This window comes from Ambystoma mexicanum, chromosome 4p (assembly GCF_040938575.1).
Source record: "Ambystoma mexicanum isolate Mex_15411 chromosome 4p, UKY_AmexF1_1, whole genome shotgun sequence".
NCBI classification, from domain to species: Eukaryota; Metazoa; Chordata; class Amphibia; order Caudata; family Ambystomatidae; genus Ambystoma; species Ambystoma mexicanum.
Window position 1 is genome coordinate 1,190,961,136 of NC_090927.1, and position 72,089 is coordinate 1,191,033,224.

A 72,089-nucleotide genomic window follows, 5' to 3' on the forward strand; every position below is an offset into this window, starting at 1 on the left:
GGCCGGATCAGCCGGCTCTGCCGACTTGACCTTCATTCCGTAATTATTGTATAAATACCATGTATAATTACACTGTAATATGTACTGGATATGACCTGACCTTCACTTGTGTAATTACTGTGTGTATACCCTGTAAGTAGACTTTTATTATGTTATGTTATAATGTGATCTGTATTCTTTCAACCTGTAACCTGAACAAATGCGCCCAGATGCCCCCGGGCCAGGCGCGCTATATAAATAAATAAATACAAATACAACTTTGGCAGGGAGGTGGAGGATTTTCCACCTCCCTGCCAAGTCTCTAGACATTATTATGCAGACCTTTGCCTTTTCCTTTCATGAGGTGCATGTAGGAAATCTCTGCCTTCTTCCAGGTAACTCCATCTCTCAGCCCAGGGCAATCATTGGCGCCGGAAGAGTGGTCAGAGATGGTGGCCAGGAGAGTCACTTCACCAGAATCATGATGATGATGAGAACACTCTTTTGGGGAGCAGTGTCTGTGGCTCGGTGGACTCATGCATCCAGTACAGGGATCTATGATTGACCTACAGGTCACAGGTGCAAACCCCTCCAGCCTCACTAAGCCCCTCATCCTTCTGAGGATCATAGCCTGGAAACAACAGACGTCTGTAAGGAGTGAAACCGATGAGTGATGGTGCATTTTTCAAATACTGCTATATCACGCACGGTCATCTTCCCCAAGTGCAATATAAGACTTCCTGCTTATCAATACTAAATGAATTACTGCTTTCAATTAAATTGTACAGCAGTACTTGTGTAGGACTTGAATTTACTCCACACTGATAACTTTAAAACATTCAATCACATAAACTAAAGATACAATTTACAAAGACACGTTGAGAGCAAACAACATAATGGGATATACGATTAATTCATAGAGAAATCTTTTTCAAAGAGCATTTAGAAGAGCCACACATATTAAAACAATTATAATTCTACCACTAGGTCTAGGGACACCAATATATAATTTCTAGCAAGACTACCTATCGACAATGTTGTCAGTCTGAATCCCACAACGTTATGTGGCGATTTAGACTCAATTAGGCACTGGTATTCCACAGGGTTGGAGAACAGTTCACATGAGTAGTAACTCTCAAGCTGTGACTCTAAATATCAGTGTGCACTAGTTTCGCCTTCTGTGACACCTAATAGCCCAAACTAAAAAGGTGATGGTAAAGAAGGGAGTTCATCCGCACTGACCATTCAGTCCTTTAACTTGACGCTGTAACCACTGAAACGAGCCAAAATGGTGGCCTTGCATGTATAGCAGTTTTTCTGAAAAGTGCAGGTACTGTTACAACAATAGATGTCATTCATGCTGAGAAATACTGGCACTGTGACATGAAAGATTGAGCAACCCATAGGACTGTGGAAAAGGGGGGGGGCACCATTATGCACCCTAAAGGTAGATGTGCATAAACAGCTGAACAACTCGACTGCAGTTATGTTAAAAAAAGGAAATAACTACTAGCGAATTTTGGATTGGAAGGCAAACTCACAGTATATCCTGTCTCATTTTGCAGACCATAGCACCGAAATACGAGTTAATAAACTCATGATTTTTAAAAATCACCAGAGGAACACGTTCAGGCTGTCCCCTCTCCCTGCTAGTTTTGACAATATCTATGGAACCATTTGTGTATAAAGTATTGTAATACTCAGATTCAGGACCATGGCGATATCGACAAGCCACATAAACCAGCATTCTATCTGGATGATGTCCTCCTAATCAGGGGTGGACTGGCCTATAGGGAACTCTAGATTCTTAAGGACAGGCATCATTGCCAACCAGAAGTGACGATGAGACTCAGGTTTTCAAGGCAGCGTCAGGCTACGCAATCAGTACTCACTCCATCCCTTCTTTCCTGGGAAAACTCCTAGAAAAGCTGTCCATCGCCCAGCTTAATCTGCATACTTAATCTGTTGTTTGTCTCCACGACCACCAGTCTGGCTTCAGAGCTGCCAGAAGCAGGAAAACTGCGTTCCTGAACACCCATGAAGACCTCTCCTATATTGACTCTAATCTCCGATCTATCCTCTGCTTTTGACACGGTCAACCATGCTATCCTGCTCAAACACCTCCCAACCTGGGTATCACTGATCCTGGCCTGGTTGACCTCCTTTCTCACTGCCCGACCTCAGGTCCAACTGGGGTCTTTCCTCTCTTCTATCTCTCTCTCTACTTGTGGTGTTCCCAAGGGTTCATACCTCTCTCATTGGCTTTTCAACCACTTCCTGGCACCTCTTGCCCACTGCATCGCTACTTTCTGCTCCAATTTTCAGTGTTATGCGGATGACACCAAGCTCTCTTACAGGCTCCCATCAGCCATCTCTGGTCCTTCTCTCATACTAGAATGTCTGATCGCAATTCAGGAATGGTGTGCCACCAATGATCTCTGCCTTAATGTCAGTAAGACTGAGATCCTTCTCATTGCGACACCTGCTCCCCCTTTCCTCTCTCTCTCTGGCCGCCCAATCTGGGCCCTCTTCCTGCTCCTTCTTGTGAGGTTAAGAACCTTCTTGTCATCTTGGACTGCACCCTCTCCTTCTCTCCTCACATCTCTAACGTCTCTAAGAAGTCAAACTATCAGCTGCGCCTCCTCAGTGGTATTCTTCCTTTTCTAACTTTCCCCCAGAAGCTTACTGTCTCCAGAGCTCTGGTTCTCCCAGGCTGGACTACTGCAACAGCCTCTTTCTAAATCTTCTTGCCTCTACTCTTCGACATTTACAACTTATCCAGAACAGGACTGCGAGACTTGTCCTTGGCCTAAAGCCCAGGGATCGTATCTCTCCAGCTCTGAAATCTGTTCACTGGTTCCCCGTGGCTGCAAGAATCAAGTTCAAGACCCTCTGCTTTGTCCATAAGGCTTTCTGGAGCCTGCAACGGCTCTCCTTCCAACTTTCTCTTCCAAAACATCTTTCTTCTCGAGCTCTCCGCTCATCCACCTCCAACTCCTTGAGGGTCAGACGCTTCTCCAAGCAGAGAGTTGGGGGCAGATCTCTCTCCTCGGCTGGGGGGTCCCTCTGGAACAGACTCCCTGCCTCTTACAAACTTGAGCAGAACCACCTCTGGTTCCGGAAGCAACTAAAGACCTTCTTTTTCACTTCCGCTTTCTCTCTTCCTCTTCCCCTGCTGATGTACCCTTGCACTGCCTCAAGGCTTCCACAGCACTTAAGGGTCTGTACCTGCAACCCTGCAGTCCTGTCTCTCTGCGTTTATGAGCCACCTGCTGGCTGCGCTTATTGAGTTACCTACCCTTCTCCCTCCCCCCACCCCCAATTCCCAATTCCCTGCACTTGCATGATCTGAATGATACAAGGCCTAGTAAGATCGTCGTTTTGTCCTCCCTTTGTCTCCCCCTCTTTGACTTGTCACCCCTAGAAACACTTGTGTACAGGCGCGTTATATATATATGCCATATCATATCAAAGGCATTCATCACCTCCGAAACACGACATATGACGAACACATTACAGCTCCAATTCGATTTCTAGTGTGACCGGGTTCAGGTCAAATTTACAGGCTTCAATTTATCCAGCTTGCCCAGCAGGCTCTGGAAACTCAATTTTCCTAAGGTCTCTACGGAGCTTGTAGGATGATGTAGGCAGATGGCACAAAGTGGAAGCTTTCTGAATTAGCAAAGTCATAGCAGTTAACATGAATTTAATACTTGGAGTTTTCTGTTTTCCAGGCCCTGCACATTCCAACAGCATGGAAAAACATGCATGGTCATTTTCAGTTGGGTGGTACCGTTAAAAACACTATAATTTGCCAAATACTGATGTTTTGTCCTCTCACCCGATTCAGAGGTATTCGCAGTAATGCTGGCAGTGGAATTCCTATGGACACTGAAGGAGGATTTATGGGGCGGAGTTTCCTTTTGGAAATGTGCCGATATTTACCTCTACCTCTGCCGTGGGATTTGCATACTAACAGGCTACTAAAAATAGCTCAATTATGAGGTTTCTGAAGGGTTCACGCTTACCTGAGACACCTGGCTGTACTGTATTATTTAGTTTTATTTGAATCTAGCACAATGTTGTGTAGTATATTTATATATAGTATATTTAGCTCCGGTTGCTATTGTATGTAATGGATTGTATCTTTTTATTTTGTCCATGTGCTTAGCTATAAACTGAACATTGAAAATGAGTCTAAAACAGAAATGGACACCGTTTTTATTGAAACCAATTGTATGCTGCTACTCATACCCTCCAAACGAGGGTCACTTGAGGGCTAAGCTGTATTTTCATGTTTCTGTCCACATGGTTACCGAGGTCTGCGGTGCACATGCACAATACGCAAAAACATATACAGAGGGCTCGAATTATCTCTAGTCTGGGATTTGCGGTCTGCGCCGTGTTGACACAGCTGCTTAGGGTTAAAGATTCGTAATAACTCTGCAGGCCACGGGCCATAATCTCGTGCAAATTGTTGCATCAACGTCATATCGATTCCCGAATGATTTGACATCACGGCCTGACACTAAACAAAAGCCCAAGCGTGTTGTTTATTGTTGTTAGCCCATGTCCTGGCAGGCTCCACGGTGTTGCCAGAGGCACGGTTGACTGTGTCGGGAGGGTTTGCTCCGTCAGCTGCGTGCCGTGGAGCCTGAAGAGAAGGGTGCACGTGTGGTGAGATTCCCCCGGACTACAGCCGTGCGAGCGAGTGGTTTCCCACAGATAAGAAAGGCGGGCGTGGGGCTGCCAGCTTTTCTTTTGGGCCTGAAGTGCGAATGCTTCCTGGAGAAGAAGGCTCGAGCCATCTGGGCACTGTACAGGCCGATAATTATAGCGGTGTTTACAAAGACAAAAGGACTGCTGATCAGCCGTTCTCGGGCGGCTGCAGGTGGCTGGCAGCTCTTTTACAGGAATGCTGCAGAGCGCTCAGCAAAGCAATGAGTCACTGCTGCTTCAGGTCACTTGTGGTTTTCTTGCAGGGCTTCGCTCTGAGTGCTGGCTTGCCTCTGCTTAACAAGAAAAACAGGTGTTTTCTGGAGGATTTGTGTGTGTTTGAAGGAGAGACATTAAATAAAAACGATTATGTTATTTGGAATGTCTATAACCCACATCTGTCAATGGTATCGCAACGCACCCCAACATATACTTTTGGTGAAAGCAAGGTTTGTTTGAAGACAAAAGCCCGATTTCTCAGTTCTCAACCAATACTTAGCAGTGGTATATACAGTATTTGTTTGGCTTCAAACAAATACTGTATATACATTTCTGGCAAACCCTTCCCCAGGGCTTTAAGTGGGATAAGAAACCTAGACAGGGCCCTCATTTGGGGCGTGGCTTGTGGGATGGGCGTGGCCTCAAACACGTACACAAAGCATTGACATTTTATATATTTGTATGTGTTCCTTACTATGGTTTGTGTAGTATGCAAGCCATCTTTTATAAACATAGAAATATATAACATATTTCTATGTTTATAAAAGATGGCTTGCATACTACACAAACCATAGTAAGGTACGCACATAAATATATAAATGTTTACATTTTGCGTGCCTTACTATGGTTTGTGTACTTCAAGATGGCTTGAAAAGTACATAAACCATAGTAAGGTACACACACAAATATATAGCATTTATATATTTGTGTGCATACTGTTGTATTGTAATACATGTTTTTTCTTGTGTAGAATTCCACACTTTACTTCATTTGTTGTTTACTTACATGTTGGGTTCGAGTTCTGCATTCCACGGTTGGCAGTTGGAGAATGGAGATGTGAAGGCAGAGTCCCGCTGGGCTCAGGTTGATTTCAATAAAAAAAACACCTCAGTCACCAGACCGTGTCTTCATTATTACACTCGCGTTGGCAGTAAGGGGCTCACGCCACTGAGGTTCCACTTCAGCAACGTTGGTGTTCCCTCAACCAGACAGAAAGATCCATGTAACACCAGGCGAGCAGGCAGGACCGCTGGGCCTTTTGGATCTGCAAGGTGCGCGGGTTGCACAGGCTGAATGCAACCCGCGCGCCTTGCCGATCCAAAAGGCCCAGCGTTCCTGCCTGCTCGCCTGGTGTTACATGGATCTTTCTGTCTGGGTGAGGGAACACCAACGTTGCTGAAGTGGAACCTCAGTGGTGTGAGCCCCTTCGTGCCAACGCGCCCGGAGCCCCTGTGAGCAAGCGGCTCCCTGCCTGCGCAGCTTGCATTGTGCGGATCTCTCCCTCCCTCTGGCGTTGGAGAGTGAAGTGTCCGCAGCCATCCAGCCCTTCACGTGCGCACGACTGCAGTTCCTCGTGTGTGGACAGGTCCGGAGGCCAGTGAGCCTGCAGGCCTGCGCTCCCCGGTCCGGGTCGAGCGCGGTGCCGGTGTCTACAGCGACGCGCTTGAGGCGCATCAGGTGAGGGAGGGAACCGTTCCCCTCAGCTGTTTCGTTCTCCCCTTCGCTGCCGTCTCAGCCTTTTGCTCCAAGTCGGACGGAACAAGAAGGGGCAGAGCCACTTAGAGAGCAGCCAATAGCATTTCCCCTTTGCGACCAACGACCCAGCAGCCTGGGGGGGAAGGGAGCCAATAAGGAAAGGGCGGCCTTTCGTTATTTTGACTGCGCAAGCTGTTTTGGTACGCTTCTGTGAAGGATTAACCCTTGCAGGGCCGGGAGAACTGATTCGTGACATTTAAAGGGGCACAGTGAAGCAGATGGCCCCTTACTGACTCAAAGTGCCCTGTTGACACCTTTCATGCATCGTGGAAACAAACGGCGCTCTGGAGGAAGGCTATAATAGGGAGTGGCCCATTCCAGATCTAAGTCAAGCTCGGATATTGGGTACCTGTCACAATGCAGCACAGCAGCTGCCCTACTAAATTGCTTGGGCACTGAGGGGCTCAGGATTTTCAGGCATCTTCCAGGGCCTAATGTGTATGCTCCGTGCCCCGAGGGTGGCGATGCTGCTCAGGAGGTACTTGCCTATGAAACTGCCCTTGGCAAGTTGGAGGTGCTTTTCGGAAAAAGGGCCAATGTGGTACTAGAAAGATACCATTTCTTCTCCAGAGCACAAGGATCTGGCGAGGGCATTGACTCAGATGTAACAGCTCTTCGTACCCTGATAGCCACACGCAAGTTCACAGGTTTGATAGATGAATATATCCGCGATCAAGTCATGATGCGGACAAGCGACTCCAGAGTTAGAGAAAGACTGTGGATAGAGAAGGATCCACCCTTGGAGAAGGTTATCGAGATATCCCGGGCTATGGAAGAGTCCAGGAAGAGCGTAAGGAAATGGCAGACAAGGGAGAAGTGATACATGCTGTGATGCCCTGGAGGGGCAATGACTCTAGAGGCAAATACCGGGATACCAAAGAGACATCTGGGTTGAGGGATGTGTGTAAAAAGTGAGTTTGGCGAGGACACTTGGCAGGGTTGAAAGAGTGTCCCGCCTCCACCGTGGATTGTAGGAGGTGCAAAGGGAAGGCGCAGTATGCTTGTATGTGCAGGAGTGCTGCACCTAGTAGAGAAGCTGTGAGGATGGTGGATGCTAACAATGATGGGCCACTCTGATAGTTAATGACATGCCCGTAGATATGATGGTGGACACCGGATCCCCCTATACGATGATCTCTCCCGAACTATATGTTTCCAAATTCCAGAAGAGGGTGCTTGAGTTGCTCCCTTCAGACATCAGTCCATGTGCCCATGGTCGTGTTCCCATTAAAGTTCTAGGTTTCGAGAGGGTCACCATCGAATTCGATCGATGCAAGACCCAGTGGAAACTTTATGTGGCCCACAAGGGAGATCCTGTTGTTGGATGGGACTAACAGGCTGCCTTGGAGATCGAGATACGCCCTGGCAAGGCCATGCCTGTGTTGAGTGTGAGTGAGGTGTTGAGTGTGAGTGAGGATAATGGGGGTACTAAGCTGGCCTTACCACTGGCGGCGGGGGAACTCAAAAGTAAGTTTCCCACTGTTTTTACCTCCAAGTTGGGTAAACTAAAGGTGTTCGCCCACAAGATAGTTCTGAAGAGAGGTGCCATACCCAGCGTTCATAGGGTCAGAAGGGTTCCTGTAGTGGCTCGGGATGCGCTAATAGGAGAACTGGCCAAGCTCATGGAGGCCGGGGTCATTGAGGAGGTGGAGTGTTCGAATGGTTGGCCCCGGTGGTGTTGGCATGTAAAGCAGATGGTAACATGAGGATGTGCATAGATCTTAGGGATCTGAATTCTTGTATCTGGGTTGACAGACATCCACTTCTGAATATCAACGAGATTCACTCTTTGGTGGGAGGGGCCTTGTGTTTCTCCACCTTCGACCTCTCATGCGCTTACCACCAGATAGACCTGCATGTGGATTCTCGCCCACTCACCTCTTTTATCACCCCTTTTGGTGCATTTCGTTTTTGTAGGATGCCCTTCGGGTTGGCATCCGCTTCCGTGGTGTTTCAGAGAGTTATGCAGAAGCTATTTGCAGGCATCCAAGGAGTGGAATGTTTCCAGGATGACATTTTGGTCTGCGGCAAGTCTCGTGCTGAACATGACAGACGGGTATTGCAGGCGATGGAGGTGCTTAAAGGGATTGGCCTTACCGTTAAGATTAGCAAGTGTAAGGTAGGTGTACCCAGTGTAACTTACCTCGGACATATGCTAGATGCCGAAGGTATCCATCCTAAGGAGGATTTGGTAATGGTGTTGAGGGATGCCCCCTCTCCTGTGAACAAAGAACAATTGAGGTCTTTCATGGGCCTTGTTGAGTATTACAGCAGATTTGTCTTCCTATGCAGACAAACCTGTCAGCATGAGAGCCTTACTGAGGAAGGGTGTTCACTTTGAGTGGTCCGATCAATGCCAAAACGAATTTGTTAATTTAAAAGGGGAAGTTGATCGGGCTCCCTCATTGGGTTCCTTCTCCCCATGCAGAAAAACTGTCCTGACGGTTGACGCTAGTGAATATGGAATTGGGGCTGTGTTAGAACAGAGAGAGGGTGGCGTGTTCTGCCCCATTGCTTTTGCGTCCAGAGTCCTCAGAGATGCGGAACAAAGGTACGCTGTGATAGAAAGGGAGGCGTTAGCAGCAGTATGGGCCTCAAAACATTTTAGGACCTTTCTCTGGGGTGTCGAATGCACCCTTCGCACAGACCATAAACCCTTGGTTCATGTTTTGACTACGAAAGGGTTGTCACATGCCTCATCCAGAATTATGAGATGGATGGCTGACATGAGTGAATTCAACTTCAGGATTGAGTATGTTCCCGGTGTAAAGAATGCCGAGGCGGATTGTTTGTCGCGATTTCCCTGTTCTGGAGGGGTTGATGAGGTTCAGGAAGTGGTGGGGGACAAGTGCACTTTGATTGCAAGTGTTGCTCCTGCTGTTTGTGAGCAAGTGTGGAGTGAGGAATGTTTGCGGATCCTGCGTTGATTGAGATCAGTGCTGCTCTTAGAAGTGGGATCTTGAGTGGAAATTTGTCCAAGCTCTATGACCATGTGTGGCAGGAGTTGTGTGAGGGTCCATGGGATGTCGCATTGGGGGGAGTCGCTTAAAGGGAGGCTTGTAGCTTTAGCCCACGAGGGAAACCTGAGGAGATCCATGACCAAGAGGAGGCTGAGGGAGGTGTACTGGTGGCCGAGAATGGATGGTGACGTTGAGGACGTTGTTAAGGATTGTGCAGCGTGTTCGGCCAGCGATAAGAGTATGATCCCAGCTCCCCAGCCTGTTTATCCAGTCGAGATCCCCGAGGATGTGTGGTCGAAGGTGGCAGTCAATATAATGGGCCCCATGGACACCCTGGGGGGTGGTCTCAGGTTCATAGTGGTCATGGTGGAACAGATGGGTGGAAGCTACTGCTTTGTCCACAGTGACAGCTGAGAAGGTTGTGGAGTTCCTTGCCACGGTATTTGACAGAGAGGGTGTGCCTGCCGGTATTGTTATGGACAACGGGGCACAATTTGTGTCCGAATATATGCAGGCGTTTCTAAAGAATTTGGGAATTCGTCACCATAGAGTCTCACTGTATAATTCAGAGGCCAATGGACTGGTGGAGTGCATGAATCGCTTCGTGAAAGGGGCCATACAGCTAGCTCTTGCTAATGGTCTTCCGTGGAGGAATGTAGTCTCTGAAGCTCTTAAGGCTTACAGGTTTACTCCTTCTGCTCTTACTGGTTGTTCCCCGTTTGAGTTGATGCGGTGGAGGAAGCCTTGTTCAAAATTGAGAGTCTCTGCCCTGGGAGGTGGCACTCGGTCTCAAGTTGACATGCAGGAGGTGTTGAGTCCAGTACGTCACAAACAGGCGTCTTTCTTGCAGGAGCAACTGAGGCGCAGAATACCTCTGTCTTTATGGGTAGGGGATTGTGTTCAAATCAAGAACCCAAGGTTTGTTTCTAAGGGGCATAGTAAGTACATGAAACCCCAGGTTGTGGTAAAAACTGGTCGTGGTTATGTTAAGCTCAATGACGGATCCAGGTGGAGCCTTAGGCGGGTGGTTGTTGTGGAAAAGGTCCAAGGGTCCCATGGAGGAGGTAAGCCCCTAGATGCTGGTTTTGGCGGGAGTTGGTCTGGAATGATGCCTACGGTTCCGTCTGGTCATTCTGATTTCATGGAAGTTGGTGGTTCTGATTCCAATTCGTGTGGTGCGGATGTTGAGGCGGCATCATGTCCTCACGTGCCTGATGCTGGTTCAGTTCCTGTTCAGGAACCGGTCGTCAGTGGAGACGATCAGGGATGTGCAGAGTTTGCCTCCACCGCCAGTGTTTCTGCTTCCATTGAGTTCACTGGTCATCCTGTCAGGGAAAGGAAGCTTCCTTCCAAATTCAATGATTATGTTTTGGGAGCCATTGTACAGTAGCTGTTGCCTTTCTGTTTTCTGTTCTCTTCTCCTTTCTCTTTTCCTTCTTTGGTTTGGTTGTATGAGTGCGTGTGTTGAGTGTTGTGTTTGTGTATCTTTAGTGTGTAAAGGGGGAGAAGTGTTGTATTGTAATACATGTTTGTTGTTCTTGTGTGGAAATCTACTGCTGTAGAATTGCACACTTTACTTCATTTGTTGTTTACTTACATGTTGGGCTCGGGTTCTGCATTCCACGGTTGGCGGTTGGAGAATGGAGATGTGAAGGCAGAGTCCCGCTGGGCTCAGGTTGATTTCAATAAAGAAGACACTTCAGTCACCAGACCGTGTCTTCATTATTATACGTACCTTATGGTTTGTGTACTTTCCAAGGAAATCCGGAAAAATTGTCCAGAGAGCAGAACTGTGTTGCTTACACATTGTATCAATTTTATTTAGTCATGATACAGGAATTTGAAAAATAGTCAATTAATGACACAGTGCTTTAAAGAACATATTATTACATATCACAACAATAGAGGTACATGTAAAACATGGCTAAAATTAGTCCATCATCCAAACCATTCATAGTGCAGCATTCAACCCATACAACATTCATCGTGACAATCAACCAGACAACAATAGCTAAAAATGACAAAATTAATTCATAATGGGGAGCAAGCACAATCCTCACATCCCATCTAATGATTTTAATATATTTTTTTTGTTTTTTGTTTTGTTTTATAGAAGCAGAGAAACATACAATAGCAAAAATGTATTAAAACAATCTATCGCAAGGGCGGATCTAGAGGTGAACATGTGGTGTAGATCACACCCCTTGGGGACAAAACTCAACCGGTTTCGACGTGGTATGTCTATTGCACAACGTCTTCATCAGGAGGTATGGAACAGAAGACTGCAAGAGAAGAGCATTACTGCATAAGTATGCGGCAGTGCCCCACCTCAAAAAACCAAGTGGAAAGAGAAGGAATTAATTAGGTGCTGGGTAAGTTAGATAGAATCAAGAGAACATCCCAGAAGCAGAGGTATAAATAGCTGCCGAAACACAAGGGTGCCTGCTCCATACAGTGTGCAGGAGCACTAGTTAGAAACCCCACGGGAGAGCCAGAGAAGAAGGAGGCAGGTGTGCCAAGTCAGTGGGTGGAACTGAGCACCCAAAGAGGTCAAGGTTCCATGTGATGGTGAACTGGTAGGTAATGGACAAAACTGACCTTGCACGATCAGCCAGGCACTGACACGATGAATGAACAGAGTGTCTATGCTGAAGAAAAAGCCCTGCAAGGGGCTAAGGCTGTCCATGGGCTGAAAAGCAGGTTTGGTACAATGAGGCCAAAAGAAAACAAAACAAAAACCAGTAAATGCTAACTGGAACAGAATGAATGGTTACCTGTCAAAGCAAAAGGACTATGCTTAATGATGCCCATCGTAGTGGAATCCGATGAGAGGACCTACTGGGCGCAGGATACGGACAAAGGGCTCCTGTCGACTTAAGAGGCCTGGGTTAGCTGTGAACCAAATGATAATGTAAGGCTCACGCTATCTCCACAGAGATGAAGCAAGCAGTATACTGCCAGAGAAATTAGAGAGAGAGAGCAGAAAATATCTCTTAAACGCGACCACATAACAATATAGTGAACTAAGAGGTGAATGTCCAAGCATGCCGATAGCAACACAACAAACGAAATAGTGTCCCTGAAGCTAAGACCATTGGAAAAAGACACGACCAGGGTGCGGGGACCTGTCCGTGACCTGGGCCAAAAGGTGGCATTGTAAAGGACTAAGTGTCTAAACGGTACAGCAGGCAATGCTAAGACCATAATTAGGTTGGTGTGGACCAGAAAAACCTGCATAGTTAATTTGCAAAAAGCAACACGGCTGACCTAATAGTTAGTGAACAGCAGAGGCTGGCATATATATGGTCAGCACCATGTGAAACACAGCCTAACAGCGTGAATTAGCATGGGGCTGTAGGGCGAACCAACTAAACTTACTTGAAACAGGGTGCGCTGGTGTAGGGAATCGAGTAGCTGTATGAATTGCAACCAGCCCGCTCGCGAAGGACGACACCGTCACGTCCTGCAGAGTCCACCGCGCGCGAACTACACTGAATGGAAACTCAGCGCGATGTGGATCACATGACCAAGACAAAACACGTAGTGAGGCTAAGTAGCGTAATCCCACGTAGCCTTCATGTACACGCGAACGGTCCGCCCGGCATAGAGACAGAAAGAGGACTGGTACAAAGTCCCAGTGAAAGAGACGGCTGCAACGGGGGAGATGAATACGAAGATGTGGGGAAGAGAAGCCAATAAATGAAATGAAATAATGAGAGAGCCCATCATGCAAGAGAGGGATACCCATGCCCACAGGGGCACCAAAAGAGCCGCCACACTGTGGCCAGTGTTCAGAGAAATGGATCATGGGGAGGAGGTGGACAAAAATACAATGTGTGCTATGTTGCACAGTCCAAGCTTAGAAAACACCCCATGTACTGCATGTAAGGCTACTATGTGCAATTAAAATAGGCAGTTGGAAATGGCAGCCCATGTCCTAGATGGAAAATAACGGCTGAAACTGAAATGTACAGGCATATACACTGAAGCTAAATAAGTGGGAGTCAAAGGCAGCCATATATTATAGGGCTACACCAGTGTATAACCATGTCGCAAAAGGTGCTAGCCATAGAGAAGTGTAGACTATCCCAAATTAAACTCCCATGTTTCCATGAAATTGAGCCCTTTTTGCAAGGTCCTAAGATTAAAAATCCACATTTGCTCTTTGTATGCCAGTTTGTTTGTAGTTTGTACAGGGCCATTGGCTGAAATTTTCTCAAGGCAGAACCATCTTAGTGAGTCTGCGTCATGGCCCCTCTCTAAAAAATGGGGCACCATGGGGGCAGTAAGGCAACGCATCCTGATCTTAGAACGGTGTTCATTGATCCGCACATGTATCTCCCTGGAGGTCTTGCCTATGTAAAACAAGTTACACGGGCATTGTATGGCGTACACCACGTTCTTGCTTTTACAAGTAGGGAAGGTACGGAGATCCCATTGTCTTCCTTCGTTCACAAAGTATGTGTTTTTTTTTAGAAAATCTACAGGCCATGCACGTAGTGCAGGGATAATGCCCTACCGCAGGTTGTAAGTTGACATCCCTAACCGCATGGTGTTGCAGTGGCAATCTATTGGCTCGAGTGAGCTTCTGAGCCAAACTCTTCCCTTTTCAAAATGCAAACAGGGGCTTTTTTAGGTTAATGTCCGCAGAATTCAAAATCCTCCAATTCTTGAGGATAATACCCTTGATGGGTTCACTGAACTTGCAAAAAGTAGAAACGCAAACAATCTGTTCACTTTCTGTGTTTTTGTGTTGTGCAATGAGCAAAGCATCACGGTTGTGCACTTTCCAAGCCTTATTTGTTAAACATTTCTATGTTTATAAAAATTGGCTTGAAAAGTGCACAATTCAATCCATCTTTTATAAAGCTTTCCCGACGGACAAAGCCCGAGGCGCCTATAACGCTGACTAGATGCCGAGGTGACGCCCTGCGCCGTATGAGAACGAGCGCTAACAAGGGAAGGTAGGAGGGAGAGGGTAGCCGGACGAAAGGGTGAAAACTCCAGCCTGCCCACAGAGCACGAAGGGCAGAGTAGAGGGGCCTGCCTTTCCACATTTAAGAGCAGCGTGGGGAGGCCAGGAAGGCCTCAGCCATATAAACGCTGATGAAGCGCAGTAACACATACGCGACCGCTGAAGTGAAAAAGAAACAAACTCAGTGGTCGCTTAACACAATGAATGTAGTAACAATAAATATCTTCATAGAAACTAAAAGGTAACATGTCATACAGCAAGTACAAGCACGACAAGAAGTGTACTTAGCTCATGCGTCAGCAGCCAAGAAAGAGGAGTTGCTGTTAGAGAAAGGGACTTTTATGGGGGTGGGTCCCTGCTGATTGGTTCCTGGGGGGGCTTGACCTGTGCCCCATCTTGGATTGGGATTGCTCCCCTGTGACTCTAATGGAATACTGTGGTTTCCTTGTTTTTTCTTGTAAAGATTTTTACAAAGTGTTTTTTCTTTGCTGCTATGTGTCAGTAGCAAAGATTGTTTTGCATAATACTCGCCTCCTTGTCTTTAATAGAATCTAAACCCCCTCTCGCGATAGTGAGGGGGATTAGTCATTGAGCACTTTTCAAGCCATCTTTTATAAACCTCGAAATATGTCGAGGAGTCCCCAGGTTCGCCGACGGTTAAATACGCCTCAGCGACCTGACATTAGTACAGGTCAGAAGAAAACAGAATTTAATGTCAAGACAGGAGCTTCATATTATGCATATCAATCTTTAATACTGAAACCATAGCAGCAAAGAACATTTTTTGAAAAACAAAAACAAGTTTTTGAAATGTTAAACTGGAAAACACACAGTGCTTCATAAGAACTCAGGGAAGGAACGCCAGTCCAAAATGGAGGACGGGTCAAAGCCTGCCAGTTAACCAATGAGCAGACACCCACCCCCATATAAATCCATTCCTCTAACAGCCACTCCTCTTTCTTTGCTGCTGACGCCATGAACTAAGTACATTGTTGCAGGCTTGTACTTATTGCCTGTCAGTGTGTGTATTGAGAATTAGAACATCTATTTTTCTTGTGCTACTTTTCTTCATTGAATTACTCTCATTGTGCGTATCCACCGCTGGGTTTGTTTTTCCTTTCCTTCAGTAGTCACGTATGCCTGACCGCTACTTCAGCATTCCATTTCAAGGCCTGGCAACGCAGCCTTCTGGTTTCCCGCTCGCTAGTGCGGAGCATGTGAGGAGGCAGCTCCGCCTTCGGCCCGCCCAACTCTCCAATCATAGGTTCTCCTTCATGCCCCCCCTCCCTCATTATCAGTGCTCGCCTGCTCGGCGAGGCCTACACTCGTTGAGCATTTACATTTAAAGAGGGAACGTTTGCCTGCTCGGCGGAGTTAAAGGGTTATTACAAAATTGTTTCCCTGCTTCCTCACTGCTCCTGCTTATGAGAGTTTGTGTGCAGTAATAATTTGTTTCCCTCTCGGATTTTACAGACGCACGTCATCTGAAAGTGGCCTGCTAGGCTCCCAGACTTAGCCTGGGCTTAACAAGAGTTTTCCTTTCATAAGTGCTTTGCCTTCCTGCTTGTTTTTCAGGCTACGCCTGATTCAAATTCACATTCCATTAAATTGTGGTAATAATTTGCAAGCACGTCTCTGCCTCAAACAGCGTTTTGTCACTATTTATTTATTTGTTTATTTCAGTTTTTTACCCTCAGCCTGCTCGGAATTCCAGGTGCTCCCTGGTTTTCTCTGGGTAACACATTCATTGTCTCCACATTCACAACTATTGTGTTATGTGAGACTGTCATTTGTTTTGTGTAGGGTCCTCTTTTGGGTGCTGCATCCAAAGGATCGTAGGGCCCCCCTTCTGCAGACGCTAGTACCCAAGTTAGGCCTTCAAAGAAAACAGAGAGATGTGGGGAAGAATCTGGATATTAGGGGTTCGGGGGAGTGCTCCCTAGCAGCGCCACCTTCGGTTACTATTCTGGATTCCATGGACTCTGCCCTGTCTAATTTGAACTCAACCCTAGCCTCAGCCTTTGATATACTGATTAATAACATTTTTGATTTTCATCCCATTTCCGATGCAGGTCCCTCTTTAGCACATGCTCCTAGGAAGTATACAGCAAAATCCAAACATTTGAAAGGACAAATCAGTCCTGTGTCCAGCTCCCCTACTCCAACTAATTCCCCAAGTAGGGCCCTAAAATGTAAGGTGGGAGAGGGGAACCCTGAGCCAATTCCTCCGGCTCATGCCACTTCAACCCTCCTTTCCTCTCCAGATAGTTCAGAGGATTCCGATTCCTCGCCAAAGAGGAATAAAAGAAGGGGACCTCTGTGGATTTAGCTCAAGGAACTAAGGATCTGTTGTTGAACGATAGTGGGGTTCCATTTTTGGACCCCTCTCTCATACAACATCCAACATCTGCGGAATGGCACCCTTACGGTGCTTTCTCTTCTTTTCTGCATCATTGCGTCAGAAGACAGCTTTCCAGGGAGGACAGGAACAAGTTACGTTCCGAATACCCTAGGCCGATACTTCCGGATAAGGTAGCCCTTACCCTGGATATTGATCAATCAATCAATGGCATTGTGGGATTTTTTGACCCACTCAGCTGTGCTATGCTGCACCACTTTACTGCATTGGTGCAAGACACAGCACAAAATGGCCACGCTGACTCCTGTGCACGCCAAGATCTCTAAACTGCGTTTTGTAACAACCAGAAAATGGCTACACCGCCCTGCCAACACACATTTCAGGTGGGGTGGAACAGAGTACTCACTGCAGGAATGTGCCAGTGTGCTCTGCAACATTTAACATGGAGTGAAGTGAAAGAGGCAGTATCATTGTGCTGAAAACCCAAAATGCCTCTTTAAAATGACACTTTCCCAACCTTAAAAGTGCTGTTTGGTGCTAAATTCATCAAATTTCTCATGAACCACTGTGATTAAAGGGCCCTGCAATGCCCAGGATCATCCATTGTGGCTCAGAGGAACCAGGCCTCATTTGAATGACAGCTCCTGTCAAAAGTATCTTTGGAAAAGCAACCAGGGACTGTGTTTTCATTTACACGGGAAACGCGGCTAAAACTTTGCAAGTGTATCTAAAAAATCAGCTGTAAGAGAAAGACTCTAAACAGATGCCTGACACATGTATCCATGCTGCAAACAACTCCAGCACTCAAGGAAGGAACTAGAGCTGTACAAAGTGTATATTTGCTGCAGATGAAAACCGAATTTAAAGAAATAAGTTAAAGGTGCATTTTCCTGAATGAAGAGCAAAATCGCCTATTTAAAAGTACATTGTTGTGTAAAGGCATGCTCATTTAGAAATGTAAAAATATGTCTTGCTGGTAAAAGTACTCCTATGAACTGTTTTAATTCTATAGGTTTAAAGTCAAGATTTAAAAGAAGGAAATCAAAGATAAACCCAGGATAAATTGGTAAACTATATAACATTTTAAAAAAACTTGCTCTGCCAGTGCTAGCCCTGAGAAAGGGTGACACCTCATGAACTGCTGGCACAGGAAAGGCTAATTGCTAGCTTGGAGGCTTTGAATACCCAGGACAATGAGACTTCCCAAGTCGTCATCAGACATTCGTCTTTGCCCCAGGCTGAGACAAAAGCAGGCTAAGACTCTCCCCTGCCAAGTGGGAGGGGCAGTAAACTTCAGTCAAGAGAGAGGCCCCTCATCCTGCTTCAAAGGAATTGACATTTGCTTACAGTTGGGGAAAAGAAAAAAAAACGTATAAGTAACAATAGACTTCCTTTTGGTTTTAAAAGCCTATTTTGTAACTAAACATTCAAGACATTTAACTTTGCAGCAAGAATGAGGAACAATATGAAAGTTGGTAGTTTTAAATCTAATTGTATGCTTTTTCTGTGAAGACTTGGTAGGACTCACTACTGCATAAGGAACAGAAGTTGTAAAGAATGACAGATTGTGGGGAAAAAATTGATATTGCGCACATAGCATTTTGTACACACATCCCAGTGGTAATAGCACATCTATGTACAAAACTGGGAAATTTTAGGCCAAATCTTTCATGGTTAAAATTGCCAAAATGTAGCAGAAAGTCTAAACCAGATTCCACAGACTTGGGGTTTGGATTGAAATGTGACCCACAAAATATGTAACCTGTGAACATGGGTGTCATTTTAGGGAGGTACGGGATGTTTGTCCCCCGCCCAACTTTCATGGCAGACCATTTTGTCCCCATTCATTTGGCTGGGGTATCTTTTCTTCAGATGTTATGTCCCCCCCCCAACATTTTCAGCAAAGTTACTCCACTGTCTGTGCATCTGATTTTCTCAGAGGTTATCACTGTATAAATATGCATTTGTGGCCAAATTAGATTTTGGATCTAGGAGCTAGGGGAAGTTTCTAGATATTGTAAAAGTAACACCATAAACATGACATCCTTTGTGATCCAATCAGCGAAGAGCAAGGTGGAAACTATGTTCTTGCCCAATCCTAGCATTATGGGTGTGGACAGTAAGCCTGCCCCTGCCATATACTTTAGTGATGTCATTTGGCATGATAAATAAGGGAACCTGACAACACACAGACACTGTGTCCTGACTGTCTTCTTGATTTCCAGCGTGGCGCCCATTCCTGATTTCTTCATCCTGATTCCAGATTTCATTATAAAGCCAAGGCCTATGCATCTTTTTCAGCTAGCCCTCAAATCCTAAAAATCCCAAAAACCCCAAGGAGGCATTCTGATCCAGCTGGCTTGCTGCTACTAAATGCATGCTTGCGGAAAAAAACTCGCCATCCCTCTGATCTCCAGTAACCAGAAGGGCCAGTCCTGTGACCAGAACAGTCCAGATGATCCTGTTTCGCCCGATTTGCCCAACTGTCCTCGGTTAGACCCGATCATTGTGATGACCAAAACCCTTGACGGTCCAAAATCCTAAATTAAAGTGAACTGTAAGCATCAATAAGAAGCATAGAAAACTATTGCATACCTTGCATTGTCTTGTCTCATCCCAATCTCTAAACCATCCTATCCTTACCTTAATAACTTGTAACATTGTCAGAATCCTTATTTCCCTCCTGTCTTTGATTTATCTTGCTAAGCGCCATTTCTTTAGTCATTTTTATCTTGTGTAAATCTTAAGTTATCCATCCTACTTCGAGTGATCCGACTGGTTCTGCCGGGGCGAGCACTGGGGATTTGGTGTTGAGTCATGAATCAACTCCAGAGCTTACTTTGTCCCGCCTTGGTATTCTAGCTGAAATGCTCTAGTCATAGAGTAAAACTATAGTAAATATTTTCTTGTCCAAACTGAGTTTCTTTTCTGTTTTCACTACCCGATATTTCTAAAAACGCCTCTCATTCAACCTTGCATATCTTCATCAGTTTAATAGCTAGAGACTTCATTTCAACTCCAGAGTGTACCTAAGGCCTATAGCTACATCCCAACCCAATCTTTCATCAGTTATTCTTAAAATTAACTGTTTGGTTAATTTTAGGCGGGAATCCGCGTGTTTTGCATAAGTTTCACACGTGCGATTTTTGTTCTGAACTATTTCCAACCTTCCATTAAGATTCAAAGTGTCTACTTTTGCTCAAACTATAGCTCATGATTGTTAGTATCTTTCCAATGTTGCTCGCATAGAAATTTGTACTGATTTAAGGATTTTTGCACACATTCATTGTTTTACACAGCCATTTCCGAAATGTCATTTTAAAGTGTAAGATTTCAAATCCGTTTTTCTCTCTTGTTTGGGGAGGGAAGGTTAGATTTAAATTCTGTTTGCCATTCCTTATTCCTGATTATCTGCTGCCTCCTTATCTCTATTTAGAATTGATTACTTGTGGGTTGCGGAATTTTGCAGGGGGAAATCCTAACTTAAGTGCTATCTTTCCAAACAAGCCAAAAGTGGTCTTTTCTCTGATGTTTTCCTTGATAAAGAGTGTATTTAAGTGCATTACATACCTTTTTATCTGTTATTGCCACCACATTGGTGATTGCTGCTCCCTATTGAAAGTATATGTTTGATTTGAATTTTAAATAAATAAGTATTACCTTTACCAACCAGCCTGATTCCTGATCCATTGTGACCCGGAGTATTTGCATAAGGGGTATGATATGAGTGGTATATCACTCAGAATATTGAACCTATAGACATAATACAATAAGCATTTCAGCTGTGCGATGCATACTAGGCTGAGACCAGGGTGTATCGCCTGATTGAAATACTTAACAGATTCCTTTTTGTCTCAAAGGGGAAAGGACCCCAAAAAAGGGATTGACAAGGCGCGTTGCGGTTGTCAGGACAAGTTACTTGACATCCTGGGTCCCTTGACCCACATTTTTGAATTCGCCAAGGAAGCTGCGCTCAACAATACCCCTGTTGATGTCCAAGCGCTCAATGGTTGGATGCAAAGGAGGTATGCCTGCTCGGCAATGCCAATGCAAGCATTTCCAGGGAAAGGCGCAAATCCCTCCTTATGCGCATTGATTCCAAGCTTCAAGATATGGCAGAAGGGGAAGCGGGCCCAAAGGCCCAAGGCAAACTGTTTGGGGACAGGTTCATTAAGGACCTTTCCTCCTATGTGCTCACCTTCACTGCCTTAGATAAGGCCCAGACTAACACCAGGAAGGTTTTTTCCCCCCAAGATTTTTGATAAGGCCGGACGAGGTAGAGCCTGCTCTTCCGGCTGTTCCTTCCGAGGTTCTACTCGACCACAAAAATATGCTTCCCGAGGCGCACATCGTTCCTCCTCTGCTATAGCATCCCAAGCGCCAAGGTCAAACGGAAACTGGTGGATGCAGAGGTTCAGGATCTCATCCTCAAGGGTGCAGTAGTCCCAGCCACCTTCAGGGCCTCCCAACTTTTCAGTATGATTTTCCTGGTACCAAAACCTGAGGAGGGCTTTCGGCCCTGTCATAAATCTTCGAGCCCTCAACTCTTTTGTAGTCTACCAACATTTCAAGATGGAGGACATTCACCTTCTCAGGGACATCCTTCTCCAAGGGATTGGATGGTCAAGATAGACCTTAAGGAGGTGTACCTGGTAGTTCCAGTTTCTCCCCTTCTCAGGAGTTTATCCCGTTCCAATGGGGGGGTCGCCTTTGGCAGTTTGCCTCTCTCCCGTTCGGCCTCTTGTCAGCCCTGTGGTGCTTCACCAAACTACTGAAGCCAGTGATGGTATTTCTCAGAGCGAAGGGGTTCGCATTATCATTTATCTGGACGACATGCTTGTTTTGGCGCAGGATATCCAGGTTCTCCTAGACCACTTACACTTGACAATTTCCTTACTGCAAGACTTAGGCTTTGTAGTAAATGCAAAAAAGTCCATCTTTCAACCTACTCAATGCATTAAGTTTCTAGGCTTCATTATAGATTCAAGGCAATGCATCCTTCTTCTACCAGACAGCAGGCTCTCAAAGATTTGGAAGGAAATTTGTCTTCTTCTAAAGAAGGGGATGCGCTCTCTCAGGCAGTTAGCGAGAGTGGTGAGGATGCTTTGCGCCTCCATACAAGCCATCTTTCCAGCTCCTTTACATTACAGGGTGTTACATTGCCTGAAGGGGAAACATCTTCGCAAGAATCTGTCACACTCCCAGATGGTGGTGCTGTCCCCCGAGGCCAGGTTGGAGCTCCTATGGTGGCTCAAGCATATGACCGTCTGGAATGGCAAGGCGATCTTTGGTCCTTCTCCCAACGTTGTTTTAGAATCCGATGTCGGCAGGGCAGGTTGCGGGGCCAGGATAGGCCAGGTCTCCACTGGAGAGAAATGGTCGGTTCAAGAGAAATGTCTTCATGTAAATTGTCTGGAGTTACAGGTGGGCTCTTTTGCAGTCAAGACCAAGAGAATTGTCATGTCCTTCTTCGGATGGACAATGTGTCTGCAGTATGCTAGATAAACCACAGACAGAAACTCTGGGTTAAATTAACAGCATGGGGTTGTCCCACTTACATCTTAAACCCATCATTCAACTATATTCAAATACCTCCATTCGAGTTCGACTCACAAATGCTGGAATGGTCACACAAGCAATTCCTACCTGGAATGGGTTGAAGCAAGGCTTTCCATTAGCTGCGTGTTTATACAATCTATATACCAACGACTTTGAGAAGCAGATTGAAAACACGAAAGCAAATCCCCCAAGAATTAACAACGAAACGATTCAGGCACTAATCTATGCTGATGATATTATTATACTGGATAAAACGATATCCGGACTACAAGAATCTCTGAACAAAACCAAATATTACATGTATATAAATGATCTCCAAATCAATACGTGTAAAACAAAGATCATGAAACTCATCTGTCAGAAGCAGCAAAATCAATATCCTATAAAAAATCTTGCATGATAATAAAGAAATTATGATCACAAAGACAATCAAATATCTAGGTGCTCTCATAAATCCTTCTAATAATGAAAAAGAATGGTACGAAAACATTGAAGAAAAGACCAGATCCTTGGCTAGGCAAGGTAGATTCTTTCATCAGAAGTATGGTACATACTCAGTGAAGGCCACAATGCTATTGTACAGGCAAAAGGTAGTTCCAATCATAACCTATGGCAGTGAATCCTTAATCAATGGGAAGGTTATTAACAGGTCTGTTCTAGAAGGTCTATATTGGCGACAAACGTTAGCACTCCCCAAATCGTTTCCTATTGCTAGGATCCGTTTTGAATTGGGCTTACAATCGATAGAATCTATAGTCACATGGAAACAGATGGACCTTTGTAGAAAAGTAATTTCGGATGATCAGATACCATCACTGGAAATATTAAAAAGAAAAGAACAAGCATTTCAAACAACAGCTCTTTTGAAATGGATTACAGCAATAAAGAGAAAAATGCAAGCTGAAGAAATTACCGAAGAATTGTTGGTAAAGAGACCCTAGCATGCGAAAAGAAAATTAAAAACGAATGACTGGATAAAAACAATAGACAAACAAAAAAACTACAAACGGTTCCTTAAATGTGACACAGAAGTAAGAGCTTTAAACAAACTACCAGAATATTTAATGCAATTGCCTGATAGGATGATTCATGACTTATTTTTAAGATTTCGCCTGAATATACTCCCAACTAGGGACTACTTAGCTACATTTGATAAAACTGGTTCTACTTCCGCGGACTGCAGATTTTGTAAAGAACTCCAAACAGCAGAAACACTATTCCATTTAATCATGGTGTGCCCGATGTTGAAAGAAAAAAGAGAACTATTCAGAACCTTTTTTGGTATTTCCAATAAAGAGATGACAACAGAAGAAAGATGGGCGAATCTGCTAAGAGGAAATGATCAGTGGCTAATAATTACAATAATTAAATTCTGGACTGAGATCATGAAATGAGTCGAAATGAATGGACCAAATGAAATGTTTCTTTCTTTTTTTAACTATAGAATTGAAAAAGAATGTAATGTAAGGTTTGTAAAATCAAACCAAACATTTAATAAAAAAAAAAAAAAACACCTGGGGGAACCCGTTCGAAGGCCCTAGCGAATCTGGCAAGGGGGATTTGGCACTTCTGTCTAGACAGGAACATTCTCTTACAAGCAGAGTATCTCCCGGGAGCCAGCAATACTGTGGCAGATTGGAATTCGAGGTATCTCGAAGAAAGGAGCAATTGGATTTTGCACAGAGCAGTCTTTGCCACGATCCTGACTCTTTGGGGTGCCATTCAGGTGGACCTTTTTGCCTCTCGCCTCAATTGTTAAGTCCCTTTCTTTTACAGTTGGAGACCTGATGCCTTGGTTCTGGTGACCAACGCTTTTCACCAAGATTGGGGGGCCCTCTATCCTATGCCTTTTTCCGGTTCACCATAATTGCCAGGGTCCTGGTGCAAGTACTCAGGCAGTCTGTGGAATTGGTAATATTAACCCCCTTTTGGCCCTCTCAGGCGTGGTTTCCCGCACTCCTGGAGTTAGCGGTGGATGTCCCTCGTCTTCTCCCTCTCCACCCTCGGCTCCAAACTATCTGCAATTATTCTCTACTATAGAGAGGACAGTAGCCTCCCTACTATGCCCACAAGGCCCCTAAATTCCACCATGACTACTGACATCAGTATGGAACACCCAGATCTGAATCCCCTATCCGAGTTTCTCAGCAACCCATGTAGTCTACTCTGTCGAAACTCTAGGCTTAGAGCTAGACTCTCGAAACTATATGAGCCTCTGACTAGAACCCTACCACCTAACAACAAAAGATCTTACACCCAGAAGCACAACACCAACGCCCCCCCAAAAAATAGGAGACTTCTTCCCACTACCCAGACCAAAACTGTACCACCTCACCCGTCAAACTACCTACTCAAAGGTGGACTAATAAATGCTAGATCCCTGATAGCACATGCCACAGACATCTGTGATCTGATAGTGCTTGACAATCTGGACTTCATCGCCATCACCGAGTCCTGGCTGCACAACGCAGCAGGACCCCTACTCTCCTTAGCCATCCCAGAAGACTTTACCATATTCAGGCAAGATAGAAACAATACGCGCGGCGGTGGTATTGCCATCATCGCAAAGACCAGCTTAAATATGAGAATCTCACCCACAACAGCAGCTGATTCATGTGAATCACTTTCTATCAAACTTCCACTAGCTAGCTCCCAAACCATGACGATCCACCTTATCTACAGACCACCTGGTCCCTTAGGGACCTTCGAGGAGGATCTCCATAATCTACTTTCCAACAACCTTAAAACTTCTTCACAACTACTTGTCCTAGGAGACTTCAATCTGGGCTTCAATGACCCTTCAGATAGAAATGCCACCATCATTGCCAACTCCCTCTCTAATCTGGGCATGACGCAAAAAACTCTTGAACCCACACATAACAAGGGAAGAATCCTTGATTGGCTAGTAGATTACAATTGCACTGCCAATATCAAAGCTATTATCCCTCAACCTTGGACAGACCACTTCTTCCTGTCATTTGAACTATCTACCTCCAGACCACCTCCACCAGCCTCCATTACGGCCCCGCCTTGCCCAACAAGAAACAAAAAGAGCATTACCAGAGACAAAGTGATCCCAGCCATTCTACCTACACTCAACGGATTAGCAGATCATCTAGACCCAGAAACACTTGTCAACGAGTACAACAAAATTATGCTAACCACCCTTGACAACATCGCACCCTTGAAACTCAGGAAAAGTAAACCCAAATCTCACCTAAATAAATGGTTTACCCCCGAACTAAAGGATTTGCGACTACTTAAGAGGAGCTGCGAAACAGCATGGAGACTCACCCCCTCAGTAGACCATAAAAGGAAACTAACAGAAATCTCCTCCCAATATAAAAAAGAAATCCATCTGGCCAAACAGAACTCCTTTAATAAGCGGATCTCCAGCGCCAATTCAAGCATGAGGGAACTATTCACCATCCTCAAAGAACTAGAGTCACCCATCCCCATTCCGGATACATGCACCAAAGATAAAACCTGGTGCTCCAACATTCAGCTAGCCCTATCCAATAAAATCTCCCTACTCCAAACGAAAATAACCAAAAAGAAAGCTTCCCTTACTCATCACTCCAAGACTCACAACCTCATCACAGTCACTACCCCAAAGACCCAGGACACTGCCACACGGTTCATGTTTTCCAAAACATCGATTCTTGAGGTGGAGAAAGTCATCCTCTCCCTTAAGCCGTCTAACTGCCAGGGCGATTCTTGCCCTGCCCAGCTTATAAAAGACGCAGCTAGAGATCTCTCCCCGTTTATTGCCAAACTCGTCAACTCCTCATTCTCGTCCGGCACAGTACCCACCAATTTAAAACAATCCTGGGTACTACCATTGCTCAAAAAGCAAACATTAGACCCCCTTATACCCACTAACTACCGCCCCATTACAACAGTCCCCTTCCTGCTCAAAATCCTGGATAAGATCGCCTACAATCAAATCCAAAGTTTCCTGGAACAACATAAACTCTTAGGAGAGCGCCAATCAGGATTCCGCCCACAACATGGTACTGAGACTGCCCTTATCGACCTAAAGGCACAAATAGATGAAATAAGAGACAAAGGCAAAATGGCTCTCCTCTTGCTGCTGGACCTCTCGGCGGCATTCGACCTTGTAGACCATGGGGTACTTTGCAGCCATTTAGACTCAGCCGCACATTTCTCCAAGGAGGCCATATCTTGGATTGAATCCTTCCTTAGTGACAGGACCATGAGGGTGTTCTCCCCTTCAGCAGCGGCGGACCCAATCCCCATCCGATGTGGAGTCCCTCAGGGCTCATGCGTCTCCCCGACTCTCTACAACATATTCACTAAGCCCCTTTTTGATGATCTGGACCATCTTGGTATCACCTACACCAACTATGCAGATGATACCCAGATTCTCCTCCCACTTTCCGGGGACTACAACAAGGATTTGGCCTTGGTGAATAGGGTGTACATCATCGTCCAGGCATGGATGGCAACCCACGGACTATGCCTGAACGATGACAAAACAGAGTTGCTCATCCTAGGGACACATTCTAATATGAAGAAACTCAGTCAGGACTATACTTCATTTGAAATTGACGGGAACATTATCAAGGTTTCCAAAGATGTGAAGACACTTGGCTTCTATCTGGATGCCACCCTCTCTTTTGACAAGCAGGTGAAGTCATTGGCATCTGCCACCGCCTACACATGCAAGCTCATTAGAGCAGGCAAGCATTTTCTCTCCGATAACAACTGCCTTATCTTAGCGAGAGCATTAATCCTTTCGAGGCTTGATTATTGTAATGCCCTCTACATCGGAGCAAACAAATCCATCACCCACCGACTCCAAATTCTTCAAAACAATGCCTTACGAGCCGCCCTTGGTGTACCCAAAAGATCACATATCTCAAACATCAGGCGCCAAAACAATTGGTTGTCCTCCCAAAACAAAATCCACCTTAAAGTAGCTTCCCTGGTTCATAAAGCCCTGAACAATGCAGCACCAAGCTATCTCTGCAATAAACTCACTAAAAGAAATCATTTACGCCCTGCCAGAACTGCTAATGCCAACAGCCTCAACATTCCCAGATTCAGGTTATCTAAGGCGGGGGGCAGTAGCTTCTCGGTGCAAGCAGCTCAATTATGGAACTCATTGCCTAATCCTCTACGCGAGGCACAGCCCTTCCACAAATTCAGAATTAACTACATCAATCTGCTAAGGACTACCAATGAATAGCCTATCGGCGCCCACTTATCCCCCACCCCACCCTAGAATATACACTTCATCATGATCCTATGGTCCCACTCACTTTGCCCACCTGACCAACGAGATTTCGCCCATACAGTACCTGTACATAGACTGTCTTGATCATATTTTGTATTTATTCTGCATGTAAATCGCAACTGCTGCCTTCCTGTAATATTTTGCAGTCTATATTTTGTATTTTGTATTTGTACAGTGTATATATCCCATGACCCCACCCTGCAACTTAAGCTTCGCATTTTCTGTACTGCTGCGCCCGGCTACCTGCGGGTCTGGTGCGCATTATAAGTGAATAAAACAAACAAACAAACAAACAAACGGATCCCACGGGTCTCCCTCACGACCTGGTCCTTTGGGAGCATCTCTGCCTTATGGCTTGGAAGATTTCAGCTCTTCCTGGTGCTTCTGCTGACTTTCACAGGACTTTATCTGTGTCATCGGGGATTCCTGGGCAGCTTCCACCAAATCAGGCTATTCCTCAGCATGGAGCCGCTGGATGGGCTGGTGTTTGGCTCGGCACCTCCATCCCATTTCTGCTTCCGTGGAGATAGTTAACTTCTTGGTAGAACTGTTCAAGGATGGTAAGGCGTATAGAACCATTAATGGGTTCAGATCAGCCATTTTGGTTGGTCACTTGCTCATTAAAGGACAGCCAGTGGGCAGGCACTTCGCATTAAGGCCCCTCCTAAAGCTAGATATTCAGTTCTTTGGGATGTCATTAGGGTCTTGGATTTGTTTCACTCTTGGCCCCATAATGACGATTTATCTTTGCAGCAACTTTTTTCTAAGTTGGCCATGCTGCTATGTTTTGTTTCAATTTAACGGGTGTCAGATATCGGAGCTCTAGATGTTGATAACAAGGTGTGTTTGTGTCTAGAAGGCCTAAATGTATGCTTTCTTCCATTTCATATCCTGCATTTCCAGAAAACATTAAACTGTGCGTGGTGCAATGTTTAAAATGTTTTGAGTTGAAGACAGAGGGGCTTAGAACCCTGGGTACCTCTCAGCTGCTTATCTCCTGCAGGAAACACTTTAAACCGGTTCCCCCTGCCACTTTAGCTAGATGGATCCGATGGTCCATGAAGGAAGTTGGAATTGACATTTCTTCCTTCGGGGCACACTCAGTAAGGGTGGCTATGGCTTCTAAGGCAACCTTCATGGGGGAAGGTCTTGAACAGATCTTGAAAGCAGCTGACTGGTCCAGAGAGTCCACATACAAGACATTTTATCATAAGCGTATTGATCATGTGGAACTTAATGTAATGCAAAGGCTTTAAACTTGCCTAATATGAAGCCTCCTGTCCTGTCTTGACATAGAATTAATAATCCCCCTCACTAACGTGAGAGGGGGTTTAGATTCTATTAAAGACAAGGAGGTGAGTATTATGCCACCCACCCACCTGTTAAGGATTTCAATCAGGCGACACACACCTTGGTCTCAGCCATGGATGTAGCGCTCAATTGATATGCCTTTCTCTTTATTTTATGCGAATTCAATTTAAGATGGTGCACAACTCGTATCACACCCCCTTTTTCAAATACCCCGGGTCACAATGGACCATGAACCAGGCCGGTTGGTGAAAATGCAATATTTATTTAATTTTAAAATAAAATAAAATCAGACAATTTTAATATGGGGCATCAATCACCAATAGGGTGATAATTACAATAGAAATGTAAGCAATGCACTTAATTAACCTTCTCCCAGAACATATACCCTGCACAATTGAATAGGAGCACGTTTTGATTTTAGGAAAGATAGCACCCATGTTAAGGTTTCCCCCTGCAATGTTCCCTCAACCCACAAATAATCGAATTCTGAGAGGATAGAAAGAAGCAGCAGGTAGTCAGGAATAAGAGGGAAAAACAGACTTTAAACCCTTAGAAAGGGCCTAAAATAACACTCGAATTTTACAAATAACTAATGTGTGGTTAAATTATGATATACATATGTTTTATCACAATAGCATGTATGTTATATCACTGGCACTCACACGGCAATGGGTCAGCAAAAGGCATACAATTCGAAAATGAGTGGAAAGTTTAGAGCATGCCGCAGCCAAATGACACGTTGGAAAACTTGCAATTTTCTCAGTTCCCCCTTTAAATTACCCAAACGGTTTTTAATAAAAATGGGTCAAATACTCTGATTTGGAGTGTGGGCTGAGGGATAGAGGTATATCACAGGGACACTATAGAGTTGAAAGTAGGTCTCTAGCTGGTGAATTGGGAGAGATTTGGAAGGTAGAGTGAGGTTCGTTTTTAGGAAAATAGAGCAGTTAAAATGAAAACTTCGGTGTTGCAAGAAAGGAAAATGTTACTTACACTAAATTATCTAGGCTATATTGTTAAAGAGGAACACAGTAAGCTCCAAGGTTGATTCGCAAGGTCAACCTTGCCACCCCAGTGCTCAACCCCAACAATCAAATATATGGAAATTAGTTTGATTACTCCACATATTACTAAGGGCTTATAATTTACACCGGATAAAATTGAAAAGAGATGGCGCTGGCACTTAAACATTAAGGACAGGATACGAGGATAATTCTAACAATTTCAACAAGTTACCAGGATATAAATATGACTACCCAGAGAGTTGGATAAGGACAAAGTCAAGACAAGATAGGCTATTTGTTTCTATGGGGTGGGGATTATACTCACAGTCCACTTTTTAGTTTTGGGATTTTTGGACACTCAACAGGGTCTGGTCACCACACGGCGGCGCGCCTGGCAACAGTCAGCTGGGCAAGGTTTGGTCACCGGCTAGCGAACAGCTGGGCAATTCGAGTCACTGGATGGCACAGGTACTGCTGGATGCAGTCAGTGGGCAAGCAGTTAGTGGGCAGCAAGCCGGTCTGATTTCAAGATGCAAAAGGTTTCCCCTTTTTAATGGGAGATTAGTGGGTTGATTCTGGATCACTAGCCTTGCTGGGATAGGAATCAGCTATGGTTGGGGTTTGCAGTGGGCTCTGGAGTAGGGTCAGCAATGCTATGGCCTTCAGGAAGAGAGTGTGTCTGGAGTCCTGTCATCGATGCTTATTTATAATGCATAGTGACATCATTGAAGTATATGGCTGGGCAGGCTTAGCTAAACACACCTCTACCCCACTGGATTGGTCAGGGGTGCTAGTCCCCGCCTCGCTCTCAGCTGGTTGGATTTCAGGGGCAGGATGTCAGATTTATGATGTGAGTTTTACAATGTACAAAAACCTCCCACAGTTACTTTGGCTAAAATCTGATTCTGCCATAAATGGTACATTTATACAGTTGAAGTCTCTTAGCAAATTACATAAACAGGTTACATATTTTATGCAGACCATTGCAGTCCAACCCTGCAATCTGTGAGACATTGTTTTGTACATTTAATAATCCTTGGTCATTTTCAGTGTGAAATGTTCGGCCTAAAATTCTGGGACTTTACATGTGCGTACATACTATCATGGGGCCTATTTCTGTTAATTATTAACATTCCATCATGTGTCCTTTCCCCATGATTCACGTTCTTCTGGTGTTCGTGTCCCATACATGCTATTGACAGCCAAGACCTTATTTGAAAGCCACCAAAATCGCATTTAAACTACTAAATCTTTAAATTTTTGTCAATTCCTGTTGTAAAGATAACCGTCTTCAAAGTTTCTTAATACAATAGTCTTTCGAAACAAATGGGAATCCTTTGTCCTACACTGGCCCATTTTTTTTCTTTTAAGCTGCCACCAACTGTCACTTCCCCCAGAGGGAGGATGGGATTTTCCCAGCTTCATTGAAGGTTAATTGCCCCTTCTCCACTTTGCACATCCGTGTCCTGGAAGTTCCATTGTCAGAGGGTTCAGCCCAGACCAGATTCTGTCCAACCTAGTAATTATCACTGGGGTGTTAGTATCTACTGAGAGGGCCCCGTTTGTTTCTTTCATTCTCTCAGCAGAAACCTGTCTTAGGCTGATTCCTCCCCCATGCAGCCATTGAAGTTTAATTTACATGTATTTATTTTTGTTCTGAATTGGAAGTAAATCTGCTGAATAGAACCATTTCATACATTGTATTTTCATAGTACAACCCCCTTTCACATTGTTAGGCAAGAAGTTTTTATCAGCCTAGTACTCTCAAATAAGCATTTTTCTCCTTTAGTTTGCAAAGCCCATTTTTACACATGTGGTGCAAGCTGCTAGCACTTTGCTTTCAAATTCTGTTTTTTACTTTCCCTCTGGATTCCCACACTGTTTTGCAGCTATAGTTATTTTCTTTTAGGCAGTAGTTTATTTGAACCATCTATGCACTGAAACTGACACAGTCCAGAGCTGGAGTTCCTTAGAATTACTGATCCTTGGCACTTGGAACTTAAAAGTGAAGCTTTTTCCCGTGCGGCGGAAAAATTAAGTTTCTTTGTTGATTTTTCTCAGATTTGGTTTGACAGAGCCTGTCATTCAGGGGTCATGCTTGGTTTTGCTGAAGCACAATGGGGATATGAATGGGCATGGCAGGGCCATTTGAGATCAGCAAAATCATGAATAGCACAAACCCGTTCTTCAATAACATCTGGATATGGATATTGTACATTGATGATATTTTTGTAATTTGGCACTACTCAATTCTAGAACTGGAAGAATTTTTGACTTGGATAAATATCTAAAACAGGTTTCTTAAATTTACTTTGAACTCCAGCAAAGAAGCTCTGAACTTCCTGGATATTACGATCTCAGTGGATAAAGAGATGAATAACATCTTTGTGAAACCCTTTAGTAAACCGACAGACAAACATTCTCTGCTACACTATGATAGCTTTCACCCCAAACATGTCGGAGACAATCTCCCATTGGGACAGTTTCTTAGATTAAAACGAAACAGCACACAGAGAGCAGACTTCTGCATAGAGGAACAGAAAATGGAGACTAAACTCCTCCAAAGAGGTTACCCACGAAAGACCATTGACAGAGCTCTCAAGAGGACTAACAACAATAATCGTGATGCATTGTTAGAGTATAAAGAACACACTAAGAATAATACTTATCCGAAACTTGTGTTTGAAAACACGTTTAGCAACATGTCTAACGCCATTAAGAAAATAATTCTGAAAAACTGGTCGATTTTAGAGAAGTGTGAACTACCAGTACCAAAACCGATAGTAGCTTTTAAGGGAAGCCGAAACCTCAAAGAACAGCTGACTAGGAATTACATCAGCTTAAAACCTTTAAGACAAAAGACCCTTGCTGAGCAATGGGGTTTGCCCCATATTGGAGAACACCATCCATGTGGACACTGTACCTATTGCAAATACACGACCAAGAGTACAGAAGTAGATCTAGGCCTAAGATCACCATGGCAACAGAAATCGCATATGAATTGCAATACCGCTATGGTGATTTACGCCATATGGTGCCTGTGCAATAGAATCTATATCGGAAAGACAGACTGCAAAATTAAAATACGAATTTGAGAACATAAGAGCTGTCTCAAAAAGCGAAATAAAAATGCACCTATGGTTGACTATTGGGTTGAAAATCAACATGGACCCGAGGACTTCAGATGGTCTGTAATCTACAAATTATCACCCAGTATGGACACGAATAAAGATAAAACACTACTTTTGCAAAAAGAACAACACTTAATTTACCTTACCAAAAGTTCAGTTACTGGTTTGAACGAGAATTTGGACTGGAGCATTTGAACCTAGGATGCACTTCATAGATCCCATCTGATGGACTATACACTTTATGAGCTTTGAATTTAGTGATAACACCACAGTAGAATTTAGATGCATCAGAGTGTAGTTATTACCCACATTAGTGTGAGACCTCCACTTTCTCACCCTTGTGGTGTAACGGCATGTAAATATATAGAGACATTCCCTACAACCACACAGTGCATGATTAAACTTACGAGATGTTCCGCGTTCGACTTTCTCAGATTACAGTATGGCACTCTGCAGTCCCAATTCACATAGTACTGTGTTCTGTGCACGTGATCCGTGATGATACGGCCACACGTCTTACATGACATGTCAACTTTCGTTCTGTTTAGGATTTTTACACTTGCTGCCTTATTGTATTTAACCTACCACCATGAACGGTATGCTTTGGTTGCCATGACAACATCACGCATGTCCCTACGCAACAAGTGCACCATACGTCATATTGCTTTGGATATTTAAACAGACTTTGGGAATCACATGACTTTATGCTAGCCTTGCCAGTAGGAGACCGGCAGGCCAGTCCGTTAAGAAGAGCTTTTCGAAGGAAACGGTCAGAATACTCTGCCCGCACGCACTTCAAACACACTTTACCTTTTGAAGGTTTGTCGGCATTGACTGGTTGCTACTCTCTGTCACTCTTTTATCTTAGCATACCAGGAATACCTCATGTATATTCATGTAGATGGTGCACTTTGACTGCCTGAACTGGTCTGCAACGCCGACCGTCACGAAACGGTGAACCCATGATTAACTGATTACTGAACCTTCGGTTTCACACTCCATTGGTATGTATCTGCACTAAGAGCTGCAGCGCGGGATTTCCAGCAGAGTTATGACACTCCGTTTTTTGGCCCCACTAACTTGGGTGTTTTGCCCTCTGCCTCCTGTCTTTGCATTAGTATTAATTCCCCCGGATGGCCCTATCCTGTTAGACGGCTGTTCCACTTTCCTGACTACACTTGGCAGTAGCACCTTAAGGCACAACTATACAGTGCACCACAGTTTATCTTTCCACGTGGCACACCCTTTGACGCAAGTAAGCAGAATGACTTGTAGCTTTTAGAGTGTTCTGACACTTTTACAGACCATCCACTCTTCTCTTCTTAACACTGTTCGAATATATGTTTTCGGATTTCTCCTAGCTTGAAGCAGCATTATAGTGTATCACTGGCAGAACTAATAGAAGCACAGAAAGTCCAAGAATACCAAGTTGAGTGCCGTACTTTGACTCAGCCACTGATCACCCTGCTTCTGAGTTTCCAATATTCCCTAAGTGGTGAGTAGCACTAATCTAGGAGTGCAATGTGGAGAGGATATTAAATTCCCTGATTGTATAATCCAGTCAGGATTAGGATGAGACAAGCTAAAATCCTGCATTACGAGGAGTAGACTTCTCCTGACTCCACCTTCCTTATTAGCCGTATCCTTTATCTTTTGATGAGAATTAGTCATGTCCATTGTTGTTGTCACCATGAATGAAGGAGTGCCCCCAGTTTATTGGTAGGCTCTCAAGAATTAGAATTGATCATCTAATTGTCTGTTTTTGACTGATCCATACAGTCTCTACAGTATGGGTTTCTTAAGTGACGCCCTCTATACTCTCTTTTCAGATGTTGAATTACACTGCTGGTCAAGTATAGAACAAGACGGACCCCCGTTAGGAGTTCACCTTCCGGGGCCGCCAGAATACGATACCTATTGTTGCATCTTGGAGAGATTGAACGTACTCCATTTCTTCTGTTTTTGCTTAATTTGTACTAATGAATTTTTAGTATTGTTTTCCTAACCAATCCCGGATAACATAGTATTGGGTTTTGTGCAGACATTCCCCTGATGAATTTGTTTAATTTCTTTACACTCCAGAATGAAACATGTTGGGACGAATTTGAATGAGAATGAGTTTGTTTGAGTGACGGAATAGTATGATTGAAGTGACAACGTGTGATAGATGTTTCAATTTGCACAGCACATGACACTTTTTCAACCAATAGGCATCTACTAATTTTGTCAAAAATGTGACCAGGTACTGTCTATTACTGTCTGCCTGTCCTTTTTGTGCATATGTGTATGTAGATTCTGTTATTTGGTGATTTGCTTTCTCCATCTCTTCGAGATTGGTGTTTTGTTTTATTGCTGCAGTGCATTTAGCACTATGCTTTTAACTTTGGCTTGATATTAATAAAAATGGATCGATTTATGTTTGTACAATAATAGTCTCGAGAGTGTATGTAGAGACTAGAGGTGTATTCACTTGACCAGCAAGTTTAGTTCCTCGTGTGTGAATTGAGATTCTTTATCTACTAGTGTTTTGTTGTTCCATGTTCAAGGCTTTGCCTATGTTGAGGATACACTAGAGATGGGATTGTACCTTCCTCATACCTCCCTTCTTGTGTTTAATTTAGGGCCTTATTACTAACAGTAGTTTGAGGAAGAACAAATAAAAATAGCGTCAGAGCAGCATAATTTTAAGGTAAAATACCCCCTTTTCAATGGGAACTTTGGGCTGGCAGCAAAACAGTGCTGCTTTTTCACCCTATTTATTTTGCATATGTAAGAACACACTGGCAAGCTCCCTCAGTGTGCCCCATTGTTCCATCCTGCCCAATATGTGCTTGGCAAGATGGTGCAGCCATCTTTTTGTTGCTGCAAAACGCAGTTTCGGTGCAATGGTGCTTACTGGAGCCAGCGCAGCCATTTTGCTGGTGACTGTAGATGCGCAGCTTGGTGATGTGGGGAAGTACAGCTGAGTTGGGTCAATATATCCCACACACCCACCCTATTCTGTTTTGTTTTCATGCAGCTTCGGGTTAAGGGGATTAAGGCAAGGAAGCATCTCGAGAGCCTCTGGATGCTGGGCCATATGAGGATCCCAGAGCTGGTCATCCTTGGAGTGTTCGTGTTACTGTTTCTCTTCAGGATGGCGTTGTGTTTCAGCTTCAAAAGAGGAGTGGTTGTTAGAGGAATGGATTTATATGGGGGTGGGTGTCTGCTCATTGGTTAACTGGCAGGGTTTGACCTGTCCTCCATTTTGGACTGGGGTTCCTCCCCTGGGATTTTATGAAGCACTGTGTTTTCCAGTTTAACATTTAAAAAACTTGTTTTCTTTTTAAAAATGACATTCTTTGCTGCTATGGTTTCAGTAGTAAAGATTGATATGCATAATACTCGCCTCCTTGTCTTTAATAGAATCTAAACCCAGTGGTCGAAGTGAGCGGGAGCGGTCGGGAGCGGTGCTCCTATACTTTTTTTAATTAGCTTGTACAGCTCCTATACTTTTATTTAAAAAAGAAACCGTTCCGGAATGGTTTTGTTTTAAAATAAAAGTGTAGGAAGAAGTTGAAACCTTCACTTTCAGTGCACTGCACTGAACGTTCCCTTAAACAGCAGGTGCAAGTGTTTGGGGGGGTGTATTGTGTGTGGGAGGGGTTGTGGCAATGGGGTTTGTGGGGAGCAGGGGCAGGCCAGCAGGGAACATAGCTCCACTACTTCTTTTCGTACACTTCGACCACTGTCTAAACCCCCTCTCACGTTAGTTAGGGGGATTAGGCATTAGCAAAACACTTGAATGAGGGGCAGGAGTGTGGGGACCAACACCACCAAGTCAAAAAGGAAGACCGATTTCAAGGTTTCATGGGCCAGCATTTATTTATAGCCCCCTTGCTTGACCCACCCCCCTTCAGCCTGCCCAAACCCTTTGTGGCTCCAGCCCAATTCCTCCTCCTCCCCTGTGCACTCCAGACTCTCGGTTGGGGCAGGTGCTGCAGCTAAAACAAACCGGTGAACCTCCTAAGCAATGCAAAATGGTGTGTTCACCAGCATTTTTGTGCTTACAGAAATAAACAGATGGCTGCGTGTCTGAGAGGTAGCATCCCTAGACGAAGAGAAATGCTAATTATGCTCTAAGTAATAAGCAAACCACTTAGAACATTTTCACTGACTCTTTAGCTCATTTACATTTTTTCATGCCATAGAGTGCATCTTTTTCGTGCTTAGTAAATGCTTAGAGAAAAGAATTCTGCAAGCAGATATCTTGCTTAGTCAATGCTTAAGAAATGTCTTTCGTTTTGACTAGGGTGTGATATTTGCTCATGACTCATGTATGGGTCATTGCACAGATTTCCTCCCACTTTGGTTGACATTTTGCCTTAATCCCATCAACACTGACATGAGGAAAACGTTGCACATTGTATGGAATATCTGGTTCTCACTGCTGCTGTTGCAATAATCATATGATCATCAATTGCCCTACTTCCTGTCCTGAATGGCTACACAACAGAGGACTGGGAGGGAGCATCGGGTATTCCAACAGATTGATATTTTCCTCGGGAGGGCTAGTACCAAAAATAGGTATGGGCAGGAAGAAATAAGTGGTCCAGAATGCCTCAACTCCCTCACCAACGTGAGCAGGAGTTTAGATTGTATTAAAACACACAGATGCGAGTATTATCCGTATAACTTCTTTACTTACTTTTCTTTTATATATAACAGTAACATCATGTTTGCTAAACAGTTCATGAGAAACACCGAATCGTCTCAAGGCAAGATGGCGTTGTTACATATGATCCTAGTTTAGCCAATCATGCTTCATCTCAGTCCATAAAAGGAAGCTACGCCAGGCTTTCATCATCTTTTGAAGCTGCATTCCATTATCCTAAAGCCACAGGGCGATATTGTCCACTATTGCCTGGTTTGCTGACAAGTTCAGGATCTCTGACTTGTGTCTGTTGATTTTCAGGCTTGAGATTGCCCCGAATTGATGAAGTTCCTGTAGAAGTGCCGGGAGGGAGTGCTCTGGTTCCAACAACGCCAATAGCATGTCGTCTGCAAATGCCATGGCTTTATGTTCTTCTCCTCCCATTGTTATCCCTTGTATTTAGAGGGTCTCACGTATTTTAATTAGTAATGGTTCTAGAAATATCACATACAGGAGCGGGGAGAGAGGGCAGCCCTGTTTAGTCCCTCTGTTAGGGGTATACGGGTAGTGAGGGTGCCGTTCAATGAGATTCTCATCGAGGGGGATTTGTAGTTGGCTTTTATCATCTGGAGATATTGTTGTCCGAAACCCATGCGTTCCATCGTGTGAAATAGTTGTGACCATTCGACCCTGTTGAACGCTTTTTCCGCAACTAGTGACACGAGGATCGCCAGGATTTTGGAATGTTCCATTTTTTTGATTAGCTGGCTAACCCTACGTGTATTGTCTGCTGTTTGCCTCCTGGGGATGAATCCTGGGGATGAATCCTGATTGTTCCGGTCCTATTATTGCTGGTAACAATTGGGGCAGTCTTTCTGTATAGCTTCGCGTCTAGGTTTATCAGTGCTGTCGGGCGATATGAGCTTGATTGAGCAGGGTCTTTTCCTGGTTTGGGGAAAATCACCAGTTTTGCCTCATTCATTGAGTTGGGTACGTTTCCTTGTGTTTTAAAGGTGTTAAATAGTTCTGTCAGTTTTGGGGCCAACATGTCCTGAAATCTTTTGTGGAAGGTGTCTGTATACCCGTCTGGGCCCAGTGCTTTATTTCTTGGCAGCTTTTTGATTGTCTGAAGAACTTCCTCGACCTGAATTTCACTACCAAAGAGTCACTTGTCTGTTTCCGTGATCTGAGGGAGGGTAATGTTATCCATGTATGCCTTCTGGGTTGTATCCCTTGGAAGTTCTGATGCGTACAGGGCTTGATGGTAGGTTGCCATAATGTCTCCCATTTCTTCATTGGTTGTTCTAAGCTACCCTCTTTTATCCCTTAGTTGCATTATCGTCATCTTGCGGCATTTGTCTCAGAGTTGTCTAGCCAGAAGTTTATCCGCTTTGTTGGTGCTGATATAATATCTCTGTTTTGTTCTCAGTAGTGCTAGCTCCGCCTTTTTATTCTGTAGGATTGTGAGTTGCCGCTGTATATGTTTCAGAGGCAGTTTCGTCTTCTTGCATGGGTGGATCACCATTTCTTTTTGTGCGTCCTTGAGTTTCTCCTACAGGTCTTCTTCCGACTTGGTGTGTTGTTTGTCCCTGAGCGCTTTTAATACAATCAGTATCCTCAACACTTCCTTGAACGCATCCCATACCACCCTCTGTGGTGCTTCCCCTGTGGTGTTCTCAGCAAAGTAGAGTTCTATCTTTTCTTTGATTCTTTCTGCCATCAGGGTATCTTGGAAAATGTTGAATGGGAACTTCCATGCCCATACCCCCCCTGGTTTGCCAATGTTGAGTGATGTTTCTGTTGGAGCATGGTCCGAAAGTGTAATCAGGCCTATTTGAATGTCCGCAAACTTTCCCACTAGTCCTGTGGTTCGCCCAGACATAGTCTAACCTTGATTGTGAATTCTGAACGTGTGAAACGTATGTGTAGCCTTGTGTGACCCCTTTCTTTGCTCGCCATATATCATGAAGCGCTAGTGCTTCGACGGCTGTTTTCAATGCCTTGCATGGGCCTTGTGAATGTAAGCGCATGCCTGAGCTTCTATCTAATGTGGGATCCCATGCTATATTGAGGTCGCCACCCTTTATAATGTCTCCCATGGCAAATCCCTCTAGGGCCGCAAGAGCCCCTCTCATGAAACCGTCCTGCTCTGAGTTGGGTGCATATATCGATGCCAGTGTGTATGCTCTTCCTGCTATTTTCACGTTCAGGAAAAGGTAGCGCCCTTCTTTGTCCGCCATACAGTCCTGGACATGTGCCTGTGACCTATCCTGTATGGCTATAAGGACACCTGCTCTTTTCCCGACCGCGTTCGCCTGGTAGGTCTGTGTAGCTCCCATTATCCTGACTCTGGTTTTATCCCTTTTCTGTACGTGGGTTTCTTGATGCATGATTACAACTGCTCCCATCTTCCAGGCCTGTCTTTCTAATATTTTCAGTTTGACCGGGGTATTCATCCCCCTGACGTTATGCATCAGGATCTTAACCGGTCTTGACATCCTCTTATCATGGTCTGTCCACTCTTGCCTCCTTGCTTCCCCACCTCACACTTGACTATTACATGTCCTTGAATAGCATCTCTCCCGCATGTCCTGTCCCCCCTCTGTCTCTCCCTACACCCTGTGTTGTTGCCTCCCCCTTCCCTTCCCCAACTTCCCCTCCCTCATGAGTGGGGGCTAGGTTTCTATGTGCATTCCGGATGATGTGTCCCTCGCTCTTTGCCCCCCTTCCGCCTCAGGTCAAAGTTGTGAGGATTTCTAACCCCCACTTTGGATTCCAATTTAGCCTTCCCCCTTCTCCCCTGGGTCTGTTTAGTTGGTTTCCGGGTGTCTCCTTGCCCCCTTTATTGGTCTCTCGTTTCTGTATGTTAATTTTACTTTCTCAGGTCTTGCCAGGGCGTGGTATCTGCTGTTGTTCCTCTCCACTGCTTTCCACCCTCCCCCTCTGTTAGGGCTGTGCAGTCTGTTTTGCGTCCAGGGTCAGGCTTCTCAGTCTTCTTGTTGTATTCCCAAGATCTGGTCCCCTTCCTCGCATGTCGTTATCCGATGTTGACTGCCTTCCCAGGTGAACAGAAGACCGAATGGGAAGGTCCATTTATATTTTACTTGCTGTGCCAACAGGTGGTGGACCACCTGGCCCATTTGCCTTCTCTTTTGAAGTGTTGATGGTGCTAAGTCTTGATAGAGTTGAACCTACTGGCCATTAATTCTAGTTGGCGCTGCTTGTCTTGCCTTACACAGAATTTGTTCTTTTTGGGTAAATGATGACATGGCCGCTAGCACATCTCTCGGTCTGGCCCCTGGTTCTCTCCCTCTTCTTGGTCCCACTCTATGCAGTCTGTCGATCGATATCTATGGCTCCGTCTCCTTGGCCATCACTTCTGCGAAGAGTTGGGTGACCGTTGCTTGTAGGTCTCTGTCCTTAATCGACTCTGGCATGTTCTTAATTTTTATATTGGATCCTCTTGATCTGTTTTCCAGATCCTCACACTGGATCTCCAGGTTGGTAGTGGCGCATGCCAGTTGTTCCAGCACGTCATCCGATTTCCGAGTGTCCTCTTCAACTTACTGGACCGCTTTTTCCATTGTGTCGGCCCTCTCCTCTAGTCTTGCAATGTCCCTCTTCACTTCTTGGAGAGATTGCTTCATATCTTCTTTTGAAATCTGAAATTGTTCTTGAAAGGAGAGCAGTAGTTGACTCTGCAGGTCCTTAAAGCAGCTCTGCATGTCAGCCTTGGTCATTGCGTTGTCCCCCATTTCTGGCCTTTTTGTATCTTGGGAATCTTCTGCCATTTTCCCGCTTTTCTCTGTGGTTGTCTCGTCAGTGCTCCAGAGTTGCTTTAAGCTTTTGTTTTGTTTTCTCTTGGGGGAAGAGGGGCAGTGAGTAGTGGTCTTTGCCCTGGATTTTGACATCAATGCTGCTGTTTCTGGGTAGCCCCTGTTTCTCACCTCCTTTGCTAGGGCCCTTCCTGGCTGGGCACTTATGGCTGGTATTTGTGTCACCATGGCCTCTCCTTGCCCTGTCTATTCCGAGGCTGTGAGCTTTGCCTTCTTGTATTGCGAGCTGTGTCGGGCTAGGGGTCATTCCTTGTGGCTCTGGAGGGTGTCTTCCTTTATGGGGCGGGATGAAGCCTGTCTGGTCCTTATGTCCATGGGTGGCTCCCTTAATTCTGCCCCCTATGTGGGCCTGTGCAGTCTTCGCAGCCCACCTTGAAGATCAGTGCCCTTGTTGCTGGAGTTCGCTCCTTGTATCCGGGCTAGAGAGCCCTGTACACCACAACATTTTCTGGGATATTTTTATGTCAGGCCATCTTCCCTGTTTGACTTCCTGGCCCGCCGGGTGAGGTCCTCATGTGGCTGATTATTTCTACCCCCTAGGGGCAGCGCCAATTTCTGTTTGCATCGTTGATTCCACGTTAATTGTGTTGGCCCTTATATATGGTCTCTCTTTCTCTGGTGTTTACCAGGTGGGTCCATTGAAGATGTGCCTCGGACCCTGTGGCGCCACAGGTGGTGGGATGGGTCCAGGTCATGGCTCCTCCGTCAATCGAGCCAGCTATTCTCCTCCGCTGTTCCTGGCTCGCGAAAAAACTTCTCACTGCGGGTCAGAGGGTGGAGCGGCGTCTCCCTCACTTCCTCGTTCTCTTGGCTGGGCGTCTGCTCGATCAGTGTTGGGTCCAGGTACCGGCTCGATGTGGTGTCCCCTGCACAGTCCGTTCCTACGTCGGCCGTGGCCCAGATGCCGGATTTCCCGATTGTGCTGCCTCCGCCTTGCAGGGGCCAATCGGGCTGGCAGTTCCTCTTTCCTGCTCTTGGAGCGCGTTTTTTCTTGTGCTAATTTGGGGCTGTGGAGCACACGTAAATGTGCTGCTTTATGGTGCAGCCCGGTGGGGAGAGACTCTAAGTACATCCTCCTCTGCCGGCCGACATCTTGGAATCAGACCTGCCGATTTTTAAGCCATAGGTCACCTAATGGGGTTATCCCCAAATAGTGAGACATCGATTCCTGCTTTATGCTTTACCAATTTAACCCATGTTAACGTACATGATGAGACAGGGTTATGAGGCTTGTGATGAGATAAAAGCAGCAGAGAGATCATGGGAGGTCTACCTAACAAACAGTGAACCACACAAAATGTTGAGTCTTCTTTAAAAATGGCTATGAAACAGAAGTGGACAACTGTTAGGAAAGATTTTCCCTCCATGTGTCAACCCCCAAACTTTTTGCTGCTGTTTTACACCCTGATCTAACCTTTGCCAGAGAAGCACAGCCCTCGGCAGCACTCCTCTGGGCTTTCGCTCACTTCTTATGGGGAAACTGACATGCCCTTAAGACAGTCAGTACTGGGAGACTTTGTTTCCCTTAGTCCTTTCCTCATGTTGCAGCTTTTGTGCAACATGTAACAAGAGTGCAATGTAACTTACTTTACTGCACCTTTGGGTCTCTAGTCATTCCAAAGGCCCTAGAAACTCTCGGTGGACTTATTATGAACTGTGCAGATGTGTCATGGACAGGACTGGTGGCAGCTATCGTTTATCTTATGTTTTGAACCCTTTTTTGCCATGTTATCCGCGCTTACCGCGTTTGGCACGAATAGGTGGCCTGGCTCCAAAATGGCCATGCCATGAGGTTCTTTGTCCTGTCCTTTGGCCATCTTGCCCCTTCACCTTCCCCAGGTCGAGCCGACCCACGTCAGTCCTTATTTGGTCATGCACTTTCCTGTGAAACCCAAAGCTTTTGCGGGCTTCTGCAGGCCTTGTGTGTGTGCCTCCAGGATGTGGGCTGGGATGTCTGTTCCCAATACACATCCTGGGTGCCAGAGAGTCTGGAGTGTCCTGAATGCCTGGGACCACCGTGGTCCATTATTGGTCCACATATGGAGTGAGTGTTTGTGAGCAGATCTCCCATTGGGTCCTCTCTGTTTTGGCGCGAAGGGAACTTTGGATAAGAGGAGGCCGAAAACACCACTACCATGTCGATCTCCTGAGTTCACACGAACAAAGGATAAGGAGCCAAGTATCCTGCAACAAGAAGCCAAGTCGAGGAACTGCTGGTGACCCGCTGGAAGGTTTGGCACCCTGAACCCGCTGTCGTCCTGCGAGACCCCTCTGCATCTTATCGCCCTAGAAGGTCTGCAAAGGCGCTTTGACCCATTGGAATAGTGGGACCAACTATTCTCAGCACCTTTATCAAATCCTGCAAGTAAGCCTCTTCGGAAGTGTCCCTGGGCCAACTAGTGGGCTGACCAGCTTACGCAGGACGTTTGCTCTGTCATCGCCGCAGTCTCGAGGAAGCCCTCGAAACTTGGTATACTGCTTGCTCTGTGTCCACGGCACCCTCACACCGAATTTCGTACACTTGGCATTCCCAGGTCTGAAGTGAGACGAGTGCTCCCGGACCGGAGTAAACGCGGTTACTGTGTTGCCCTGCTGTGGCAACGACCTGTGCAAGTTCGCTGCACTTGTGACACTCTTGACCCTGAAGCCTGCTACCGTGGAAACTACATGGTGTCGAGACGTCCTGATTGTCGCATTCGAACCTGCCAGCGAAGTGGACTGAACTGGCGAAGTCTGGGTCTGCCTGCGTCGGGGACCGGTGAGTAGTCCATACCCCAACCGGTGGCCCGTAGCGCAGGAGCCCATTTCTTTTCTACCGCTGTTGCGAAATAGCGACTGTATCCCGCACTCTCAACCTGCCTCTGTCCGCAAGTGGAGGTCCTGCTTGAATAGTGGGGACTTGTTCTTCATCGACCGCCTCCACCTTCCTGAGCTGCTAGTGACCTTTGAAGAGACCCCATTTTGTTCAGTGGCACAAGCGTGTGCATGTACTATTGAGCATAAGGCTCCTCTCTTCGTAGGGCTTGGACGGCCTCTTAGTTAGGTGTATTCTTCATGTGGAAATGGGTCTAAAGATTACTTGCACTGCCTGTTTTCCTCCCCATCTAGGTGGTCTGCATATTTCGTGCTTCGTAATCCGTTAGACCCCTCTGGTCTTGTATATATATCGTGTTGATTGTGATGTGTTGGTTTACTTCAGTATTATTGTGACTCTTGGCTATAGTCTATGTTACAAAGGCCTTGTAATAAATGTGTTTTACTTTTTAAAATAACACCTGTCTGCAGTAATTTGTAAGTGTCCTTGCTTTGTGTGCTCATTGAGGTCTTTCAGTCACCAAGCAAAAAATGGAGGGTAACGGGTGCACGCCTCTTAATCTCAAAGAGTAACTAATGTTAACTGGAGAGGCAATAAAGAATTTCTATCAAATGTTTTGACTTTTATTAACTCTGTCAACGAAAGGATAAAGTTTACTATGGAAATAGGCAATCCTAAAATCAATTTTTGGATGTGGAATTAGAAATCAGAGATAATACAATCATTACCAACCTATTCTCAAAACCAACGGATGTCAACAATGCCCTACATTATCGAAGTTTTCATCCTCGACATCTGTGTAATAATTTACCATATAGCCAATTTCTTTGAGCTAGGAGAATTACATCAGAGGAAACCACATTAGCATTAGAGATGGACAAAATGTCGGCGAAATACTCTAATCGAGGTTGTCCAGATGAAATTATCACTACAACACGCAACAGAGCACAATTAAAAACACGATCTGAACTTTTGAGCAAATTACCAGAATCCAAGGAAATACCTTTTCTGTATAGCCTCAGATACTCAAGTCAAAGTCTTCATATAACCAGACTTATACGAAAAACTGGAGGATTATTCAAATGGATCCGCATTTGGTGAAACTCTTTCCAGAACCACCGTTGATAGCCTACAAAAGAGGCCGCAATTTTAGAGATCAACTGGTTAAAGCAGAACGAATTCCAGAATCCCGACAGACTCCTTTACACACCAAGAAGGTAGGAACATATGCTTGTTTGCATTGTTCAAACTGCAACAATATCACCAAAGGTGATTATGTGAGACATCCACATACAGGAGCCAAAATCAAGCTAAAACATTATACCACCTGTGATTCCAAATCAATGATCTATGCCCTTAATTGCCCTTGTGGAATATACTACATGGGACAAACCCAAAGGAGAATGAAAGAAAGATTATATGAACATAAGAGCAACATTAGAACTCACAATCTGTTCACCTGTAGCAAGACATTTCACAGAGAACACTCAGTGGCTCAACCTCGCTTCCATATACTGGAGGTAGTAAATCGATCACCACAGGGTGGCAACCATGGGAAGAAATTAGACCAGTGAGAATTATATTGGATCGATAAACTGGACAGTATGAGTCCCCATGGAATGAATGAAGAGTTCCACTTAGGAGTATTCCTTTGATTGAGTCATCACTCCTTTACCAACTAATCCCTACTTATTAAGTTAAGCCATTACCAGAAACATTTGGTCAGAGGCCCACGTAAGCCATCACACTACCCATGATGCGTATATGAATGTAAGCTAATTTACATAAATATTCTGAAGAAGATGGCATTAGATCAAACATTAACCTTGGGAATTAACTGTTTGCAATGTTAACAATGATAATCAGAATTATGAGTATTAATAACTTCCCATATTTTGAGATGATGGACTTGATTGAAAAGTTGTGGAAGATCCTTCCCTTTATTAAATAAGTGGTTGAAGAACACCCTTGAGAAACATCCTCAATGCAATTGGGGCCATCTAGGGGGGACTATATGTGATTTACATTAGTCATCTGTGACATTTAGTTATAACCTAAGATGCCACTGTTATATATTTTGTATGAAATGTAACATTAACATAGAGATCTGTTTTACCTACATCTAATATGTCACTACTGTTTCCCTCATGGGATCATTACCCTTAGTTAGATTGTGAGTATGGGTGCCTCACTGTTTAATTGAATATTATCCCTGATAGACACAATATTTGAAAATTACTCCTGTACCAGCATACCGATTGGGTTTATTTTCCTCACTTGCAACTTTTCTTCTATTTAATTCCAGTTACATTCGACTCTTCCAGGTATCTACGAGATAAGGGTTACAGGCATTTGGATAACATTCTCTCCCACACCACAGTTACATGTAATTCTCCTCTTATTAACAGGCAAATTAGATAGTTTTGAATCTTCACATAGTCCCGTGATACGGACAGCATTGATACAAAGGCCTACGGTTGCATTACATTTAGGCTCGTAGTGACAGAGATAAGATCTTGCCTGACACTGTCACTCGTCCATCATTAGATGCCTTTTTTCTTTCCAGTACTAAATATTTAGGGATACTTAGATTGCACAACTTTATTTTTTTACAATAAACCTTTATTGACTATCTCTAATTATAGACAACATTCGCTTACAACACATCAGTAGCCATGACGCGGAACGTGATGACGTGAGATGTTTACATCTGACGTCATTACGCTTCCACTGCCCGCAACGTCATAAACTGTCGCGTCGCACTGTGTCGGAATCCCGCTCTATGGCTCGCCTGAACGGTTCCCTGTTCAACTTTTCAACCACAAGTAAGTTAAGCAATATCTTGGGCAGTTAGACTCCTGTATACTTCTTCTTTTGAATGACATTTTTATATTTTTACATTTCCTTTCTATCTCATTAATACCTTCATGGATGCACTCTCGGTGAACATTATGGTAATCATTTACTAAAGCACATAAATATACTGACCACGGCGCTCCATGCCTTTTTTGATGAACCGAAAGGTACTTGTTAACATTAACGATTCTCTTGTATTTAGTTAATAAAGGTATATGCAGAAAGCATATTTACTGAGTATACTTGTTTAAACGCATCTTTTTCGTACTCCTAACTAAATGCCATTCCATCGCTATTTTTCCTGCAAAGAAATTTGACATCCAGTTAATACAACACGTTGTGGATGTACCATCTAGGGGACATCCCTGTGGTTCTGATCTTCTCCACTTTGGGACGATATATTGCAGATTTGAGGCCTAACTACGCACATGACACATACTTCCCATTGGGAGGTAAGCTTTTATTTAATATATTGGAATACATAGATTTGTCTGATATATATGATTTAACATTAGGGATCCTTAGCCTTATTTTTTCTTATTACAGTTTCTTGCGATTACCAAAACAACCCAAAAGTATTTTCGGGGTGATTGATCCCATAGAAGGACAGTTTACCATAAGTGACGTTGGAGTCTTTTAGAAATTTGCTGGCTATTGGAGGTAAGATCCATCTCTTCCTCCATTATGACTGTATACAACCCTTAACCTTCTGCAATATTATGATTAAATCATTCACAATTCCTTGAAACATCCACAGGTGCTTCAATACTTTTAACTTGGAACAGTGATCTTTATACAGAACCACAGTGGGGTACCTATGCCAAGTAGGGACAACCCTAACTTTATCTTCTTCATAAATTTCTTGTTATATGGACATATTAGTATGGATAATAATTCCAGAAATGTATACTAAGACACAATTATTTGTTTCATACTCTGCAGATGTTAGAATACAGGATTAAAGAAATTGTGTGGAATTGAACTACAAATAACCACTCCTGATGAAGGAAATTGTTTTCCGAAACGCGTTGAGTTTTTATATAACCATTACCACTGACAATGTATTACCAATATGGAATTAATATTGTAATCTGGTATTTTCAGTTGGAATGTGTTTTTTGCTCCTCTTTTTGTTGAATTATATGAATAAATAATTTGTGAAATCTTAAAACCCAATTAGCAGAATTGAATTGACCTTTGAAAAAGTTATTTATTAATTTTTTCTTATAACTAATTACAATTACCTATCATTACGGTTACAGAATATTCACCTTTAGTGTTTTTGTATAAACCCACTCATGAAGCAGGATTCAATTTATAAGCGTACAACTGAGAATTGATGAATATTATTGACTTATTGTTTGTCATAGTACAATCCCACGAGTGTGCAGGGGACGTGAGTGTTCCACAGACCGTGGACACTTTCTTTTTTGTTGTACGTCTTTCAGTCACCCTCATCATGAGTTTGGCGGTAACGCCGCCGCTATTAGCGCCAGCGTTATTAGCCCTACCGCCAAACCCCCCCGGCGCTAATAGCTCCGGATCACGGGTTTGGCGGAACAGGTATTGCCCATTCCCCACTGAGCCCATTCGGGAATTCCCCATTCGGCTCAATGGGGAATTTTCGCGCTCTTACCGCCGGCGGATTTCCTGCCGGCGGGAAGGGCGCTACATTTTCGCAGATTTCTCCCCAGCTCAGAGCTGGGGGGAAATCTGCCAAACCTGTGATGTGGCAGACCCTTAAATGCGGCAGTACTAGTGCTACCGCCGCATTTAAGGGTTACCGCCAAACTCGTGATGAGGCCCTTAGTCTTGACCGTCTGCCATAGCTACCCTGATTGGTCTGGCTTGTCCAGAGGTTACTCTGTTCCAAGAAACTAGGTTGGCCTTCTGAACCCCCTCCAGGTCAGAGTTTAGAAATCCATTTTAACAAATTGGTATACAGTGGTCGGATAGGACTGAAGGAATCCAGTGTTGCGCACGAGCGAAGGCATTTCGAGTTATTCCTACCAGGACACATAGTGAATTGTGGTAGTATAACTTTTAAAAGGCCATAGTCCTATCTAACAGTATGGAAAAAAGTACCTTGTTAACTTTAAATGCTTCGAAATCCGACACATTAAGAAAGATGTGTGCTGAGAGAGGTGTTTCCTCTCAAGGCACAAAAGTAGAAATGATCCAGAGAATCATGGACTGCCAAGAAGCTCAGCTTAGAGCTATAGCTTCCGAGGACAGTGCAGAAGGAGGTGGGGCTGCTCTCACTGGTAGAACTGGTAGTTCTACCGCTGCACTGATCCACAGCGACCATGAGGACATGGAGGATGTAATGTCGAATGTTTCCTCTGCCAGTGCTGATGGGGAGGCCATACTTGATTTCAAGACACAAGAGCTGCTGTTTAGGCAGAAGGAGTTTGAGTTCAACATGGCCAAACTAAAGATAGAGCAGGCAGAAAAACAAAAAGACAGGGATCACCACTTGGAACTGGCCAAGCTTCAAGTTGCCAATGGATCCAAGGGTCCTGGAGATGGGTCTGGGGCCTCTTCTCATCCAAGGTTTCCAAAAGATCTGCTCAGTGTATATGAGGAAATGAATGACATTATGGACTGGCTGAATACATTTGAGTATGCATGTGAAGTTCAACAAGTTGACAATGCTGATAAAATTGCCTGGTTACTTAGCAGACTACCCCATTCTGGCTGCAGTGCCATTATGGAAATGTCGAAAGCTGAGAGAGCAGATTTTGCAATGTTGAAGCAAACTCTCATCTTAAAGTTTGGAAGGACTCATGCCCAATACTTAAAAAGATTCAGAGAGTATAAGAAAAAAGAAGGTGGTATTTGGGTGTCTTATGTAACTGAATCCTTGAAAAACTTGACTGGTTGGTTCGAAGGTTATAAGGTTTCTACCTTTGAAGGTATGATACATTTTGTCATGCTGGAACATATTTTTGCATCTTCTTCCCCTGAGCTTAAGCAGCATTTGGCCGATTCAAAGGAGATAGATCCTAAGAAGCTAGCCATTGCAGTAGATCTTTGGGTGTCACATTGAGTGTCCCATAAGGACAAGACTCATCCTGGTAAGCAGGAGGAAGGGAAAAAGTCCAAAGAAAAGGAGGGTGGGGAAACTGATAAATCTTCTTCCCAAAAGGGCCACAAAAAGAAAAATAAGGGTAAGACACAAGAGAACTTGCAGGTAGTGGAGGTCAGCCTCCGAAACAGAACTCTGGTTATAGTAAGCCTCCCTATGTGAACAGACCCAATGGATCTTGTTTTGCTTTTGGAGCAACTGACCACGTAAAGGGGAATCCCAGATGTAAGGTCAAAACCTTGGGGGTCCACTCTGCTAATCTGGCCTTCTCCTCCTATGAGGAAGAAGAGATTACTGGAGCATCCCTCTCCTCAGACTCCTTCCCCATTGGGATAGAAGCTGGGATAGTTTTAATTTCCCTGGGAGCCTAAAGTCTCAGAGGCTTATGCTAGGATTCCAGATAACACCATGCACTACTTTAATGACAGTGTGCTGATCAATGGAGTAGATACTCCAGCTCTTAGGGATAGTGGGTGCAGTCGAACTGTAGTGGATTCTTCCTTGGTAGACCCAGAGGAAGTTGCCAGAGCTACTCTGATGCCCACTAAGTTGGCTGATGGCCCACCTCTCATGTTCCCAGTAATACCTGTAAATCTTACTATCAATGGTACAGCAGTCATGATTCCAGTGAGCATTCAGAGGAGTGTCTCAGGAAAGGTCTTGTTGGGCAATGATCTCCGAGATTTAAGGTTTGTGGGAGACACTGCTGACAGACCCTGCACAAGGTCTCAAACGAGGGCAGCACTGGCCAAGACCAATGCCCTGACCCAGCCAAAGGGGAAACCCAAGGCGAAAGGAGTCAAAAAAGTAAAAAGTGGGAAAGAAAATATTCCACCTAACTCGCGTAGCACTGAGGTGGAGGTAGTTGGTCAATCACCCGGACCTGACGAGGAGGTGGTGATGCCTGACGTATTTGACCCCAATGACCATCCTGAGCTAAACGATTTGTTAGTAGAAGGTGGTCCTGACAGGGAAGAATTCAGTAAAGGCCAACGTGAGTGCCCATCTCTGGAAGGCCTAAGGAGACAGGCCTGCTCCCAGCTTGAGGGTGAACCTCCTGGGAAGCACCAGATGTATTGGGAAGGTGGGCTCCTGTATAGTGAGCCTACAGAGTCTACAGAAGGAGACCATAGGAGGTTGGTGTTTCCCCTTGCTGTAAGACCTTTCCTCCTGCCGCTGGCGCATGAAGTGCCCCTTGCTGGTCACCTTGGTATTAAGAGGACCAAGCAAAGGTTATCCATGCACTTCTACTGGCCCAAGATGGGGGTGCAAGTAGAAAGTCACTGCAGGAGTTGTGCCTCCTGCCAGTTATCTGGTAAGAGTGGTTCAACAATCCAAGCTCCATTGATACCACTCCCAGTTGTGGGAGTACCATTTAAGAGGGTAGGGATCGACATTGTTGGTCCCCTTCACCCCCAAACATCCTCAGGCAATTGGTTTATCCTGGTGCTGGTTGACCATGCCACCCGGTATCCTGAGGCCATCCCATTGAAAACTGTGACTGCCAAGCCAGTTACAAAAGCTTTACTTGGCATCTTTACTAAGGTTGGCTTCCCTAAAGAAGTTGTGTCTGACAGAGGCAGCAACTTTATGTCAAAGTATATGCAGGCTATGTGGAAGGAATGTGGGGTCACCTATAAATTCTCTTCCGCATACCACCCCCAGACCAATGGTCTGGTGGAACGGTTTAACAGGACCTTGAAAAGTATGATTGGGGCTCTGGAAGAACCTCAAAGAAGAAAATGGGATCTTCTTTTACCATGCTTACTGTTTGCCTACAGAGAAGTACCACAAGAGGGAGTTGGCTACAGCCCCTTTGAACTTCTGTTTGGTCACCCTGTGCGGGGACCCTTAGCCATAGTCAAGGAGGGATGGGCGATGCCCACTCCCCCCATTACTACCAAAGTAGTAGACTATGTGTTAGGGCTCAGAAAAAAGATCGTACTCCTGATGGGTCTGGCTAGTGACAAGTTGAAGGCAGGACAAGCTCTGGTGAAACATTGGTATGACCAGAAAGCTTCCCCCATTAACTTTACACCTGGTCAGAAAGTCCTGATCATGAATCCCATAAGGCCTAGGGCTTTACAGGATAAATGGTCAGGCCCTTACACAGTGGTGGAGTCACTGGGTAGGGTCAACTATTTAGTGGACCTTGGAAGGCCTGGACAGGCTCCAAAAGAGTTCCATGTAAATAGGCTGAAGGCTTTCATCCCAAGAGTTGAAATCGCAGCACTGCTATTGGCTTCAGATGTTGAGGAAGAGGAGTCTGAACCTCTTCCTGACCTATTCCAAAGCAGTCCTTCAGATAACTCCATTGAGGGTGTCCGAGTGGCCCCTCACCGGACTTCTGGTCAGCAGGCTGAGGTGAAAAGTTTGCTTAGGCAATTTTCCCCCCTGTTTTCACAGTCCCCTGGTTTGACACCTTGGTGCAAACATAACATAGACACAGGAGACGGTGTACCTACCAAAGGTAGGGGATACAAATGTCAGACAAAGTACGGTCTTACATTAAGACAGAGGTCAACAAAATGTTGGATCTTGGGGTGATTGAACCCTCTAGTAGTCCTTGGTCCAGCCCTCTGGTTTTGGTTCCAGAAGCAGGTACTTCTGAATTGAGGTTCTGTGTGGATTACAGGGCACTGAATGCTGTCACCAAGACAGATGCACACCCCTTGCCTAGAACAGATGAGCTTGTGGATACCTTGGGCGCCTCCAAGTACCTCAGCACATTTGACCTCACTGCAGGCTATTGGCAAATAGCCCTTGCAGAACATGCCATGGAGAAGACAGCTTTCTCAACTCCAGAGGGCCTTTACCAGTTCAGAGTAATTCCTTTTGGGTTGAAGAATGCACCTGCCACATTCCAGAGGCTTGTGAATCATGTGTTGAATGGGTTGGACGAATTCTGTCTTGCATATCTGGATGATATAGCAGTTTTCAGTGCCACCTGGGAAGACCATGTAAACACCTTGGGATTGTGTTACAGGCTCTTCAGAAGGCCCACTTGACCATAAAGGCCCATAAATGCCAGATTGGACAGGCTCAGTGGTTTACATTGGACAGGAAGTAGGTGGAGGGAGGATACAGCCTCTACCCAGTAAAGTACAAGTAGTACAAGACTGGCCTACCCCCACTACACAGACCCAAGTGAGAGCCTTTTTAGGACTCACTGGGTACTACAATAATTTCATGGCAGACTATGGCACCATAGCTGCCCCTCTGACTGCTCTCACTACTCCAAAGAAACCCAAGAAGGTGACTTGGACTGAAGAGTGTGAGAAGGCCTTCAATGGCTTAAAACACTCCTTGTGCTAGGCCCCTGTGCTCAGGGCCCCTGATTACCAAAGACATTTTATTGCACAGACAGATGCCTCTGACACTGGGATAGGAGCTGTACTATCACAAGTAGATGAGAAGGGTAAGGAACACCCTATTGGCTTCATTAGTCGCCAGCTTAAGGACAGAGAGCTCAGATGGTCCACATTAGAGAAAGAATGCTTCTCTGTTGTGTGAGCCCTACGGAAGCTGAGGCCCTACCACTATGGGACCCACTTCACTGTGCAAACTAACCATAAGCCCTTAAAGTGGCTAATGAACATGAAGGGAGAGAATCCAAAGTTGCTTAGGTGGTCCATAAGTCTGCAAGGCTTTCACTTCACTATTGAGCATAGACCAGCAATGCTGATGGGTTGTCCAGAATGTTTAACCGACCTGAACAAGAAACTCATCCAGGGGTGGATTGGTTCCCCCTGTCCTTAGTCTGGGAGGGGGGCGTGTTAGGAAAGATTTCATATGTGAATGTAATTTTCTCTCCATGTGTCAACCCCCAAACGTTTTGCTGCTGTTTTACACCCTGATCTAACCTTTGCCAGAGAAGCGCAGCCCTCAGCCGCACTCCTCTGGGTTTTCGCTCACTTCTTATGGGGAAACTGACACGCCCTTAAGACAGTCAGTACTGAGAGACTTTGTTTCCCTTAGTCCTTTCCTCATGTTGCAGCTTTTGTGCAACATGTAACAAGAGTGCAATGTAACTTACTTTACCACACCCTTGGGTCTCTAGTCATTCCAAAGGCCCTAGAAACTCTCGCTGGACTTATGAACTGTGCAGATGTGTCACGGACAGGACTGGTGGCAGCTATCGTTTATCTTATGTTTTGAACCCTGTTTTGCCATGTTATCCGCGCTTACCGCGTTAGCCACGAATAGGTGGCTTGGCTCCAAAATGGCCATGCCACAATGTTTTTTGTCCTGTCCTTTGGCCATCTTGCCCCTTCACCTTCCCCAGGTCGAGCCGACCCGGGTCAGTCCTTATTTGGTCATGCACTTTCCCGCGAAACCCAAAGCTTTCACAGGCTTCTGCAGGCCTTGTTTGTGTGCCTCCAGGATGTGGGCTGGGATGTCTGTTCCCAATCCACATCCTGGGTGCCAGTGAGTCTGGAGTGTCCTGAATGCCTGGGACCACCGTGGTCCGTGATTGGTCCACGTATGGAGTGAGTCTTTGTGAGCAGATCTCCCATTGGGTCCTCTCCGTTTTGGCGCGAAGGGAACTTTGGATAAGAGGAGGCCGAAAACACCACTACCATGTCGATGTCCTGAGTTCGCACGAACAAAGGATAAGGAGCCAAGTATCCTGCAACAAGAAGCCGAGTTGAGGAACCGCTGGTGACCCGCTGGAAGGTTTGGCACCCTAAGCCTGCTGTCGTCCTGCGAGACCCCTCTGCATCTGATCGTCCTAGAAGGTCTGCGAAGGCACTTCGACCCATTGGAATAGTGGGACCAACTATTCTCGGCACCTTCATCAAACCCTACAAGTAAGCCTCTTCGGAAGTGTCCATGGGCCAACCAGTGGGCTGACCAGCTTACGCAGGACGTTTGCTCTGTCATCGCCGCGGTCTTGAGGAAGCCCTCGAAACTTGGTATACTGCTTGCTCTGTGTCCACGGCACCCTCACACCGAATTTTGTATACTTGCCATTCCCAGGTCTGAAGTGAGACGAGTGCACCCGGACCAGAGTAAACACGGTTACCCGGTTGCCCTGCTGTGGCAACGACCTGTGCAAGTTCGCTGCACTTGTGACCCTCTTGACCCTGAAGCCTGCTACCACGGAACCTACACGGTGTCGAGACGTCCTGATTGTCACATTCAAACCTGCCAGCGAAGTGGACTGAACTGGCGAAGTCTGGGTCTGCCTGCATCGGGGACCGGTGAGTAGTGCATCCCCCAACCGGTGGCCCCTAGCGCAGGAGCCCATTTCTTTTCTACCGCTGTTGCGAAATAGCGACTCTATCCCGCACTCTCAACCTGCCTCTGCCCGCAAGTGGAGGTCCTGCTTGAATAGTGGGGACTTGTTCTTCATCGACCGCCTCCACCTTCCTGAGCTGCTAGCGACCCTTGAAGAGACCCCATTTTGTCCAGTGGCACAAGCGTGTGCATGTACTATTGAGCATAAGGCTCCTCTCTTCGTAGGGCTTGGACTGCCTCTTAGTTAGGTGCATTCTTGATGTGGAACTGGGTCTAAAGATTACTTGCACTGCCTGTTTTCCTCCCCATCTAGGTGGTCTACATATTTCGTGATTCGTAATCCATTAGACCCCTCTGCTCTTGTATATATATCGTGTTGATTGTGATGTGTTGGTTTACTTCTGTATTATTGTGACTCTTGGCTATAGTCTATGTTACAAAGGCCTTGTAATAAATGTATCTATATTTTTAATATAACACCTGTCTGGAGTAATTCGTAAGTGTCCTTGCTTTGTGTGCTCATTGAGGTCTTTCAGTCACCCTGACCCTCTTGAGACTTAGTCTTGACCGCCTGCCATAGCTACCCTGATTGGTCTGGCTTGTCCAGAGGTTACCCTGTTCCAAGAAACTAGGTTGGCCTTCTGAACCTCTGCCCCTCCAGGTCAGAGTTCAGAAATCCATTTTAACAGACACACATTTAGTTCTGCGGGTGAGAAAGACTGTAGCTCCTTCCAGAGTGTAACTCTTATTATCCACGTCTAAGGCCCTAACATTAGGTACTCGTTTAATAGAAATCAAACACAGCAACATGGTCAGTTTAGCACTCATATCAGGCCAGGACTGAAACAAACAACACACAAGTTTCACAACCCATCAAAATGAATACTTTGCCTTATGAGGAGCTTTCATCCTCATTGATTGTAGAGATGTTTAAGCAGAAAATCACTACCCACCACTTCTCTTTTCACTAGAATGTGCCCTGCGGAAATAGCTGACCTGAAGTCATTAATTATTCTGTAGGCCTTCCCTTCCTTGAGTAAAGAAAGTAGAAAGTTTGCTACTTCTACTGGAGGATCAAGCATGGTATCCAGGAGTCCATCCACACACCAGCGTACCCTTCTAGCATATGCGGCTGTGTAGCCCTTTTTTGTCGAAGTGACCCAAGAATCTCTTAGTAGCTGGAAAGCTCTGAAATCTTCCAAGCCATGAGGGATAAGTGTCCCTGGATTTCCATGTCATGAGGAAGACCCTCTGGGTCTGTGAGTAGAGACAAGTGCAATGGAAGGAGTCTGGGAACATATGTTGTCAGTTTCAGAAGGTCAGAGAACCAGACGAACCAGACCTGAGATGGCCTAAATGGAGGCACCAGCATCAAGGATGCCTGCTGTCTGCAAACATTTACCGACACTTTCGCTATCATTAAAAAGGGTGTAAAGGCATACCCGATTTCATTGGCCCAGTCCATCCAAAAAACATCAACCGCTAGGGCACCTGGATCTGAGCTGCAACTGTACAATTTGGGTGCCCTACCATTCAGACGAGAAGCAAAGAGATTTATTTGTACAGGGCTCCAAAGTGTCTCTACTAGGAGAACAAGGGTGGGGTTGCGTCTCCAATAGCTCCAGTCCTGTAGGTATCTGGAGTTGTAGACTGCCACAGTGTTCGCTAATCCTGGAAGGTATTCTGCTTGGAGATTATTTTCTCTCTAGGCAAAAGTGCCAGTATTCTCTGGCTAAATCTGCCAAGCCCTTAGATTCTCCCCTCCCCCGCAACAGTTGATGCACTGAACCGCTAACACATTGACCATGTGTCGAAGAATACAGCAGTTCATTCTTTCCTTCACTAAACTCTTTGCTACAAAAAAGCAAGCTATGAGTTTGAGGCAATTGATGCGTAAAAGTCTTTCTTCCGCTCACCATTTCTATCCTGCGGAAATATCTACATCTCTCACACCCCAATCCAGGGCACTGATGTCCAGTTCCCAAATGCACCTGGGGAGGACCAAACATCACTCTGCTTTTCCATGCTTCCATGAGCTACAGCCACCAATGAAGTTCTTGCCCGGCATCTGAAGAAAGATGAACGAATTGGAAATATAAAGCGGCTTTGCGAAGGGGACTGACCTTTAATTTCTGGAGCACCCTGTAGGGAAGCGGAGCTGGAGAGATGCCTTGAATTGAAGTTGGCAGCAGGCACACAACCCTGGCCAAGAGTCTGAGGAAGGAAAGATACTTGCTGAGAATGTATCTGATTTCACAACAAATCCTCCTGACTCTGACTCTTGGAAGAAGCTGAACACACTGTAGAGAATCGATATTGAAGCCCAGAAACGGGATGCATTGAGTAGATATGAGAATGAACTTTGTCGAATTCATGACAAATCTTAATCTTCGAAGTAGAGGTTGAGTAATTGACAGATGTTGAGATAGTGTTTTTTTGTCTTGGACTAGGATAAACATATCATCTTAGTAAATCATTATCCTCACTTGTTTGGCTCTCAGGAAACCTATCACTGTTTTCAACAACTTGGTGAAACACCACTGGGCTGAGGACAGTCCGACCAGAAGGGCTGCAAACTGCCATGTATGACCTCTTCACAGAAATTGAAGAAAATCCTGATGCGGCTGAAAGATGTGGACCACTACAGGTAAGCATCCTTGAGATCTATTTTCCCAATCCATTCACTCAGAAGGGAAGTGTCCCTTACCAAATGAATTCCTTCCACTTTGAAGTGGTGATAAACCACAAAAGCATTGACAGCCTTCAGATGTATCAATGGGACAGGACACTTCCTCTTGTTTGAGCACTAGAAAAATCAAACTGAGGACCTGGGAGTCTACCACCCCTTTCTGCACCAAGCCCTGCACTTCCAACTCTACCAATCTCTCCTTGTCCCTGTTGAAAGAGGGGAAGAGGAGGCATTAACTGATGTGGTGGGGAATAAAACTCAATGTGATACCCATGCACTGTTTGGAGGACTCACAAGTCTGATGTTCAACGTACCCAGGCTAAAAGAAAAAAGCTTTGTCTTCCTCCCTAGACCACCCTGGTGAAGGTCGAGAACAACTGACCTCTTGCATGAAGTGACCCCTCCATTGGTTCCCATTTTAGGAGAAAGAGGGTTTGACCTCCTGAGGTGAAGAAGGACGAATGCACTCCTCTCTGAGTGAACAGAGTAGGGTGGGACGATCCCTGGGAGAAGTGGCCAGAGTAGCGAGCTCTACCTCCTCTGGCCCTTTCGAAAACCTTAGGAGCAAACACTCTCCTAATGTTTGTTTGCACTTTGTCCAATGTTGTGGAAGTCTGCACATATGAAGACAGGCCTTTGATAAATCTGTGTCTGAAGCAGGCCCCAAGGCCTTTGGGCTTTGGGGCCTGCTTCAGTGGTAGTAGCAATTTCTCTAAGATTAGTACCAATTATTATCAGCAAAGCCTTATGCTTTTCCACTGATAAAGCTGAATTGGCATTGCAGAGAAGGCAACCCGCTCACTGATCCCATCCCCCAAGTGTTTGTACATCCAGTGAAACTTTATGTATGGCACAATCTTCTACCAATTTAATGATCTGTCACAACAGGCTCAATACATCCAGAGGTTTATCCCGACAGGATTTTAGTGCTTTATCTATGCCCTTTTAAGAATCCTTTGCTTTTTTTGATTAGAGAACAACAATTGGATTGCCTATTTCAGGGGTTTCATCAATTTTATCTGAGGACACTCTGACCTGACCTCCGAGTTTGAAAGGGAAGATCCTGATATAATAAGGTCTTCTGGTGAACCCTCAATTACAGAAACTTTTTTTAGATCCTTGGTAAAGAGCGAGCAGCTCTGACTGTTCCCTTTTCCTTTTAATAGCACACGCCAAAGAAACTCATTGGCAGGAGAACTAGAAAACATGCCTGAGTCATTACAAATGTGTTTGGACTTACATTTCTTTTTCCCATGAAGTGAGACAGAGGGTATTTGGGCTGAGGGAAGAGAGATTTGGCTCCTGGAGGGGGAAAATCAGCAATCATATTAATAAGAATATCAAAGGCTGAGGCAAGGGTTTTATTTACATAAAATAATGGCAAGCTCATAGCGTCCTGAACCAATTGCACCACAACGGAGGGATCAGCAGCACTTCCCACCTTACCTGCTATCTGAGAGGCAATAGCAGCAACATCCAGGCCCCGGGACTGCCTCCCTTATCTGCCAGAGACATGAGAGGCAGTTGCATTCTTAGAATAAAATGGAGAATTTACATTTAAATTGCCCTCCGAGCCTATAGAGGCAGCCATACTCAATTCAGGACTATGGGGTTGACAAACACAACTTTTAGACTAACTGGCACCGAACTGCATCTCACAGAGAGCCAGACGAGCAGACCATGCTCCGGTATAGGAAAGGGGGAGCCGAGCAGACTCCAACCAGTTGAGACTAATGTTTATACTTATGACACGGCATGTGGTGCACTCGCCGAAACACAAGCTCATAGAGCTTCCCCGCAGCATGTGCGTCACTAGAAAGATTGATGGGCCTCATTACAAGTTTGGCGATAGCCTTGCCGGTAAAACCGTCAGGCTGCTGCGAAACTTGCCAATTTTTCCAGCACCCGCGAACGGGCAATTACTGAGTCATTACGGCCCTGCCGGACCGGTAATTGGCCATTCACGGGCGCCGGAATAAAATGCTCCCCATTCCCATTAGGGCTCAATGGGAATGGGGAGGTCGGATGCACCATTGAATGGGGGAGGTGCATCCAACATGCTCTGCTCGTGGGTGCCAGTACGGCCTCCAGGTCAGACCTGGTGGGCGGGAAGGCACCCGCGAGCAGAACTCGTAGTTTGCTGGCAAGCTTACCGTTACCATTGACACCGGACCGGCAAACTTATAATGAGGCCCAATGTATTTAAACCAACCACAGTAACAAATAGTACTACAACGTTAAACATATACCAAAAGTTGATCTATATTACACGGCCTGCGGTAGCGGCCGTGTAGTTATGGTTAAGTTGCTTATCTCATAGGAAGAGCTCTTTTGGGCGGCTTATAACTTTGCTCCCCCTGGATGAATCCTTGCCAATCTTTGCAAAAAAAGTATATGGCCCGCTCTGATTTAATTTGACAGGTTTGGTGAGGTTTCGTCAAGGGGGCGCAAACTTATAGGGTGGGTTCCACTTTTTTTTTTCTTCCATATACGCAATGGAAAAAAGAATGTGCTCATGCCTACAGCCGAAACCGCTGGATGGATTTTCACCAGCGGGGGCTTGGTCCTGAAAGCATGCTCTTGTAAATTTGGTGTACATCTGTCCAGTAGTTTTCTTTAAAACAGGCAAAATGTAGGTACAAAAAAATGTGTGATATGTGGGTCTGCTCTGCAATGTTCCCTATTTTTCTGCATGTGCGGAACCGGTTGGCTGTTGTGCACACATTAGTTTCCATGTGCGCAACTGACTAATGAGATAAGCCACTTTGTGTGCTACCATTGCAGAAGAGAGTTTGGAAAGGAATTTCCTCTTCCCAGCCACTGCAATTCTTTAAAAATCTTACAACACTTTTTCCAAACACATAGGCTAAAAAAAATGCCTCATGTGATTATACAGAAAACTCATCAACCAGTCCAAGAGTTCAATATCTGCCACAAAAGCACTTCTTCGGAGAGAAAAATTTCGGCCTCATTAGGAGTTTGGCGGTAAGTGGTAAAGTGGGCGGTAGCTCCATTACTGCCAACTTTACCACTATGCCAAATTACGATTTTGGGCCTGGGGTGGAAGATTTGCCTCCAGGAAAATCCTGGCGGTAAATCCTCCAACTCAATGCCAAAATCATCAGAATTTCCGCTGCAGTAATTCCGCCAAAAAGCCACATTGAGTCCAATGGACTCAATATGGACTCAATATGAATGGGGAATTACACTGATAAAACCAGTTTTAATCCAGTGGAAATTCCTCTGGACCAAGTGGCGGTAACAGTAATTCGTTTGGGTAGTATTCTGGCAGATTTACGCTGGGATGCCGCCCCAATTCTTAATGAGGCTATGTATGTTTTATGCCACTGGAAAATCACTCATTTGTATTACAAAACACAAATATCTTTTAGTTGTGTTCCCAGATATCTTGCGTAAACAATATTTATTCTTAAAGAAATGTTTCTTCATAGTCTGATTTTTCAAAAAAAGGTAATTTTGATTCGTGATGCGATAATCCGTTGTCAGCCGACACGTGTTTCGACCAAAGGGGTCTTTATCAAGGCTGGTGTGTTATTGTTCATTGGGCGTTAGGTAGGTTGGCTCTTGGTGGTAGGTTGGGGTAGTTGGGTTCCACTCCTTGAATAGGCTGGCTTGCCAGCCCGCTACCTCTGCGAACAATGTCCCCGGCGTTTGTGGCTCTCAAATATCTTTTGTCATAACTGATGTGGCTGTCAAGAAACGCCGACAGAATACATTTGCCGATGTATTAATGGCAATTAAAAGCAATGTGTCAAAAACATGCTGAAAGAGTTCAAGTGCCACTTTAATGAAGTAAGTCAAGGGCCAGGAGGGCATGTTTCTAATAATGTGTGTAAGCATGATAATTGCATCAGAATAACTTAGAATATGATGATCCAAAATTCTTGTACCTTTGCTTACTATCCACATTACGTTCTCCTGTGGGTAGTGATTATACCAGCCTTAGAGCTAAGAGATATATGCACCATGCATTTTTATTCCCTAAAAAAGAAAAGTGTGCCTAACAAAAACAAGAAACAATTAACATATCATTGCTTCAACCCACAAAGCTCCACTGATATTTTTTCGAATTAGTGACCAGTAGAGGAGTGGCATAGGAAGGAAGGAACTATAATATTAATGCCTGATCTCAAAAGGAATTTTATGGGGAAAGAACATCTTTTAATAAGCAGAATGTATCCCTATTGACAAAGCTAATTACTTTTTTACTCCCTGAAAAATCATTTGACTCCAAGTAGAGAGCAAAATCTGATTAGAGCCCTGCTTGTACCCCTGACATAGAGAGTAAAATGACACTGTATAGGTTTGCCCATCCTTCCTCACCACAGCCTATATCAAATTAAACAAGAGACTTACTGAGGTTTTTTATGGAGCCATGTTGAAGAAAATCAAACATATATGCGCTTTTCAGTTAAGTGCATCAATTCATCAGAGAGACAAATGATTTAGTGCCTTCTTCTGTAACCATGGATCCTCCTTCTGTAATTCTTTGTGATCAGTTAAATAAGATGCAGGGAGATGCTAGAGACTGTACACACAGAACACATGGTTACATGAAAAGCCCTCAGCAGTTGAGCATAGAAAGAAAAAGAAGGTGCTGTTGTCCAGATGGGTACTAGAATTTCCTATCCTTAAGCAAACATGCAACACATTTCCTTCAGTGTACTGCCGAAAGTCTGACTTGGTCTTTGAAATGTGCTGCTTTGTTCATCCCCCGCAAGCAGTGATGCTTCCACCGATACCGTTTCCGGATCCCTGTGCTAGTCTCCAACACTAGTTGATAGAGCACTGTAAAAAGTGAGAGATTGTAGCAGTAAATACTCACTGGGATTTTTGCAGACCCACAATACTTTGCAAGCAAGACATAGTTAAATGCCTCAACATATGATGTGCATTTTAAGGATGTCATGACTCTGCATGTACACAATTCTTTTGCAGTGCATTCAAGATTGTTTGCAACAACCCCACGCACATATCATTGTGTAGGATTACGCAAGTGCTCAGTGGAACAGTTTTTGTATAGAAGCCATATACTGTGTGAAGCTCTATGCCCAAAGGAACTCTGAACACTTGGAAGTGATGCAGATTGTGTGAAAAGCATTCTCCTGTCTGACTATCGGGTGCCCTGATACTATGGACGAGTGAGCCCAGGCATAGTCCATACCCATCATCCCTTGTAGGCTAGGTAAATAATATTGCAATCTTGCTCTCTACTTGTAGGGTAATGTTAGTAGGAGAAGCGGAGCATCACATTTGTCTTTTCAAAATCTTTAGAGGGCAAATTAATATTTGAGTTTTATAATGCGTTAAATTACAAGGGGGCCACTCAAAGCACTTGCGTGACATCTGTACAAAGAAGAGGAAGTATGGGATTTGGTTACACATCCAAATAGCCTGCTTGCTTACAGTCAGTATCCGATATTTGAGCTGGTAGTTAGATATAGTGTGGGTGACGCTTTTGGTAAGGCACAATCAGTAACAGAAAATCTGGCGCGTTAACGTTATTCATGTTACAACAAACATAAAACAAGTGGATGTAGGTACACGTCTGCTAACCTTTCACAGAGCCAAGAGAGGAAGCGTCAAGGTTGTCCGGTAGTATTTTAATGTACTATGGGGCAGAAGTTAGAGTCATAAGGTAAAAGTGTGGTAGAGTCAGGTTTAGGAGTCATGGGTGGGGAGGAAACATTTTTGGTTAATGTGTGCAGGCAAATCTTGGTTAGATTCTTCTGTTCATGGAGCCAGTTTTTCATATTAGTTTTTAACCTCTTGTGTTGTATTTTGCTGTTAGGGATTTTAGGTGCATAGTAGTGTAATGCAAATATCAAGACTAGTTGCTTATCTTAGGAGAACAAAATTTTCAGGTAATTGCTGTGGCTTGTGCCTTATACAATCTTTTTGAATAGGTGAGAATTGTCTGTGTGTGCTGCTAAAAATCTTCTGAGGGGCACGCAGAGGGAAGCTGGGCATGCGCACAGCTTAGAGGGAACATTGCTGCTCTGTGTACCCACTTGCCTTTTCGCTCCGCGGACAGGACTCCAATTGGTCCGGAGGGTGGCGTGATGTCCGCGGACACCCAACTCGCCCGCTGATTGGCTTATGAAAAGCCAGATGTGCGTCATATTTTTCTGAAACGCCCGCCATGTTTTATCTGCAGACAGCCGCTGCTGTCCGCGGACAGCCCGGTGGGGAACAAGGCTGGGAAACACGTTTTAGGTAATTTGTTGTTGGTAAGAGGGGCTGGGAAGGGTGGGGGAGTGAAAGATGGATGATATGGGGCTATTTGTTGTTGGAAGAAGAGAGTGCGGGGCGCGGCCGTAGACGGAGACTTCAGTAGTCCACTGACAGGGTCTTGGGAGGGCGGCTTATCTGGAGAATGCAGGCAGGCTTTATTAGGGTAGGGACTGGAATGTAGACAATATGAGGATGTTTGCATAGGTTAAAAATAGGCCATGCATCCAAGTATCTAGGCATGGGCACAACTACTGCAGTATCATATGGCCATGCAACCAAGAATTTGCCTACAACTATTGCACTAGGTAGTGTTTCGTGGGCAGTTGGAGAAACATGTTTCAGGTTATTTCGTGACTGCAAGAGGGCTTGTTAGAGTAGGGGAGTGGAATAAAGATGATATGGTGATATTGCCTTTGGTGAAAAATAGGGTTGGCGGTCTACTTTGATATCTGCAGATGGTGTTTAAATTGGGAAGTTAAGGGCAAAATGTTGTGTGTTGGTTGTGGCCAGTGGCCAGACTCTTGGATGCATGGCCATAGGCTGTAGGCCGTAGGCCATGAACCCAAGAATCTAGGGACTGGCCAAAACCTCCACAGCACAATACGGTCATGCTCCCATTGGCCATTGGAAAGAACCATTACAATAATATGTGAATAGTCATTATACATACCGTATAGGCATTGTATACTTTTTGGAACACAGTGACACAATACCATTGAAGTCGAAATGGTACTTTTCATTGATGTACCATTGAAGGCACAGATTGACTTTGTTGTACACGGTAATGCAGGAGAAATCTTTGCTTCTTTCTCTGTGAAAAAAAACATAGCATAATTTGTTAGGTAAGGTACTTCACAATGTCGCACTGTACACAATCTCACATATTCATGTACTTTTTAGACCCTCATAATTAGTACATTACAATTACTATGCTTCAAACAACATTACTGTGCATTTTGCACAGTTGCTGTGTTTGGATACATAATCATTGGGTATGTGGTAAAAAAATCCATGTAGGATTAAAAAAAAAACGAGTACATTCATTTGACGTTACATGTAACTTTATGCTTGTTTGAAGTGTGCAGTACTTACAGGAATGTTTAAGGTGCACAAATAGGTGCATTTGCTGTTAGAAGCACTGTTGCAGTAGGAGGAATTGAAATGGTGTTTTGCTTTTTCGAAAGTGCTGATTTTATGGCTGTAGTTAGATACCAGTTAGCATATTCTAACTGTTTATAGTTTTGCAATTCTTAAGAATATTCTTTGCTGCAGTTTGATTCCTGTTGGTGCCTTCTAAATATTTTACTATTGGAAACTAATATGTAGTACTATGGGCACAGTTAGATTCCAGTTGGCGTATTCTAACTGTTGACAGTTTTACAGTTCTGCGGTTTATGTTTTGAAGCACTTTCAATCCTGTTGGTGGATTTCAAGTCTTTCACTATTGGAAAGTGATATTGCAGTATTAAGGGTGCACTTAGATACCAGTTGGCGTATGCTAACTGATGCTACTTTTATAGTTTTGTAGGGTATGTTTTGAAGGACTTTCATTTTTGTTGGGGGATTGCAATTTTTACACTATAGGAAACTAACATTGCAATTTTATGGCTGCAGTTAGATGCCAGTTGGCGTATTCTAACTGTTCATAGTTTTATAGTTCAGAGGGGTATGTTTTAAAGCACTTTCATTTCTGATGATGGATTCCAACTATTTCACTATTGGAAAGTTACATTGCAGTGGTATGGGTACAGTTAGGCAGCAGTTGACATATTCTAACGGTTGATAGTTTTACAGGTTATCGACTAAAGTTTGTAGTCCGTCATAATCAGTACATTTTAAGTACTATGGGTGAAACAATATTAGTGCGTGTTTTGCACAGTTGTTGTTTGTGTGCATAATCATTGGGTCAATGGGGAAAAACTGTATAGCATTATCAAAAATGTACATGTACATCCATTGGCATATTGAAACTGTTTTCCATTTCATAAACAGTATTGTAGCGCTATGAATGTAGTCACATGCCAGTTGGTGTATGCTAAGTTTTTATACATTTACAGTTCAGAAGGGTATTTCTTTTAGCACTTAGATACCTGTTGGTGTCTACTGTGCACTAACATATGCTAGTTTTACAGGTCAGTGAGTACATTTAGGTTTAAAGAATTTTAAGTAGGCATTCGTTTGATTTGCTGGTAATCTATATTTTAGAGTAATGGAAGTGCCTTTGCATTCTAACCAACCACATCTTTCTTTAATGGATGCAGTATAGTGACCTGCACTGGTTGTGGCACCAGTGTGGCAGATTATTCCTACTGTTATGAAGGTGTTCTTGCCAAGAGATACTTGCCCATTTGTGAAGCTATTAAGCTTGCCGTTGTTTTTGGTACCATCTGCGTTCTACCTTAAAAGCATTACTATTACATATTGGCAATGTGAGTTTATGTGTAAGGTGGAACAATTGTCTGAATTTTGTGAATAGTGACTGCATATGCAGAGAGAATTGTTCTCTGCGTACATGTATATATTTGAAAAGAAGGAATCATGCTGTTGAGCGTCCTATCCTTTTAACTTTTGAAAGTTTGTCAAAGTGGATGGTGACAATCTGTTTGCTGTTGTCACGTGGATACGTCTGGAAGCCAACAACTGTTCCAAGTGCTCCATTAACTAAACCTTGCTCCACGTGAAGGTTATGTTTCAGAATTACTCTGCAGTTTAAACACAATCTTAACATTGTCTCCAAACCAGCTGTGTTGGAAATACAGTTTTCTAAGCTATTCAGCCGTGCTGTTGCTTGTTGACACATAGGAAGTGTCATGCTGTGCACTTCCAGTTTGTCTGTGGAGTTAATATGCACTTTTGGTTGCATTTCTTTTTTTAACAATGTCTCATTGAATTGCGTACAGCTTGCTAGGGTTGGCATTAAGGACATCCAGTTCACATATTTATGTGCTAATTGTTCCATGATATCAGGAGCAGATGTGTCATGCCCATATAGCTCACGGATGAGCCTACTATTTAAGATAGATTGTGCATCTTTAGAAAGAAGACCAATCCGAATGCTATTTAAAATGTTAGAATAGGTAAGGTCTGCAGACAGATGCATGTTTTGAGTTAGTTCTCTGTATTGGAAATGTTGCCAGAGCTTTACATTTCCTATGCTGCCAAGGGTGTTACGGTACTGTTTGTGTCATAAGGTTTTAAAAATAGCTTCACCTTTCACTGATGTTAATTGTAGGAGATCTCGAAAACAATAACGTGTTTTCCTCCAAAGAGTTCTTTGTAGTCTGTTTTAACAGACCTCTTGCAATCTGAGGTGAATCAAAGCCCAAATTAGGTTGGAGACCATGCTCACCTCATCTATTAGGAGCATTTTAATTTGTTTCAGAATTCTGTGCAGCTCCATAGCAGCTTCTGTTGAAAGTTTGTAGTACTCTAATTTGTTTTGGTGTTCTACTGGAAGGAGCAATGGTTGGTGTAAAGTAACACCTCCTATGTTGTAGGCAGCTAAACCCATATGGGCTGTTACAACAGCTGAAAGCTTGCAGTTTGTTAATTTTTGGAGGAAGTTGCTGATGATTTTTATGAAGAATGTTTTGCCTGGACCAGCTTCACCACTTACATAGGGGAGTACAGGTTTATAATGTTGACAGCTACAAGTTTTACTATCATGCTGCAAACCATGTTCAATTTCTTTAGTTACTTCTAGGAAAATGCTATGTTGCTCAACATTGAGTTGTGAATTCAGCAGAGCCCAGTTTTCTTCTGAATCTTCATATTGACACATGGTATTTTCGACTTCACTCATGGCTAATTCTGCTTCATTTACTATGAGTGGCTCTCCAAGTGGCTCTTGGCTTCCTGTAACAGAAGGTTGACTGCCCTCAGGAGTGTCTTCATTTAGTTGTGCTTGAACTTCTTCCTCCTGTTGGTGTTCATTGTCCAACATGTTTTTGTACTGCTTGAAATTGATATTTGTTATACTGCTTTCATTTGCATTGAAAGCATCTTCAACTGAGTCATAGGTGCCTAAAAAATCATCTTCTTTTCTCCATGGTTTAAAAAGTTGGAGTAGGGACATTTAGTAAAGTTCTCTATGTTGAAGAGTGTTAAATGATAGCTTTACATGATTAATTAGGCTGTAGTTGGTAAGTTTAATGAGGCTGTCTTCACAAGTTTTGACTATGTATTTACCTTTTTTTATCTTGTGTAAAATTATTCTTGTACGCAAAAGTTTGGGCTATGTGGTATAGGCACATGTTTTCTAAAGCACTACTTCTGTTTGGGTAGTATTTGTCTAATAAATTGTTCTTCAAAATGTCCTGGCTGTTGGGATTGTTTCTGGCTATTGTTTCTATGTCTTGATACAATTTCAGCACTCTTTTGCTGGATGCAGCAGGACCAAGGCTTAGCCAGACTATGTTTTCATATTTGCCATATAAGGCTGTGCCTGTTAAACAGTTTGCATCTTCGTAGCATCCTCATTCTCTACGGGAGAGCATTTTTATGCCAAAGCTGTACAATGTTTGAGACAGTGTTTTGTCAGAGGTTGTGTCATCCGAGAGGTCTTTTAGCTCTGTTTTCTCAGCTTTGCTTAGGTAGGCTGTGACATATCGTGCAACAGCAGTGGAATTGTCTGCAATGTACTGTATATCAATGTTTGTATTCCACAAGTGGGCAATGGTTGCCTTGTAATCATTGATGTACTTTTAAGCATCGTTTCTTTTAATGCAGTATGTGTTTTTAGGCGATTTGCCTTTTACACTGTGTCTAACAGAAGACATGAAGTTGTTTACTTGTCTTTTTTCTGAAACTGGTCTAGGGAAACCAAAGCGTCATTTGGTGTCGTATTTGCCTTTGTTTTTATATCTGCATCGACAATGTTTGCCACATTTATGTCTTTGGAAGCATACAATTTGTGTATGTAGCTCACTATGTGTGCTTTCTGAAGGGATGTCGCAGGTTACATATTTGTGAATGAACTGTAAAACAGTGGCATCACTGTTATGACCAAATTTAGGAGTATATTTCATCCACAACAGCATGTGTATGTGTGGTGCTCCTTTGGATTGATATTGTTTTCCCCAAAAGAAGTGTTGCACGTCTCTGAGGGGAGGAATTGTTTTATTCCAGGTGAAGTGCAGCATGGCAATAAAGCGGTGGTGAAAGTATCTTGATACATTTACAGGGTCTAGAGAGCAGAGTTCTCCTGAAATGTTTATGTCTATCCCTTCTTCGTTTTGGTTTGCTATACGTCTGAAGTCGTGCAAGTCCTCCCATGCATATTCTGCACAACTCAAAGTGACAAACCATGTGGGTGGGCCAAGGTTCCGTAGCATACACTGTATATCAGTGTGATGTCGGAACCAGTATTCTTTTGTACCACGCATGTTTGCCAAGAGATTTGTGATACTTGACTGCAAAACCTCATCTTTGTCTTTTATCTTTTGAAGTAGTTGGGTTGCAGACATATTTAAAAAACTGGAACCGGTATTTAATGTGTTTGCAACTCCATAACATAGAGTTGCTAATTCACTTTCAATCAGGAGGTGGAATATGTATTCAATGTTTTGTCTGAATCTTGGGTCTTCAGAATACATTTGTAAAGAGTGCTACTCTGATGCCGTTATTTGTGTGCATCTTTCATCATACCTTACCCCTTTTCCTGTAGGAAAGAGTGGAAAGAGTAGAGGGAATGCTCGTGCTTCTACAGTTTTCACATATGCTGATTGGAGATCCTTTGGCTTGACACATTTTATATGTTTCTAGTGCATCGTCTATGGTGTCTTTAAAGTGCAGAGGGTGAATTGTATACTGGTCTAAAATATTGGATGCTGTAATAGGATCTACAAGTTCAAATTGGCCAGTTGCTGAGGAGTCCTGAGTTATTTCAGTGGTTTCCTGTAGATTTTGTTCAATGTTTATTTCTTTGTAGTACTCATTGTTCTCTTTAAAATATTATAGGGCTTCTCTAACTTTGTTTAAGTCTAATAGTTGTTGCCAAATTTGTTTGTCTTTTGTTGGTACACCATTCACTAGGATAATCAAAGATTGATCTATTGGCCGTTGCACTGCTAGAGTGTCTACATTTTCTTTAAGATCTAATAGCAAATAAACTACTTTGCTACGAATGCCATTCAGTAATTCAGAAGGAGGCAATTTGGCTGTTTTGGATTAAAGGCATATTATAGATTTAAAGGGATGTACTGTTTGGATTATAATGTTCTCATACAAATTAAGCTGTTGGAGAGGTTTTGGAAGTGGGAACATTACCAAGTTATTAGTGATAGCCCGTGAAGGCATTTGGTTATTATCAAGCTTTGAATTGCAGCACATGCAAAGTATTGAGGGGTTAGTAATTTTGTATTTGTTTTCTGCTATAAGATAGAGAGCTAATTGGAACCATTGGGATTCCTCATTCTCTCCTATCTTGTATGTTATGTCTACAGTTTTGGTGCTCTTTGGATAAAAGTTTCTGCAAAAACACATACATGCTTGGTTTGGTACTTCAGCAGATGTGTTTTTAAACTTTACTACTTCTTTTTTGTACATGTTTATTAGAAGATTGGCATTTGTAAGGTTTTCGCTACTCTTTTCTAAAGTTACTGGATTTTCTACCTGATCATCACTTCCAAAATATTTGCTTTGCATGTGGTCTATTTCTTCAAGGAGTTCTTTGGCTGTGCCATGTAGGAGAATGTTATTAAAATGTTGCAGATGTAAAGCAGGATTTTTGCATGGTACAGTCTCTGGACAAGGGTAGAGTGGAATGGTGTGTTGCTAACATTTTGATGTGTTGAAAGAAGCTTTTGCAAGCAGGTCCTGAAATGTAGGCTAACGAATGTCCTCACAGTCCAGTGTAACTGCGCACTGGACAGGAGTCCATGGTTTGGAAAGTCTTAATTCTAATTTTCTCTTTTACTTTCACATAGTGATTGAGGAATTGCCGTAAAGATTTGAAGGATTGCTTCCGTACGTTACACATTGAGGTGCAGGGCCATTTGTAGACTGGACGGATTGGTTTGGTGGAATGGAGAGTTGATTGTAAGTTTGTTGGGGACATTCTTTCAATTAGGGTTTCTTCTGCCATGATGGTGTTGTCTACCATTTCATGCCCTCAGCCACTGCTATGTACGGCAATTGGGTTTTTCTGCTCTTATTTGTGTGCCTCTTCATTGAAATATGGTTCTGTGCTGGTTGTGTGAATCAACTCACCTGCACAGAAGTTTGCAAAGGTATCTCTGTTGACATTGCACATGTTTTGAAGTACTTTTTGTAGTTTACTGATTTAGTTTGGTAGTGGTTTCATTCTGGTTAAAATGAATATAAACAATTTTCTTTTGAGGAGCATTGCACTGTCATCGAGAGCTTCCAGGATTAGTCTTCAGCAGTAATTTTTAAGGGTTGAGCGTGACATCTCTTCTGTTTTTGTAAGATTGTGAAGTACTCTACGGTGGAACAGTTTTTGTAAAATAAATGTTTGGGAATGCTTACCTACGTTAACATTGGTCGATGCAGTGAAAGGGTGGCCATACTTTGTTTCTTTACTACTAGCTGGTTCAGTTTTGTTGATTGACTGTATTAGCTATTTTGTTTGAACATTTGCTATAAACTCTGCTAGAGGTGGATGAGTATTTTGCATTTTTTTAGTTTTATCTGCTCCATTCTTTTGT